Source organism: Eleginops maclovinus, chromosome 22 (genome assembly GCF_036324505.1).
Source record: "Eleginops maclovinus isolate JMC-PN-2008 ecotype Puerto Natales chromosome 22, JC_Emac_rtc_rv5, whole genome shotgun sequence".
NCBI lineage: Eukaryota > Metazoa > Chordata > Actinopteri > Perciformes > Eleginopidae > Eleginops > Eleginops maclovinus.
The window spans coordinates 10,808,212-10,869,294 of record NC_086370.1 but is presented as its reverse complement, the minus strand read 5'-3'; the positions used below and the strand labels follow the sequence as shown (position 1 = coordinate 10,869,294).

The window sequence follows — 61,083 nt, the reverse complement described above, 5'->3', positions numbered from 1 at the left end:
TGTAACAGTCGGCATGAAATCCATTATGTATGTTTAGTTTTTCTTTCCATCATGAGCCTGGATTATACATCCTACAGCCTCCATATTGCAGGCTATAATACTAAGCATTGATTATGTATGTTTTACTGAAAGGATTCCATGGCATTGTAAAATACTGTATCAACACATATGGTATCTATTTGAATTTATGTTTAGGTGGACTGAAAAAATCCTGTTATGTCATATTACAGAAAAGAATGTGCGCTGTAAATGCAATTCACGTAATGTGTAGCATGTTTTCAAGATAGGGTTTACACGCCTTCAAAACAATATTCATTATTATATTCTAATATAATATAATATTCTGCTGTTTTGTACCCTAATAAGTTACAAAACCATTCGTCTTAGAGGTTAGTGGATAGGTTGACGCTGCATTTAGCTTTCATACTGGGCCACCACTCTATGCATTACAAAAGGTTCAATTAAGTCATGCACTGAAGGGTGGTATATTAGTCCTCAATTAACATTGCATCTAATAAAACAGGTGCAAAGGGTTGCCTGCCATTAAGACCATACTGCAGTGCACTCTCACTAAAGATGACTCACTGGGATATTTGTTCTCTATTTTAAGAGTCTAATCTGACAAATCCCCCCACTTCCTGCCCTCAAATCAAAACAAAAACTGAGGTTAGAATGCTTGAGCGCACAGTCAATCCTTTAAGGACGCTATTTGTTAATTTGAAGGCCAGACAGCCTGCCAGTTAAAAGCTTTTAAAGCTAAATGGACCTAAAGGGAATTTTCCAATGAGGTGTGAGGGAAAGAGGGACAGGTTAAGTAGCTCTGTATTTTCTGTAAAAATGGGGTGTAATTGTTAAAAACACAGGTGCCATTTAAAAGTAATTTTGTGGTGCAAAGGAGCTCTAAAGAGGCCTGCAATTTCCTCTATGGATTTTTATGAAAGCCACTTTAATGTTTGATTTTTCAATAACACATTTATTTTTCCAATAACAACAAAAGACACGCTGTTGTTAAACTAAGAAATATAATTTATTGCATAAAAATTATATTTAGTTACAGGTAAGAAGGCTAGACATTTATTTACAATTGGTACTTTACAGAGATAAAATAATGTCACTGAATCCATTCTGTTTTTTTCGTAAAAATGTCTGACTTCTCGAACAAAGGCTAACATGTTCTCTTTGAAGGGAGCAAGTAGGAATCCAGTCCAGCTCCAGCATGATTTATCCAGCGCTATGGCCAAAGATTCAACAGATACTCAAGAAATCTGGACGGATAAACACTGTAGTCTACACCTAGCCAGTCTCTGAGGAAGGAAAATAGTCCTGTAGTGTTCAGGGATCCAAAGCTCTGAACTGGTGGTGTTCAGATATTTCCTTACAAAGACCTGCAGGGCACGAGTTCATGGTGTTAGCCACAAATAGATTTGAAGCCATCTCCACATCATTTGTTTTGATCTCCTACTTGGGCTTTTCCAACAGCAGCTTCCTTGGTCAGTGATCCAATCCTTCCCGATCCAGATGAAGAATTCACACATATACCATCATAACCAACTCTAAAATTACTTTAGGATACAAAATCAAAACCCTGTCAATGCCCCGATCTGAAAAAATAGAATTTCTCTTCCAGGAAACAAAAGAAGTCTAAACGTTTTTCTTTTCTTTTGTACTTGCATAGCACTTACAAAGAGAAATGACAGATCTGAAGCGTGTGCACATACAGTACTGTTAGTGCACACCCGCCTGCCCACACATACCCACTCACTCAACACACACTCACACACACACACTTGAGTTTTCAGTTCATTCACACAAAAACAGTAACGTGACTCACTGCCGAATAGGAGGGATACTGCCTGTGTTTTGGTTTTTGTGGTTTCGATATGAATACTTTTTTTGCATGGAGGGGAAAAAACACAAAAAAAGAAACACAGAACTTAAGTAATGAAAAAGTCACAGATGAAAGCATTTCAATTCCTGTCTAACATTAACTGACAGAACCATCTTGATAACGCGAAAAAGCTTGAGGACCCTGACCACAAAGCAGGCGGCTTAGTAAAAAAGGTTGACAATGTTATCAAATCGAGAGAACAGTGACATAATGAATTACAGGGGGGTTTAATAAACCGATATATAAGTGGTGGACAGAGAATAGATGAATGCAATTTGTGTTGAGGTACATTTTATGGTCCCTTGCAGCCTAGTTGATTCAAGGAAAGGCTAATCTACTCTGTCATATTCATCTCTGAACAATGAACACTGCCCTCAGTTACAGCAAAGCAAATATACACTATATTCACTGGGACATTTCACCACCTCTAATCGTCTTTTACACTTAGATTAGATTCACCGCATTAAAAACAATGTTTCTGTTATTCACAACTGAGACATCCACTCTGCATCTAAAACTCCCATTTGGCCTGGTCTACTAGAATTAAAAATAAAAACACAGCAGCCTAAATAAGTACAGATGATTGAAGATGTTCTACATGATCGTAACAGCAATGAAAAAAAAAAACACAATCCACAAATATGGATAATAACTTAAAGAGCGTTCCCCACAGGAAACTTTTAAGGGACGAGCAGAAAGGCTCTCCTGCAGATTTGTCTAAACAGATCGGAGGAGTGTGGCAGAGCGATAAAGGAATGCGAGGAGAGATGAAAGAGAAACACCCCTGTGAGTGGGAACGATATGCCAAGGCTTTGAGGCATTTGTTGGTACAATATAAAGAGTCAGTCGGTCTAGTTATCTGCCAATTCTTCTTCAAAATTCACCCTCCCTCCAAAAAGACGAGGCAGATTTTTATTTCCAAGCCTAAAGCAACATGCTTGAGCTGTCATAACTTGAGGTTTTTTGGACCTCAATTGACTTTCTTGTCAAGCAGCTAGAGAGGAAAACCTAGCCTATCTGATTCAGAGCCAGTTAATGACCGCACGTGTGTCTGTAGCCCGAGGAAATTTCAGACAGTTTGTCGGTGCTGCCTGTCGTCCACTGCACACGCAGAATGACAATGGAGAAAACAAAAGCCCCCGCCATGAGGTTTGTTGGTGCTAAATCATGCACTTTCATGCTGCTACTGAAACATGGGTAATCCCCTGTTAGCATTTGTCTGTTTGTTTTATTGTGCGTGCTTTCGTGTGTTGAATACATGAGTTTTTTTGTTTGTTTTTCCAATGCTTTTTATTATTTATATAAAAGAAAAGTGTAATTCTGTATCTTAGAAGCACCACGTATGATAGATGACTTTACACCCATTTTACGCTTCATACCCTTGAATTGGTTCTACAGATGCAACATTGCTTTGGAGGATTGAAGCTGAATCAGATCAGTTTTCATGGGAATGGGTTTCGGTGGGTTTGTAGCTACACTGGCTGATCAGGGGTCAGTGAGAAGGAATATGAGGCAGGGGTAAAACAGAGCATGTGAGAGAACCAGAATGCTCTGTGGGCTTATGACGTGTGCATACTCATAGACAGGTATTCTTATTTTCATCACGGTGGTGAGAAAGAAAAGAAAATGTCTGGCTTGCTCTCTCGTTCCTTGACCAATCAACAATCCCCATCTGTTGTCATGACGACTAGCACCTCACTTTTGCCCATTTCTTCCAGCGCGGTCGCCAGAGAAACCAGGTCTGCATCGGCTTGGTGACAGGCTTCCCATAAGTCCAAGAGAACACCGGTAGGGCTGGGCTTTGTTGCGAAGTAGTTCAAGTACCTGAGGGGAAGAAAGATGAAGAAAGTTTAGAGAAGAGTAAAGGAAGCTCTCCATCACAGTCACTAATACTGTATGTTGCTGCGGGTACCACTTTATTCTGACAGTCCATTATTGATGCCCAAGTAGACACCATTTTTAACAAAGCAGGATTAGCTAGCTAGGCAGATGAAATATCTTCCGATTCTTTTTAATGAAGCAATGAATAACATGCCTGGCAAATCATATCCCCGAGCTTAATATTAAAAAAATGTTTTTCAAAAAGTCAAACAAGGATATGGCTTGGGCTGTCAGAAAATCTGATTTTCACTACAGGTTTTTACAGATCTAAAAAATTCATAATAATGATATTATGTTGATATCTTTATAAATAAAAACAAATACAAATGAATGATAACTATTTGTCATATACTAACTAGTAGTAGTAGTAATAGTAGTCATCTTTAATTTTGCCTATGTTTGGTCTATGTTTGACAAATTAAATAAATGTATGCGATTGTAAGCAGACATTTTTTTAGTGGTGTTGGGAGATTTACACAATATTATCCTATTTTTATTTTAAATGTAATAACAATATTTCACAAAAAAAAAAAATCAATACACTGGCCACACCCTTAGATATGACACAGTATTTTTCACACTTGTAAGTGAATATGTACACGCCAGCTCATACACAGTCCTGAGTTATCACTTGACCGCAGGAACTAGGAACCTGAGTATCCTGACTGCTTGACCAAGCTGTCATTCAAACACAAACATGTGGAGCAGATCTGACCTGTCAAAGCCCAGACTGCGGGCCAGTAGTCTCCAGTCACATCCCCGGGCACTGGGTGCATCCAGACTGGCACAGATCTTCTGGCGGATGGAGTCAGGCAAGCGAAAGGCATAAGGTCCCACCTGAGAGGACGGCAGGCAGGTGCCTCCGGAGGGAAGGGGCGAGTGTGGGGGGAGAGTCTGGATTGATAGGGAAGGTGAGAAGCATTAAAACCAACCATTCTTTGGGCATAACTGTGTGGCTGTCATGCAACTTTATTTACATTTCACTTGTCACTTTTACCTCCTGAATATCCGTGTGCAGCTGGAATATCTGTCCCTCCCCCTCCACCTGTCGGACGCAGATCTTACAGGCGAGCTGCGACACGGCCAGGCTACCTCTCTCCAGGCTGAACGTGCAGTGCAGGGGTCTCTGACTGCCGCTCCAGATGTGATAGAAAGGAATCTCCTGGTAACAAAGACAAACTTCACATTTGGAAAGCTGAAAAACACAAGGTCTCTACACTGTGATTAAAGTAGCTTTATCCTGTGCAGCACAATAAGGAAGGATCTAGAACACAGTTTCCATTCCAGGAGACTGAGACCAGAGATATGCTTTTTTTTATATATTGGGTGTTTCCACCAACTAGGTCTCGTGTTTCAGAGGACAATTTGTTTCCTAAGCGCACTGTCCATAAATGAGGCCCACTATCAGATTAATTCAGAGAGGATTCAGACTGCAATCTCGGTGCGGCGGGCGAGAGAATGCAGCAGCGGTTGGAAGTGAATAGCTGTATTTTCTGTGAAAATAGCAATTCTGCTGAAGTTTAATAAAGAGCTTGTCTGACAATAGTTCTGTTTTAGGAGTTTTTGCCTATTAGGCTTGAGGTTCCACTGACACTCAAGCAATAGCTTTTTTATTCTACGTCATTCAAGCTGCTGCTGATTTGTGCCCTGTAAATACACACACGCTCTCATTTATGGGCACTTCACATCAAGAGGCTGTTATCTGCTGTATTGCAAGTGCCTCACCTGATACTTTGCCAGTAGTTTGCTTCTCCAGTGAGTGTGAGGAATGTCGTGGATGGACAGGCGCAGGTTGTGGTAGCTGTCTTTGAAAAGAAGAGGCTTGGGATCCTCCAGCAAAACTCCACCCAGACTCCTCTCCAAATCCAGCACCTCCTGCACAGACGGAGAGAGAAGACGGGCTTAGAAAATACAAACAATAATGGGTTTAACATACTAACACAATTTTTCAAAACATGTTTTCTGCTATGCTTAATTAAAATGTGGCGCGCATTCTCTAAGTTGGTCTCCAAAATGGAATTGTGTGAGAGCTAACAGTTTGAAAGCTGTTTGAACTTTAGCAGCCAGAAATCATGTCGTGCGATGCCAGTAAACTGCACACAGGATGCTCATGTTTACTACCCAGGCTGGTCTGTTAACACTTTGATACAAAAGGGACTGGGAGATGGAAAGTAAAACCTCAGCGAGTCAAACTTTCTCTTCTTTGCTAGGGTTTTGTGTTGTGCTGTACTATTTTGAGTAAATGCTTCTGCATCAGGGAGTTTACATTTAAAACCAGAATGTGATTTGGGCAGGTAGAGGGGATCTTTTGTTTTGTGTGTGGTATGTTGTTTATGGCCGAACCAAGCTCTATTTTACCTGTACTTGAGAACTAAAGCTGACATAATCAATGTATTTAAATTTAAAAAGAATAGTGTCCCTAGCAGCTTTAAGGGAATACTGTAGATCATTTTAGGTATATTAGTAATGCATCTGATTGAAATACAGAAATTAAGAAACAGCCAAGCAACAGTGCCTAAAGACAGGAAGAAGACAGAAGAGAGTTGAAAAGACATGTGTAGACGTTTTTGCAAAACTAAAAACACACAAGCAGCACCTTGAGGGCATGAGGAGTATCGTGGATGCAGTAGATACGAAGGCTGAAGTCCAAAGAGAGGCATGGCGCTCGAGGGGCAAACAGTGCTAACTGCAGGCGTTTGCAGGCGGGCTGTGGGGGGCAGGATTGGCCCACCAGGCCGTACGTTCCCAGCTGCTCCATGAGGACATGACAGCACTCCTCCTCCAGCTGCAGGTAGCACGGAGATGACAAAGTCTCCTCTCCTACTGTCAGCACCTCCTGGAAACAGATTGAAGTGGTGTTCAATGATAATGTCTAGTGAGATACTAATGATCTGTTACCAGTCAGAGGCTGACTCACCTCCCAGGCCCCCTGGTGCGTCTGTGTCTTGAGTGAGAGGGTCCAGTCAGGTGTAGGAGTGTCTAGCTGGGCACAGTGTGGCAAAGTAAGAACCACAGGACGATTCAGCAGCATACCGGATGGACCGCAGCTTACCACCGGACTTAGCACAGTCTGACTGCCCTCAGAGGGTAACCTGTAAATATCACACAAGAGAACACCGGGTGTTAGCAAAAAACGTAAGAATACATTTGAAAATTAAACATAATTGCCACGACATGGTTTTCGAACATGCTGGTATTGATGCATTTGAGGCAAACTCAATATCAAACTTCCAGAAAATTGGAAAGAAATTAATCAAGTAGATTTTCTTTTCAGTGTGGAAGATTTTTTTTACTTCAGAAAGAGTGATATAACTTCCAAACAAACTTCAAGTGGTTCGCAGCAGGACAAACGTGCTTGGGAACATTTCTGATTGAGGTGAGAATTGAGGTCTGTTCAGCCTTGTGTTTGCGGAAGAGATGAGTGAAATAGAAGAGTAAAGATGAAGAGCACTCACGTCGTTTTGTCCCACTTGTTGATGATGAGGTACATCTCGTAGAACTTCCCCTGGGGGATTGTCCCTGGGGGGATCAGCAGGCTTACACCTAAGGGAGAAGGCGTCATGTTTTATGTTGGGTTACGGATGATGAACTGAACATGTCATGTGTATATGAATACAGGTTTCTGATACATGCAGGTATATTACCTGTGTTGGGGATGGTAAGGCGTCCTCCCAGATTACCCAAAGTGGCGCTGGTGCTCAGCCCAGGCTCTCTTGACATGGTGTGGCTGTGGTAATCTCGCTCTCTACCCATAGTACCCACTGACTTCAGGCTTAGGATCTCTCCGTCGCCTAAGCACATGTCCGCGGGGAGGTCCATGGAGGAAAGAGTGGAGGCATTGTACACCTTGATTTTGAGGCTTGGCAGTGGGTCCAGCAAGGGAGAGTTGGTCATGGGGATTTTGTGTGGGCTGTCGTTGACTCCTTGCTGAAGGGAGAAGAGCGGCCCTCGGAAAGTCCCCGCTGTGGCTGTCAGATCTGGAGGAGCTGAGGGATGCAGAGTGTGAGGGTTATCTGTGGAGAAGAGAGGAGCTGTTCTCTTATCACCAGAAATGACACAGGCAGGGCTCAGACTGCTAAAGTGACGAGAGTGAAATGGATTAATGTTGCTAATTAATATTTGATGTCGAGAACAAGGGAAGGGATACCATGACAAATGTAAAAAATGAAATGCACTGAAGAATGGAGAATTGACTAGGCGAGAGGAGATAAATGGTATAAAGAGAACTAATTCAAGCAACGATATAAATAGCAGTGTGATAATGAAATGGATTGTGAATGAGTTATTCTGTGAAGATAAGTGAAAACAAGTTTTGAAAACATGCCAATGACAAAAAGGGACATTTTGTGTGGATTTATACTGAACGGTCTACGTGTGATTAGTGTGTGAACCTACCTTGTCTGGGAGGCTTGTAGTTGCCAGGGTGGAAGGCGGCAGTTAGAGCAGATGAAGAGTCGGTGATGTCTCCATGGAGATGTCGGCATCTGCGGCGATATGCAAGCACTCCCACGCACAACACCAGTATCACACACAGCAGCAGGGCCCCGACCAGACCAGCGTAGACGGCGACACCCATACCTGGGGCCAGCGCTGAGAGGGGGATTAGAGAAAGCAGGCGGTGAGAACATCATACAGAGATACATGTGGAAACACACAGAAACAAATGAAGAACAAGAGGGAAGTAAACACAATTTAAGAGATATAATCTGATTTACTACCCGCTGAAATAGAAAGTAGTATGAATGAGTTATTGTAGTTGAGTTAGGGATGAAGCGGTTAGTCAATCATCATTATATATATTTTTTTAATTGGGAATTTGATGAATCCTTAAGAAATTGATCAAGATACAATTCCAAATATGTGCTGGTTCCTGCTTTCCGATGTTAAGATTTACTGCTTTTTCTCTTTTTTTTGTTGTAAATTCAGTCTTTGGATATGAGATCGGACAGAACAAGCAATTTGACAATATCACTTGTGACAATATATTCAAATACCTGATTCATTAAAATGTAATCAATGAATTAAACACTGATTAAAATAACCAGAGGTTTTTCACATGGGCAGCCATGGTTCCCTTTTTGAAGTCTTTTTAATATAACAATTCTGACATGCCCCTAGATAGCCCTCCTTCGCATGATTCCAATGTAAATTATAGTATCCACTCTCCTTATAGTGTAAAAATGCATCCCTTAGTTCAGGTGAAGCTAATAACACAATTATTAAGTAATATCAAGAACTTTATCTTGAGTAACAGTTTTTTTGGTGCTTAGTAATAATAATAATAATAATAATAAACAAAATGCAATTAAGCCCTAACATTAGACAATAATAGAAAAACTATTTAGATGGATCAGTTATGGGCCATGATGTGACCGTTCCACATAAAATACAATTACTTAGTCAATGTCATTATTAAATTCACAGTTTCTGCTATGAGGGACAAAATGTCAGTCACGGCGAGTCATTGTCTGAGTACCATTGTTGTTGTCATGCTACAGTGGGGTTTACATTATAAAAAGATGGGAAAAATTCCTAGCAGTAAAGAAAAAAAGTGTGATTGGTACATCCCTAAAAGTATTCACCTTATGTGGCAAACTCAGATCACACTATAAGCTTAAGCCAAATGTAACGATGCATTTTGACAGAGACGCAGGACTAATGATTTTGTCCCCCATCTGTTACCTTGGAATCACATTAGGGAGGGGATCACTTCACAGCCAGTACATAGAGGAGGAATGATGCACTTGTGGGCATGTGAGTGTTGCTTTAAGATAGACCTAAAAAAGAGACAACTATTTTTTACCCTGGCAGTGTGCCTGCTAGGATGTTCCCGTTGTTCAATTGAATTCTAGCTAAAGCTCCAGCTTTGTTTGGTTAAAACAGATCATCCAGGCAAGCACCATTAATAAACAGTTCCTCCTATCCTGCAAGGGGGGGGGGGGGGGTTGCCATAACTTCACCTGCTCTCTGTTTGGGCTTCCAGTCTTTTCTCCTGCTGAGTGATTGGCCCTGACTACCTAACACTAACACTGCCATACCGGACCCTGACACGTGAGCCAGTCACACCACAGCGGAAAAGAGGAGCAGACAAGGAAGCGAGGTTGGCGGGAGACAAAAAAAGAGTAAAAACGGAGAGGGGGCCGGATAAACAGAGAGAGCTAGATGGAAGGCAATTTGGCAAAAGGGATGGGAAGGAGTTAGATAAGGTTGTGATTTGTCGAGAGGACAGACGGATTATAAGTGTGGTGATGAGGAAGAAGCAGATAAGGATTGTGGCGCTTGAGGAACAGGCCCTTGTTAAGAGAGCAGGAAAGAGTGTGGGGGGGGAGTAGGAGGAAAGCACAGGCACTACAGAGCAGCAGTGAGAGTAGAAGAAAGGGTGGAGGAGAGGAAAGCCGGAGGCAGACGGGCTGGCAGAGGAGAGCTCCCGTGCTCACGTGGCTCAATGGAACTGAATCAGACAGCCATCCACACTTATTACCAGAAACGGAACAATAGCGAATTAGGTGCATTACCGCGGCTGCTCTCCCCTGAGTCCACGTCACATTGAGCTAGAGGAATTAGCATCACTTCAAATGTAAACTATCACAGATTAACTGAAAGTCAGACTTTTTTTTTAACAGCAAGTGCTATGCTTCCTCCTCATAGCCTGTAGATCAAAGAGTCTCAGCTTAGAGGGATGTCATTTTTAGCTCCTTTCATAACAGAGATTTTCTGTTCTAGTGACGTGTTGGGTTAGAGCGAGAACAGAGACAGTTCATTTGCACCAACATCTATTGATCTCTTTGTTGTAATTGTATCTTGATTCTAAATTGAATTGCAGCAAGCTGTTATGTAACCGATGCAATGTGCTAATGCTGAGCCAGCTCAGAAACCGATGCTACGCTTAATCAACATACAGTATAAGACAAGACTGGATAGCAACACTCATAAGCAGGCCGGACAAGAAGGTGAGGCGTGTTGTAACTGAGCTCGATCCGAGATGACAACGAAGTGTGGATAGAGGCATTTGGCGCCACGTGCTCACACAGATGTTACGAATCCTCTCCTCAATGAACACACACGCACGCACGCACGCACGCACGCACGCACGCACGCACGCACGCACGCACGCACGCACGCACGCACGCACACACACACACACACACACACACACACACACACACACACACACACACACACACACACACACACACACACACACACACACACACACACACACAACAAACAAAAACAGTAATGAAGTACAGGAGTGAAGTCATGGGAAGGTGAACTTACGATGGCTTGCATGTTCAATAGAAATCTTTTTATCTGTTTGAACAAGAGAAAAAAAAAGAGAAGAAAAGGAAAAAAAAAACAAACATAAAAATGGATGGACTGATCGTTATGCAAATGAAAGATACAATACCATAATACAAAGCAGAAACTGGAGAGTAAACAATAGCTCATCAATATGAAAATAGAAATGTAAATATAAAAGGAAAACTGAGAGCAAGACAACATACTTTTAATCTAAGAAATAATAACCTCCTCTAGAATTGTGTCACATTGGGCGGCATTGTGAAATGAAGTTGTGCATAATTGTTTATATAATGTACAAACTGAATATTAGAAATGACTGTGAGGGAGATTAGGATCATTTGGATGGTAGAGGCAAAGTAAAAGACAGTTTGGAAAATGAACAAGGACGCTGGTGTTGTGCGGTTCATGAGGGGGACAATGTAGATTGAAAGTGTGTCTTTATACACCCCACAGGGTATGTTATCACCTTCATCATTGGAAGAAAAAAACAACTCTATCCTGACGGGAACAATCTTTTCCCAGACAACACCAATGTGAATCATCCCCGAGTGGTTTGACGAATGTCGGAACGGTCTTTCAGGATCGTGCCACTAACTACATCTCAAACCGAATAACATTCTCTCCAAAGCATCATCAAAACACCAAATGCCCCCCCCTCCAACTTTTCCATTCAGCCAATAACAATTACAACCTACTAAGAGGCAGAGGAGTTGATGGTTTGTGGTGTCTCGAAGCATTTTACATTTATGACTGGGGTATTTAGCTGATCCTCAGAGGGATTAACAATGAGTGAGACATCAGAGAGAGCCTCATAATGTCATCAGGACAATATGTGCCCGCAGAATAATCATATTACTGTGCTGGGGAAATAAATAAGCCAGGAACCTGTAGTTTGCCAAGTTACACATCTACAGATTTTCAACAGCACAATGCTTTCCATCTTCCCCTTTTTGCCAGAGCCACTCGAGTGCATGTTTTTCCTGACAGCCTCTTGAGAGCCCTCCACTCTGTACAGACAAATCAGAGTGTATTTGTCTAATCTGGCTGCTCCATAGAAGCCTGTTTATGTCAGGGCTTGCATGCAAGTCTGATAAAGTTGAAACACAGGGTGCATATGATCCGTCCTCTGCACGTGTATTTACGAGGGTAGTCTGCATGCTTGGGCATGTGCGTATGTGTTTTAGAGTGTGCTCTTGAATGTATCTCTCTGCCTCTGTGGATGTGCGTCTCAAAGATTCTAATGCGCTGTCAGCTGGATTCCTCCCAGCTCATCACGGGCTGCACATTGGGTGTCAGTGTGAGTCTAACTCACTCTCATATGCTCTTCCCTGTGCTTATTTCTCGACTCGGCTGTGTCATGCTCGCTTCCCACTCCGTACGCTCCTTTAGCCTTCCCTTGCTTTATATCTATTTCTCTCTCTCCATCTGTGTGCTTTTCAGTTTTGGATTACTTGCCTTTTCTCTTTGTGAACCTAAATTTTGCCTCATGAAACATCTGCCAGAGATTTAGCTCTTCTTCCTTTCATCTCTTGCTACATCATTCACGCAGAGCCAAATCACCTTGGGAATACAGTTCTATACAAATAGCTTTGAATTGCAACACACCTTATAGAACTGTGAGCTATGCACCTAAATATCACAGCATGCAAGACTACTATTAGAAATTCAAAAACCACCTGTAAACATTAAATTTGCCGTCAGGGATTTAATCCCAGTAGATACCTCAGAAAGACCCTTTTCTGTCAGATAATAGACAGTTGAACTATGTGAAAAAGTGAACTTAGCTAATCAGTTGCTGATCTTTATGTAGGACCAACTGGGGAATTGGGAGATTTTACAAATAAATATAAATGAGCAAAATATTTACTATCCCTTGATATTAAACAGCCGCCTCAGTTCAAACACATTGCTCAGGTGACTTACTGCGCGCACACAGCCCCTCAGTGCAGTTTTTGCTCTCCATCATGCTGCCGCTGCAGTGCTTTCCTCCATTTCTAGGTGGGGGGGCTTGGCACTCGCGACTGCGCCAGTGGGTGCACTCTGTCCCACAGGCGGACCACTTTGCCCACTGTGTCCAGCCTCCATCCACTGGAATGAGACAGCAGAGATGTGAGTCACTTTACAGCCAGCCAGCGGCTAAATACTTCCATCGCTGCAGGTAGAGGGGAATTGGGCATGACGCTATAATGTGGCGTGATGCATATGTTATGGCCCGAAGTGCATCATTTTGCAATTTGCAAAAATGCATTCTGTGGTTTGTTTTAAATGACTTTGGAGTCAGGGTGGTCTGGCACACAGGGCAAAATGGTTTGTGGCAGTAAATCAGATAACACCATTCACTGTTCCAGATGTAGATGACCTTTCATGAGGAAATCAAAGCAGTTACATGACCAAATGTTTTATGAAGTTGTTTTTGATTTGAAGTGTGTTAACAAGTTGAGCAACTCAAATTCAAGTTTTGAAATTCATCCTAGTTCTGCAAAATGGCCCATTTGGGAAATTTCCTGATATTCCAGAAGCGTGACAACTTTGTCTGAAGACGTTATGAATAGTAAAGAAGAGTATTACATTCTTACCTGGGCACAGTGTGGTGCAGGTCACTCTCTGGAAGGGTGGGCCCTCACAGAAGGCTCCTCCATTCAGAGGGGCAGGATTGGTGCAGCTGCGTGTTCGTCGCTGCCAGCCCCTCCCACACCGAGCATTACACTCTGACCATTCAGTCCATGACGACCAACCTCCGCTCACTGATGGAGAAACACACAAACACACGCGCAAAATAAGCAATTAATAGCTTAGTCAATTTAACCAGTTTTAAAAATTCTAACCAGGCTTAATATATGTGATGTAATCCGGTATATTTACATTATTAACTTTCATTTTTTCATTACCCCATTTATCCACTCCCAATCTGCCGACCACACTCACACAAGAGAGTATTTACTATTGATAGTTCAAACTAGTATGGTGGTATCTGAATCATATTTCATTTGAATGTTCTCCATTCTTTTACATAGAAGTACAAGATTCATTCAATAATTTAATCTTGGTGTATAGCTACTAAAACTTTTCTCATTCGTAGGCTCAATTTTATTACTAAAATACTGCATCACTGAACCAATCTGACAAGAAACACATGGAAGATTTTATGTTCTGTCATGATTCATAAACCCATATCATAAAATCTTCCCACAGATGTGTGCGCGTATTACCATAAACAATAAGAGTAGCCGTGCTGCTGCGTCTTTTGGCTACTACGTTGCGAGCCATGCAGGTGTAGTTGGCGGTGTCGGACAGTCTGGCCTGTTTGATGATCAGATCATGATCGATGGTGATCAGGAAATTGGAGTCTTGCGATGGATCTATAACGTCTTCGTTTTTCAGCCAGTCCACCTGTAAAGAGGCAGACACACAAATACACATCACTCAGAACTTTGTATCAAAATAAATATTCATACAAAGAGATGAAAATGGATGCAAATAAAAAAAGTAGCATAGCAGCCAACATTTCAACAAACAATAAAAGCGTCTGTACTCTCGACTCCAGCAATTGTGAATGAGGCATTGCTTTAATTGTTTTTGGAAGATATCTTTTCCAAAGAATCATTGTACAAATCAACAGGTGTGTATGCATAAACATGACTCAGCACATCACACACAGAGACATTCAGTAAACACTATAAACCTGCAGAGTATTGAGCCACCACACACAGCACAGTCAATATTTGATCATTTTGCTCAGGATACATTTAATTTGTGGCTTTTCTATCACTTTCATTATTTTATTCTTACTTGATCACTTCAAATGAGCTTTTACAGTTTTATTGTTCAGAACTTTTTATAACTTGTTATTTTGCCAGTATTAATAATACAATACAGCCTGAAGAACCTTAATGTTTACTGGAGTAATAAAATATACATTTATGAATTATTTGTTTTCTTTTTTGCATATACCACATGTATAATTGCACTGAGGTTTTATGAGAAAATTAAAACTGTTTGATAGATTGTTGTGCAGTCAAAGCAGCTTAATGTTTTAAGACACAAAGCAAATGTAAGCACAGCGTTTTGAGCTTTATTGCTTAAATAGCAGAGCATATTATCACTGATCGTTATGTTTGTCAGTGTGTTTTTTCTTGATGGTGCCATGTCGCTGGATAGATTTAAATCTCTCAAACTTTAGTGGCAAGCCCTTTGAATATTCTGCCTTGTATATAACGTTTATGTTGCTTTATAATTACATCTATATATATTAATATATATAATTATTATTTAGATCTCTGTTTTGCAGTCTCCGTCGAGATAAATATAAACGATCTTGAACCCTACAATATCAAAAACCAAAGAAGTAACCCCAAAAATGATAGAAGAGGGAGAGGTTTACCTCGGCAGCTGGCATGCCTTCAGGGGGGCGACATTGCAGCAGCACTTCCTGCTCGAGTCGCACCTCCCGCCCCAGCGGCTCCTGCTCAAAGTTCTTCCTCAGGTCTACAGGGGGCGACACAGATATAGCCAGCAGTGAGAGAAAGCTCCTGGTGACAGCAGTGACATACTGTGTGACAGTCAATGTCACTAACATAAACAAACAAACAAACAAACAGTCACACATCCACTAGTTAAAGCCCCCCCAAAGTTCCTGTCAATGTGTTGACTTTTCTTTCCCTTCATACCCTCATAAAGATGCACAGTGTCAATCACACGATGCCACCCATTAGCACGGGGGACTTAGATAGAGAGCTACGGCAACTTTATTTGCATATATTCTTAAGCTGACACATTTGACAGGCAAAAAGTCGGAAACATTTGCCCTTCTGCCATCTTCCTTCCACACACACACACACACACACACACACACACACACACACACACACACACACACACACACACACACACACACACACACACACACACACACACACACACACACACACACACACACACACACACACACACACACACACACACACACACACACACACACACACACACACACACACACACACACACAGCTTTGGTACTGACATGCAATGCGGACGTAGGCACGGTTGCTCTTGGTGGTGCCAGCTGAGCTCCAGGCCACACACTGGCACCAGTAGTCCTCCAACCCGAACAGCTCCTCCACCTGCGTCCTCGCCACCGAGATGTCCACCTCCCGCACCACCAGACCTGTGCAGGGGGAGAAAGTGAGAGGGAAAGTACAGAAAAAGCGAGAGTGAAGGAGAGAGGGAGAGAGATCAGTGGGGCATGTTTTTCACAGTGCATATAAATAATGCACTGGCTGCAAGCCCAATGCAGTTAACGTGCACATAAACTCCTATGGGAGCTAATGGATTATGCTGTTGGATATCATGTTTGTAATTGAGTATGATGTTTATGTTTGTGAAATATAAAGTGAACTACTTGTGTGTTGACAGTAAATAACTGTGTGTACCTGTGATCTGGTCCAGGCTTTCTCTGGTGACGTGATCGTTTTGATTGACCCATTCTCCGTTACATTTGAAGTAAATCTGGGTGGCTGGCGATGCCCGGCACCGCAGCTGGACCGGCCGGTTCTTCACAATGAAAGCGTCCTCTGGTTCAAGGAGGAATTCTGGGAGAGGCTCCGCCGGTGCAGACGGGAAGGAGTCAGGGAGAACCTCGGCATCGCTGTAGTCAGTGCTCTCTGCAAAAACACGAGGGAATCAAATCAATGGAAAGAGTTAAAGTCTCTGGAGGCGTACTCGAGCAAAGCAGCAAGACCCCATCATTATTTTCATGGCTGCTCTGTAGCTAATCCGGCACCCTGACCTCACTGTTGAAGAGGTAAGGAATAACTAAAGTGACAAATGTGTCCCTCTGGGATCAATAAGCTATCACACACCTGGAGGGAGAATACTGTATGTGTGTGTGACACCTTGTCTCAATCCAATCCATTTCAGAAAGACATTTAAGGTGTTGACAGTTGGCACTGTAAATGAAGGGGCACAGGAACATTTTTGCCTCCTTGTATTGCCAGCAATCTGGTCAATGCAGGCCTCCTGCTCTTGTGCCTGTGGAGGAGTCCATGCCTCTCAGCTGGGGAGGAGAGCGGCTGACCTTCCAACCAGGTCCTTTTGATCACACATTATCCCCTGACATTTCCGATGTGACACATTCCTCCTAGCAACACTGCTGAGAGCTTCTCCTCGCAGGAAGGACACGATATATCTGACCTCTATCTCCGACTTGTCTAAAAAAGATGGGTGGATCCCAGGCAGTATATCACTACTGTAATTTTATTGGCTATTTTATGAGTTTTTGTAGCAGTGGATAGATTTAGGTACTGCTAGGGGTATAATAAGCCACAATGCTTTTAGATACTGTGTAGGTCACCTATTACTGTACAACTCATTATCAACATATTTATGTGCTATGATCTGGTTATAACTGTACAAATATAGTTATTAGCACTGATACATTTTTCTAATGCTTCAATCATAAAGCATGTAATAATGACTTATAAAGGTTAAGCATAAAAGATTGCTCAGACATTTATTTTTCAAAGATCATAGTGAGTTTAACTACCATTTTGTAATGAATCATAATCTTTCTATAAGACATTAAGATCATTATTATAATGGTATTATAAGTGACTACAAGGGCTCATTGTTTGTTCAGTATATTACACAAATACAACTATGCAGTTTATTAAGATATGTTCGAGAAATGTTCACTTCTTTATGCAAAGTCTTAACATCCTTTACGATCAAACTATTATCATCACTTTCAGATTTTTTACATAAATTGTTAAAGGGCCTGACATCCCGATATAAACGTTGTTCTGCGCAGGAAAATAATCGGAATTCAATAAGTATTAAATGAAAAATTGGATTGAGTTTAGTGGATTGACAGGATCGGCTCCAGGCAGGAGATACCAAAAAGGTATGGGGATTTCCAGCCCACGGCAATCTCTCCCTTTTCACACACACACACACACACACACACACACACACCACACACACACACACACACACACACACACACACACACACACACACTTGCATGCAGGCAAAACACACAAACATGCAGGCATAGCTCATGGGCTTTTAATACACCGCAGTGTTACGTTGCTACAGTTTTAAGATCTCTTTTCTACATTCAGGCTATAAATTAAGAAGCGCAAGGTCAGATGCATCTACTTTTTCCACAATGAGGTCTGAGCAGACACATTTGCAACGTTCATTTCTCAAAATGTATCGAGCCTATCCTGATCAGTTATTCCACAACCAGGGAACAAGAGAAACTACTTACAAAGATACCATCTCCTATTTTGGGAAAGGGAGCGCTCCCCCATCCCCTAGACAAGACTGTCTGAGACATTACAGAAAACTAAGAGGAACACGGAGGGCATGAAGGAAGTGGAAAAGAGAGTTGTGGCGCGATTCAAACCAAACCCAGCAGGGATTCAAGAGGCTCCAGGAAAGACGGTACTTTCTGTTTCATATAAATGGAAGGTACCATCTTTTGACTTAAATCTCCTTCCCCACAAAAAGGCTGTCTGGAATAAAGAAGCTCAAGCAGCAGAGATCAGAGCCTGGCAGCACTGTGGCCACAGGACACACAGCAATCCAGGAGTGACCCGTCATCTTTAATCTGTCTCTGACTCTCTCCAGCCAAACACGTCCCCTAGAAAGACCTTCCTCCAACTATACTCACCTGTGACCACAAAATGAACCCTCACCACTCCCTGCTCTGCTCCATTTAAACCCCAGTAGTCTACAATTTACACAGAAAGGCTTCTTCTGTTGGTGATTTAGCTAAGTGTGATCACAAACACACAAAAATGATATTACTTGGACAAGGTCAAAGATCTCCACATCTACCAATCCAAGAAGACATATTCAACACAGATGACCAATTACAGGAAAAAAGGCCCAATCTGCTTGGGAAAAGGAATGGGCGTCCAAAGATGTCACAATCAAGCATTTAGTGTCAGACAGCACTCAACAGGTCCATGGCGGCAATCTCCAAAGGAAACAATGATTACCACTTAACATATCTAGGACCTGCCCCTGCTTGGCCTGTCTCCACATGTGAGGCATCACACAATGTGTGCTTGTGGAGAAGAGCAAACAATGGACACATCATTGAAGCTTCCATGGACTAAAAGAAGGGATTAACCACCCTCAAAAAGCAGACTTGGAGTCAAGATTTATTGCAGAATAAATATTTTAAATATATTAATTTCTCATAAGTATAGTAAAAACACAACCACCAATCAAAATGAGAGATATAAATTAAATAATGTTGTCATGCTCTGACCCCTTTCAACATTGACCAAATCTGCTCTTTAAGCAAATCTGTTTTCGGTGTACATGGTGTTTAACCAATATTAATCCCAGCAGCAGCTGCTGGATAACTCCATCTGAAACAGTGTTTGGCTTCCGTGTATAGTTATTGGTTGGGATTGTACTGCAGACACGATATTGGAACTTCAGCAAATATTAGTAATAGTACAAAATGTATTTAATAACAAAATCACACTTTATAATTGTGAAAACACATACAAACTAAATGTTCCGCAAACACAAATAGGTAAACACAACCAAATGTGGTTAATAAAAGTAAGCACACCAAGAAGTGACGCTTAACCGTGAACATGAAACACATTTATCGCTGTGCTTCGCTCAAAATTCTTTCTTCTCCTCACTTCCTCTGGCTCTCCTCTTCCTAAGCTGTCGCCTTCAGTATTTCAGACTTTGAATTCACTGTCAATAACCAATTGTGTTGCCCCTCACCCCCGCTCTTTCTCTTTGTCCGGCATTGATCGCTCTGTGTTCAAACATCGGCTGAAAAACACTGCCTGTCAATCCACAAGCCCGATGAAAGGGGGCACGGGGAGAGAGAGAGAGAGAGAGAGAGAGAGAGAGAGAGAGAGAGAGAGAGAGAGAGAGAGAGAGAGAGAGAGAGAGAGAGAGAGAGAGAGAGAGAGAGAGAGAAGAAGAAGAAGAAGAAGAAGAAGAAGAAGAAGAAGAAGAAGAAGAAGGCAAAGGAATAATGGCAGCAGAGACAGACAAACACAGAGAGACGGTGGTTCAGAGCGAGACAGAATGGGAAGAGAGCTCTGTGTATTTGGATAAACCCTTCTCTGTGTGTTCAGTGTGTGTGTGTGTGTTGAGGGCCTCTGCAGAGACGCACATTTTAATTAAAACACTTTTGGATGACAGAGGTAGGAGACAGACCGACAGCTTCTTTCTCTCCCCCTGTCTCTCCCCGGGATAATGGAGCAGCGGGTTTAAAGTGGAACCTGTGTTTTTGGGCCAGCATACAAACATCCATCAGAGCTCAGCAGCTGGCAATTTGTGCGGAATGGAGGAAGACAAGAACTCATCGTTGTGCAGCACAGCAAGTCTTTTATTACTCTAATGACAGACAGCAGACAGCTAGGAAGCAAACACAGGCTTCTGGGTATTCTTCGAAACACAATTGAAAGAACACACGCATGTAGACTCAGACGCCAGATGACAACCTATGCTTATACAGTAACTTCTCACCCCCTCTTATTCATGTATGCTGCATACAAATAGCGTAGCTGAAGGAGTCCCCTTCTTTGGTGGTGGAGGTCAGAGCTTCAGTACAGTGTAACCGAGAGTCGGAGTGACAGTGGTGAAGTGAGGCCACACTACAAGCCAGGCATGCGTGGGAGAGAAAGAGAGGGAATCTGGACAGAGGTGACAAGACATGAAGGCTGGCCGAAGACGGGTCAAGAGACTCTAATCGACAAGTGGAGAGGAAAGGACCAACGGAGCGCACACAAACACACAACACTTCACTGCTATTATAACTGGCGAGGAAAATGAATCATAGAAAATGTCTGTCTTTGTCTCAGTCAGACTGGGGAACTGTCTCTGTTATTCTTTCTGCCCTGTGTCTTTTTCTCCACCCTCTCTTTTTATTCGCCTCTCATTCTCTCACACACACACACACACATTACACAACTGTAATTTTCTTAGCCCTATAGCGCCTCTAGCCAAAGAGGAATCTAAAGCATCTGTACTTTATCATTACCTTTACAGTCAGTTAGTCATTACTGTCCCCTCCAGTGCCATCACTATCGCAAAACTGCACTCAGAAGTGGGGGGAAAAAAGAGCAAGAGAGAATTGGAAGGAAGAATACTTTGAAGAAACTAAACAATGAGAAAGGAACTATAAAAACATGGGGTCAGGTTTTTTTCTTAGGCTTCAAAATCAAACAAACAAAAGCACAGCATCCCACCTCCGCCCTCCCCCCTTTGCAGATTGGAGTCTGACTTGGGAGTGCTTTTATTCTGGCCCTCCCCTGACTTCAGTCCTCCTTCCCTCCTGCCTGCCGGATTCAAAGCACTTTGTGAAGCTCCACCAGACTTCAAATGACATCCTACAGCGATAAACACAAACACACACGCATAGAGAGAACCATAGCCCGCAGCCATGAAGCTCAAGCGGTTCACTGAGCCCACTAAGGACAAACAGCTGTGAGGACAGACAGTCCAATATGACAACACTGCAGGTGACAGAGGAAACAAGGCCAATAAATAGAGTGATCAGCATCCATTATGTAGCATTGACAGTGCTGAGCAGATTCATCATCCTCGCCAGATCTACCTCATTATCATCATTCTTGCGATGAAGCCCTAGGGTAGGGTCGTGCACGGCAGGTCGAAAGAGACATAGATCGATCGAGGGACAGTCTCTCCTTGCTTTCCTTAAAGGACAATTACATTGAGTGATTGATATTCAGACAGACCTCATCTTCAGCCTGAAAAAAACTGGCTACAGGGGGGAAAGAGAGGGATTCAGCAGCAAGGAAAAAAGATTAGGTGAAGAGGCTGAGAAAAAAGCAAGTGTCAAGACTGGGATGAAGAGTTTGATGGAAAATCAGCAGACGTGTTAGCGGGACATGTTTGTGTGTTGGCATCAGGCAGGGCATGAGACAATATGAGTGCAGGATGGAGCGACACAGCATCACTTCTCACATCAACAATGGCAGAAGAGGTGTGAGGAGCCACGCAGTTCACCCATCTGACTGAACACACACACTCACACACACACTCGAACAAACACTTAGGGTGTATAAAACCCTTTCGAGCACAGGCAGGGGGGTAAAATTGGTCATCTTTTAATGGAAAACGCCGTGGACTCACCAGTGACTAACAGACACGCCGTTATTTTCATTTCATCATGATAGCTGTGAGGCAACAGGAGGCAGGAAGCCGAATTTGACATCCTGCTAATAGCGACACAGATCCAACTCGGTGTGCTCTCTACTAAAGCCTTTGACACGTTGGTCTTGAAAGTAGTTTGGATATTTTGAAACCGGCACCAAGATGTGCACCTGCGGCGGCTCCACATGCCTCTGCAGCCTGTTTCTTTGTACTCACCATGGTGACTCTCTAACTAACAGACTGCATGTCTCACAAAGGCGAGCGCACACATTCCTCCTCTGGTTCTCCTTGATTCTTTCTTACCTCCTTTTTCCGCCTCTAGCCCTTATAGTTTTCCCCTTCTAACAAGTAGAATGACACGTTTTTGTCAACCTTTTGGACGGATACAAAAAGTTCTGATGTTAAAGAATATGTTGCATTTTGCCAAGTCAGATAAAAAAAACAATGTTAATATCATCTTTGTGTGCTTTGTAGCCCACAGCAACAGGTCCAAGGTGTGTAAGGCAAAACTGGAAACAAGACAAAATAGCTAGGCTTCGTCAAAACACTGACATTGAACAGTTTTTTTCTAGCAACATCCTTGAGAAAATCCTTCATAGTGGAATTTCTAAATTTTTCTAATTAAATCAGCAAATGGTAGGGCTCTACAGATGAATAAACAGGGTCAACACCACAGACAGTAAATGAGAAGTAGACGGTGTCACGATGATGTCTCCCGTTGGTTTGTAGACTATCGTTTTGGAGCCTCGATACTTTTCTGTTTTCTAACCATAAAACACAAGAAGATGCAAAGTAAAAACCAAGTTGAAACAGGTGATTGAGACCATAACATTATAAGGAAAATGTATACTGAGGTAATAAATTAAGTTTGGTTGGGGATATTTTGTCATTAATTTCTATACAATCAGGCTTCTTTTTGCAACCTGTCTGCTCCTTCTGGAAATGAGAGAATACCATATGCTTAATCTGCATAAATTCTTCTAAACCATATAGCATATAGCATTTGTATATATATATATATAAAAACAGTCTATGGTTAAAAATACATACACTGATTGAGTGTGGCCAATGTGGCTAACACATCCTGGACCCTACTGCTGAAATTGTTTGCTTCCCAATATTAACTTTGGACACAACAGTAAACCCACATATGTTTGAGTAGCTTTTCTATTCTTTCCGTATGACCAAAAAAAACAAACAATTCTAGCCAATATTGTCGCCTAACAATCACTAAATTAAAATTATTGTTACGGGAGCTTGTGAGCTGCAATTTGTTGGAGGTTGATCATTGCAATGGAAATTTCACACCTTTGATTGGCTCCAACATGCGAGAAAGGGTGTCTGCAAAGCCGCTATATCTGTGCAGTGTGAATCCTCCTCTCTCTCTCTGTCACATACGAGGGGTGAGCATATAATTGATTATGCAGGGCGTGTACTGGGGTAGATGCAAGTGAGTAAAAAAAGATGGAATCTGTGTGAGCTAGAGCAGGAAAGAGGAAACGAAAAAGTTGAGGGTTTATATGTGAGAGTGAGAAAGAGAGAAAGAGGGAGGGAGGGAGGTGACAGGAGGCTGGAAAGCAGATTGGCAGAGTGAGAAGGCCGAACGGGAGATGGAGATGCAAAGTGACAGAAATGCATCGCTTGTCCATCCAACATGTCCGGGTGGCAGGAGGAGAGAGCAAGCCTGAGGACATGAACACACACACACACACACACACACACACACACACACACACACACACACACACACACACACACACACACACACACACACACACACACACACACACACACACACACACACACACACACACACACACACACACACACACACACACACACATAAAGGCTTGCAAGACCACATTTACAGAGCTGCTTGTAAATAGTGTTATCCCCCACTCTTAGTGGCAAGGTGTGTTGCCCTTCAACCCTCTAATTGCTAATGAAGTGTGACCTGACATTTTTCAAACAGACTCACCTTCTGTCTCCTTTTTACCCATAAGCACCTGGTAGTTGGTTATAATGACACTTAATCAGTTGGAGTTGTTGGAGGGTTAGCCAAATTGCCAAGGGGGATACACACATACACACACACACACACACACACACACACACACACACACACACACACACACACACACACACACACACACACACACATTATCTAACTGCATGGTTCCAGACAGTAAATACGGCGCAATGAGAGGATGACAGTCAGCAGTGTTTTTTTACTGATAACTGGGTGAATACCGCAGAATGTTTTTCACATCGACCCACACTACATCCATACTGTATGTGTGAGAGGTAGCAGGGGCGTGTTTGTAAAAAACTATGGATTAAATGTGCCAACTGTGTATGCAAGGGACGGCCTACTCTAAGTGAGCTTCTGTGACTGTGTTTTGGAGTGTGTGGGTGAGTGTGACTGCGAGAGTGGGAGCGCTAAGAGGATTTGCGCTTGTGTTGTTGCTGTGATCCCAACGCTGCTACTGGAGCATTTGAACAATATTTTGCAAGATAGACAGAGGGGTTGGGGGGGGGGGGCGAGCCCACATGGTGGCTGAAAGTGTGCTCTATCACAACTAGGGGGCGCCACCAACACCCCAGGAGCTCATTCATCATAGCCCATCAAGAAGTGGCCCTGCAATGTTTGTGTGTGCCCCGACGGCCACCTACTGCATGGGAAAACAGGCGTACACAAGCTGCACTATCAATCACTATCAGAGGAGAGACAGAGGGGTGAGGAGACAGGGAGAGAGGGAGGGAGAGACAGAGTGGGTGAGACTATGTTGTTCTCCTATTATCCTCTCGAAATTACAGACCAATGTCACAACTATTACTTGGAGGTCAAACTCATATGGTAGAATGAGTTTGTGTGTGTGTGGGTGTATGTGTGTGTGTCTGTGTCTGTGTCTGTGTCTGTGTGTGTGTGTGTGTGTGTGTGTGTGTGTGTGTGTGTGTGTGTGTGTGTGTGTGTGTGTGTGTGTGTAGACATAACTGCATGTGTTGAGTGTGAGGCGCCACAGCACGTCTGCTCCACCACTGTGCAACTGCTTGATGAGAGTTGCGCAAATCTACCCAGAGTGGCTAGTTGCCATGGTGGGTATTCACATGGAGCTGGCTCCTCTAGAGGTCTGTACTCTACACAACCATTAACGATGGTGCACACACTGCAGCTACACACACACACACACACACAGACACACATGTTTTGTCTGTAGTCTGTCTTTCTTTTGCCACCTCACTTCCTCCATTTGGAAGTTTTGGAGACAATCTGTCCTTCTCTGTCACCAATTGTCTCGCAGCAAATGTGTGTGTGTGTGTGTGTGTGTGTGTGTGTGTGTGTGTGTGTGTGTGTGTGTGTGTGTGTGTGTGTGTGTGTGTGTGTGTGTGTGTGTGTGTGTGTGTGTGTGTGTGTGTGCACTCACATCTATGTAGTGTATAGGTGAGCAGTACAGTGGGATGAGTGTTTGGAAGCCGGGGCCATTTAAATGGCAGTAATTACATGAGAAGATGAGCTGCATTCCTTCCTGAGGGCAGGCTGATTACAGGCCTCTCCTCTCTGGGCCCCTGTAATTACCCACTCTACCCTGCACCCCCCCCCCCCTTCACCCTCCATCCCACTGTACTTGTATAGGCTCTGTCTCCCCCCCTGCTCCTGTCCTCTGATCCACCTCTCTCCCAACTTCTGCAGCACTCCACCTCCCTGTCCCCTCACCAGGTCACTCTTCTGTCCTCTCTCATTGCTCCTCCAACTGATTGCCACACACACACACACACACACACACACACACACACACACACACACACACACACACACACACACACACACACACACACACACACACACACACACACACACACACACACACTAAGAGACAACTAAGAGGACAACGAGCAGATATGGCATCATGCATATATTGATGCCTAAAGATCTATAATTGAGGTTTAAATTGTATAGAGAATATTATAGTTACATTTCTAAACAAGGCACGATTATGCACATATACTTCATATCAAAAGATATATTGGTCAATTCATAATGACCACTAATACTACCTTTACTGGTATCACTAATTAAGGCGTATTTCTGTGTTTATGTTTTTGTCAATATGACTGGATGGGTGGGAAGTTGTTGTCAAATGCCAGTCAATCCTGATGGCCACTCCTCGAGACAAGACTTGACAGCTCCTGCCTTATAGGCAAATCACTGCTCATTCTCACCCCACTTTTTGTTTCACACACGCACACGCACGCACACGCACACGCACACGCACACGCACACGCACACACACACACACACACACACACACACACACACACACACACACACACACACACACACACACAAAGTAAGGGTGGGGTTGACCTCACACATAAACAAACCTCAACAAAACCAGTAAGTCAACCATAGTCAGGGATTCCGGTAAGACAGGAGACATACAGACAGTCAAATTACACGTCCTTCACTAAAACACCGACAATTGTTGCAATCGACCAACAGTCTCAGGCTCTACTACCCTCTCATTTGATTTCAAGCACATATTCAGCATGGGACTAATTTACAGTTGGCTCCTTTATATGTTTATATAGTTCATACTAGTTCTTCTTATAATCGTTTCGGTGTCAGCTCTCCAACCATTAAGCATTCGCCAAAGTATTTACACAAGGCACAAATCTGCTCTTATGTAGTGTTTAGGGTGCGTTAACTTTTCAAATAATGAATCACAACTACACAGCTCCATTTTCTGACAATGTACAATTCCTCATTCAATACACCCGGGTTCAGAGGAGATTTAGATGTTCAGTGAATTTGAAGTTGACTATTTTTTTTGTCTTACCAGTAAAGAGAATACAAAAGAGAAATTGAATGTAGCTGTTTCCGATCCGACATCGTGTAGAATTGTCACGTGGAAATATGTAAAGTCGAGAGGCATGAACTGTGACTGTGAGAATAGACGGCAAAACGCTTCACAACATATGCGTGTTTTATTATTTGATATGAAAACTCAGCTGCCCGGAGACAGGAAGAGGGCCGAATCAAACTTCCTGTACAAATCACATTCGACACCCTGAGCAGGTGATAATGAAGAGAGAGAGAGAGAGAGAGAGAGAGAGAGGAGAGAGTTGGGGGGGGGGGGGGGGTTAGAAAGCAGAGAACAAAACATCATGGGAGGGAAGATGGATGGATAAAAAATGAAAAGTCTGGATCTCTTCCAGCATTATGAAGACAGAGAACAGGAAGAAGGTAGACAGAAATAGAGGTAGTCAGGGAGATACTTTTTGGGAATGGACTAAAACACGGCAGGGATGGAGGGGTAAGTACAGTTAACCTGGCTGATGATGGAGGGAGAGGGTAAGGAGGGAGGAGATTAATGACAAGGCTATAGCCATGCTAGATGGGAAGGAAGGAAGGAGGCAGGATATGTGGATGGAAGGGGACATGGAGGGACACAGAAACACTCCCTGGGTGCAGATCAAGAGCAACTCTTGATTGGTCCGAGTGTGTGTGCATACTGTGGGCATTGGCTATGGTTGCCACGACTGCCAGTGCTATTAGAAATGCCTGCTGGTGTAATGTGTTGTGACAGGGGCTGGTTCTTGTGACTAACTGCTTTGGCAGGAGGGCTCCTCTGTCATGCTAATGAACAGATGAGGAGATGAGCCGCATTGACAGCGGATCGACGGGCCACGCACATGACGAGCGATACAAGTCATCCCCAGAAACAGAGGGTTGGACGACATATGAAGACAAGAGAAGACCTCCATGTCATAAATGCGTACAGAGCATGGCACACCAACACCAGACATCCTCACTCACAAATAACTAGTTACCAAGTCATTGTGACAGAGATGAGGATACACAGATAAACAAAGTGAAAAGAAAAAAAACAACACCACATGTGCCTGGTTCACACTCCACACAAACACAGCGGGGTTGGCGTCACTCTGTTCCTTCATTGCGTCCCCTTGCATCAGAGAAATCCCTAGACAAGCAGTGCACAACAAGCAACATGCTCTAGGCTAGCTTCTGTGTGTGTCTTGTGTGTATATGTGTGATAGAAAGATGGTTTGTGAGCTTTCTAAATTGGACAAATAGAATAGCAAAATATAGAGCTCATTGTATGTCTGCAATGATGCAAGTGCATTAATATTCCAAAAACACCCGACAAGCAGAAACATTTTCGAAAAATGACTTATTTTGGATAACCAAAGATTAAATATTGAATAATTGCTTGAATGACAGGGATTATTTAAAAGCCAGTGATTTAAAAAAGATATTTTAAAATAAAAATGAGAAAGGTAGGGATAGAAAATAGACAGATGGCAAGGGGAGACAGAGGTAGACAAGGAAGAGAAAAGATTAGGGCACTAATAGGCAGAAAATCCATGTTGGAGGAGATAGATGACTGGAAGTGATTTGGCGATAGCAGAGTAGGACAAATGGAGAGGTAGAACATGGAGGTGAGATTGAATCTCCTCGCCCCGCAGAATGTCGGGATCTTGTAAGCAACAGGAGTCCTTTGCTGAAGCTAATGGTTGTTTTATCCTTTTGATCTTTTTCTCCCACTCCCCTTTTACCTCGCTTTATCATTCTCTCAAAATAAATTTCCCTCCGCTCCCTGCCTCAACTCGGACACACTTGCTAAAATCAGGTCAGAGTTTGAATAAAGGTTTCCCATCCAAACGTCTTGTTTCAGTCAACCAGACCTGATCCATGCCAGGGGAATCCAGAACTGGATTCCCCTGGCATATTTATTAAAATATGTTAAGTCACTTTTGCTCACATTTTCAAAAACAACAGTTCTTTTTGCATTTTCCTCATAGTTATTGAGGTACTTTGTGTGTTTTTTTTTTAATTCAGCAGCAAGGAAGGGAAAAAATCGAAACCCAGATAAAGTAAAACTTCAGAGGGAAATGTGCAGTGGAAGATATGAAGGGGAAAACACACCATGCTGTTTGACTGCCAGGTAATCTCAGTGCAGTGCAGAACCAAAACAGAAATATCTAATATCTAAAGCACAAGTATCCTGCAGACTATCAGTTTAGGCCAGGCCAACTTTTCCATATCTGGCAATCTCAGCTGCAAAGAGATTGCGAAACAGTGAGAACTGATAACTCTGCATTGCACAAAGAGACTGGTAGCTTGCTGCAAATGTATCGAAAGCCAGGACGGCCGGTGTGCATCTCCGCTCCGCTCTTTGGAAGTAAATCTTGTTATGTTTTAGGTCAAATGTTGGTTTATTTCTCCTGTGTGATGAGTCAGCACTCACGCATCAATCATTCATGAGGCTTTGGTTTCTGCCTGATGTCAAAGATTTTCCGTTTCTCGTCAACAATGCTTCAGGAACATGTCCTTGACCCAGGGATCAGGATAGTGACTGGGCTTCAACGGAAACAGAGGACACCCAAGAGCCTCGGGCCGCGGCCAATATGACTGGACTGGCAGGAATGTCCGTGATGTAGAGTAGAGATGAAGAGAGCATGACGAAAATCCCCTCAGCATATCATAAAATAAAAAAAGAGGAGGCAGTGAATGAGGGAGAAAACATGCTTGTGAATAAACTGAAACAGGGGGAGATGGATGGATGGATGGAGAGTCAGAGTGTCACCCGCTAGACGCCCAGGGCCAACACAGACTGATGGTGACACTGAGTGGCCGGAGTGTGTGACACTGTGACAATAATGTTGAGAGACTCTTTCCTCTTTCCCGATCTCTCTCTGGTTTCTTCTCCTCCTTTCTCACATTCCTCCTTCTCTCTCTCTCTCTCTCTCTCTCTCTCTCTCCCCCCCACACCCCCCCACCCGCAGCGGGCTGGTGCTTTGATCCACACCCTGACCGTGCATCTTCCTGTAGCCTGACTCAAATTGCATCTGCTAGAAAAGTCTTGTGATCCCTTCAACTCAACTCATGTAGTGAGCAATAGACGTTGGTAAAGAGTCAAAAAAGTTTTTCTGTCAGCAAAAGAAAATGTGAGATATTGTAAAAAAACTGAAAAAGTTTCAGTGTGAAGCTTCGTGTGCTTGCGGTAAAATGAAAGTTAAATGGCAGAGATACCTTCATGGTTTGAGTACAATTCCAGGAACAGAACACATTAACATGTATTTAACAGAAACAGTCTTTAGCCTCGCTGAAGATGTACGTTCCCAGTCTTTGAATAGCTCAACAGCGTTTAGGCATTTTTAAATTAGCACTTGAAAGAAAGGACATCTGTAGGGAAATGTCATTAGCCCTGCAGGTATTTGTTCATAAATACAAGTACGGGATAAATAGAACATTTAACTCAAGGATGGCTGTGAATGAAAAGTCAGGGGATAACCAAAGTTATTAAAATCCGTCCTAAGGGGTTATGAATGTGAAGAGGGTTACTGAATAAAAGTGAAGATGTTGTGAAATTGATGCCTTTTTTCCATACATGTTTTTCTGCTCCTATTTAGTTTTTATAACATGGTACATTTAAATGATATAATTGGTCATATTTCGAGTCATTTCTCTGGATTGCCAGGGGACAGTAGGGCATTAACCCTCTGTAACGCATGCTACTGGTCATGGCCTCCAGAAAGTCTCACAACCTAAGCTAACCCACGGTCACGACCCCTCCTCCCTTTCTAATAGCATTCATTTGTGTTTACTCTACACATTTTATCTGACCTGTGCACTTGTGTATGTTTTTATTCTGATCCTTGACGTGTGTGGCCCGGCTCTCAGTGCTCTCCCTCTCTCTCTCTCTCTCTTTCTCTCTCCATGCCATGGCAGCAGTGCTGGTTAAGAGGTTTGTGTATCCCATTAGGATGATGAAGAGGCCTTTCATCAGTACACTCCCTCCGGCCAGGCACTGACAGGAGCTTTACCTCGACAAGCTTCTCAAACACACCGCTCGACATGAGACAGCACCCAGCAAAGAGGTCTGCAGGGGGTACACGTACTCACTGACAAACTCACACACACACACACACACACACACACACACACACACACACACACACACACACACACACACACACACACACACACACACACACACACACACACACACACACACACACACACACACACACACACACACACACACACACACACACACACACACACAGAAACAAAAGGGAAGAGTGAGTCGTTTTATGGCTATTTTTTTACTTTAATCTTATATTATTTTTTTTACATAGCCATTTACTTCAGCATACAAGGATGGGACATAAGAGGAGGCTGGAGAGGAAGAAAAGTCTTGACTAATTCTGACTCAGTACTGATCTATTTTTAATCAGTGCCACACGAGGACTAATAGTGTAAAGGTCCGTGCAGGGCTCTGTCCAGATGGGCAAAGTCATTTTTCAGGATAAGGATAGCAAGAGGAGGAAGACAGAATGTGAGGACAGAAGGAGAAAAAGGAGACAGGAATAGATAGGGAGAAGACAAAGACGGAGAGAGAGAGTACAAGCGAGAGAGGAAAAGAGGGAGTTAGGGAGACAGAGATTGATAAAGAACGAGCGCGAGAGAGAGAAGCCACAGGAGCAAAGATGACCTGAATTCATAGGACCAGTATTGATTATTGAGGATGAGAAGTCAAGGAAAGAGCTGTGCTCCGAGACTAGATAAATGAACTCACATGCAAAGACCTGGGAAGACAGAACTGGGTGAAAGTAATAAACAAAATGTACGCACCCAGAATCTAACTATTGTAGATGCTTTGCCATAAATGTGACAAGGTGGAAGCAAGTGAGCGGCTTAATCCATTGCTTTGATGGATAATACAGGCTGAGGGTAACCAAAAAAGTCTAACAGGTAGGGACTGTTCGTGTGTTCGCTGGATCCACACAAACAGCATTAACAAGGGCACCAATGCAACATATGGGACACTCTATGATCTGATTAGATTTTGTGTGGGATTTCCTGGGGCAATCTATGGAATGTGTATGGACGACACAGAGGGGTTTGGAACCGCACACACACACACACAAGCGTACCAACAACACATCTCCCCATTGCAGTCTGGATTATTCTGCTTTGCGTAGATTAACTCTGTATAATCGCTTTGAGAATTCTGAGCTCAAAGCACTGACGCCAGCCAAAGATGCACCGTCAAAGTCTCATAGTACACTAAAGTGAAACACAGGTAGCATATAAACTCTTGCCAAACAGTACGCTCTACCCAGCTCCACATTCATCTGTTATTTATGATGAGAGGTGGATACTTTTATCCAAAGCGACTTACAGTACCAGAGAGAATGCTTCTACTTGTTTCAAAAAAGGCAAACACAATAGTTGCTTTTAAAAAGTTTAAAGGCCAGAAGTTGTGGAGCTGCATATATAGTGCAAGTAGTCAGTAAATCACCATAATGACCAACTCCTTTGTGGTCTATACAGGAGCCTACTTAAATAGATTCCCACATTATACATGCATTGACTGATTTAGTTTGGTCATTTGGGGGTGGTGAATGGCTGTAAACATGGAACTCTCACATATTTGCTATATTTCACTTAAATAATGTCTATTGTCTGGATTTGGCTCGAGAGGAGGAGCTAGCAGATAGCATCGATATTTCAACAAAAATCTAGAAAATATTTTAGATGGTTGACAATCAACAAAAGTGATAATTGTTAATAATTTCTTTTGGTAGTAACCCAAAGGATTTCTGAATGAAAACAACATACCTCAAAAGGTCGTTATGATTTGGGTTCAGTTTGCTTTTGTCAGCAGGATAACAGGAAACATGATGGAAGGGTAAGCCTGTCAAGCAAGCAATAGCCCAATACACATGGTCATTCGGTCCATTGCTACTGCAAACATATTGATTAAAGCTTCTTCGGTAAAATACGTTTCAAAAGTTCTACAATCTTTTTGAGTTCAAGGTATGCAGGTGTTGTAACAGAATGAAAAACTTTCTAATAACTTCCCTAAGATATGTCTTCCTAATACTTAGGGGCCATAGAGCAACAGCAGCAAGCCTTGAACGGGCCCCACTGTGCTCAAAACGATAAGAATAGGACTGCTTGACCCTCATATGGCTGCGGTCACTTGGGTCATTTGTGAAGCACAATGGCAGGCTGCAAACATAAAAGGTGTTTATGTCTTCCCCGCAATTTACAATCTATTCAGCATGACTGACTTCACAACTTCAATTTCCCACAACAACAAAGACCCAGCGTATGGTGTGTGTGTTTGTGTGTGTGTGTGTGTGTGTGTGTGTGTGTGTGTGTGTGTGTGTGTGTGTGTGTGTGTGTGTGTGTGTGTGTGTGTGTGTGTGTGTGTGTGTGTGTGTGTGTGTGTGTGTGTGTGTGTGTGTGTGTGTGTGTGTGTACAAGCTGTGCTGGGAAACATGCAAGTGTCTGGGTGGCTGACAAAATTACAGAAATCATGTGAAATTGAGGGTATTCTAATATTATAAACTGCATCATATGCACAACAATAAGACAGCTTGAATAGTTAACATATTAGCCCCAGACCTAAACACAAACAGCAAATGATTGATGTGAATAAAATTAAACTGTATGTGCAGCTTCTCTGAAAATATACTTAATTTATCCGGGCCACAACAGTGTTATCAACCCATTCTGAAGCTGGTTAATAACATTCAGTATTCATGTTGCTGTTTCTGTTATAATAGCTCACAATTGTGCCTTCAAAATATAACATTGCAATTTATTTATCAAGTGCAAATCTGTTGGTCAGAGGCTGCAGCCCTGCGGTAACTCCATATTCTAGCCTGCAAAATTATAATTAGGTTGTGCTACTCGCTAAACTGTTGAATCACATGCCGAATAAAGGCCTCTCAGCCTCTGCGACCTCTCACCTCTACCTGTTATAGTCCCACACAGGTGGCCCCACTCTGATACAGAGAGCATGACTATTCTGCATTCTCATGTAGAAAAACAACAGATCAGAATCTCAATTTGATTACCAGACACAGAGGCGCGCTACTGTGTTTTTCTCCCAATGAAATATAATAGCATGCACAGCGAAACCTCCTCTAAAAGTACCAGCACATTAATACATTACATAGTCTCCAGTAATTTTAACGACCGTGGAGACATTGAAAGCGATAAGAGCCACAAATAAAAACTAGGGGAAAGAGGAACAGAACGACGCGCTGAAAGCAGAGTGGACGGGATGAGGTGAAGTTATACTACTTAAGGAGTGTGAAGATGAAAAAGTAAGAAAGACAGCCGAGCAGAAAAGGCAATTTTGGGACGTGTGAGATCCATCATGCCGTCTTGTTTTTTAGACTCCTGTTCTGAGGTGGTCCATATAACAAGGTGTGGAGATCAATAGCATCCATTTGCTGAGGTGCAGCTCATCTAATCATTTGGTGCTCTGCTGCCCACTGAAGGTGCTGCGACACACACACCTGGGCCTCAGGAGAAGAACAGAGTAATGAAATGTACACTGCAGCCGACTCTTTCAAGTCCCAAACTGCTAGCACAAACACAGCCCCCGCGACTCCCCTGTCTCCCTTCCTTCATCTCCTTCCACCTCCTCATATGAGCAATAAACCCAAGCTTCACTTCCTCTTCCCTCTGTCTCTCCTTCTTACGCACATGCAAGGGCTGTCGTACGTTGCGCTAAAGTTGCATATCAGGTGGTCCATTAGGGCTCTGAGGGGTGTGAGGCACTGGGACCAAAATATCCACAGCACTCTGTTTCTTTCTCCAACTCATTGACTGAGTGCCTCAGGGTAACATCACAATAAACCCTCCTTGTCCCTGCTCCCCAATGTAATTCTATAATTCATCTTAATTGAGAAAAACAAGCAAGCAAAGGGGAGCACTGGAAGGACATTAAGTGCAGGTCATGCATTTCAGGGACTGAGGGACCTGGTGTGTGTTTTGTTTCGGTGTGAGGTGAATGTACGGGCTTACCGTTGCAATAATGTATTTAACTTTCTTTTTTGTGGTTGCAATTTTAATGCCAAAAAAGATTTCTCTAACGAGGTAGAAAGCAAATAATATACAAAAGAACAGTGCAGTTTTATTTTGGTTGAAGTTCTACAAAGACTGAATCAAATATGTTTTATAAATATGGTTTATTTTAATTGGAATATTGACGGAAATAAAAACACTTGAAATTACAAACCCTAACTATACTAAAGACAGCTACATGTTTTAATGATTGTTTTATTCACTGTAAGTTTTACACATATACTCTAATTTTACGTGTTTTCTGGTTCAGATTTGAGAGCGTTAAGACAGAGGTAAAAGACAGATGGTGTTTTAACACTATCTTGAAATGCAACTCAAGTTGTTGGGCTAATTTCAGGAAGATATGGCAGCACAAATACAGATGGAGCCCTAGCTTTAACTGCACACACACAGACTTTTGCTTTAGGTTATCAGCAAAGTTGTATTGCTGCTAACTGGTAGGCAGAGTCAAATCTTGTGTTTCATTATATGGTTTAACATATCATAATGATAATAACCTTGCTGTTATAACATAGGGTATAGCTACATGCACGAAAAGGGGATATCCACATTGGTGCAGCTGAGCATGTACAGCCATATTAGAGAGAACATGTTTTTTAAATATGCAGCAATATATCTTTTGTCTTTGTTTTTTTTTTTCATCCACTTTCCCGATCCTGCGCTATCTAGGGCGGTGGTCAGCAGTTTTAATCAATTTTTCAAACACAGAAGCACTGCAGCAGTCAGGAAATCCCTGCAGGACAGTAGGGAATGGACATAGAAATAATAACAATACAAAATTTAATCAGAATTATGCTTTAAAGAGATTAGGTCAGAATAATCCTCAGAATATACACAAATGGGGAGGAGGGGAAGTCGCTTGTGTTCAATTGCAGGGTTGGGATCTGAAGCGCCTGTGCGTTGATGTTTTTTTTCCTGATCGTGGGATTTGTGCAAAGTTGTGTTTGATTTTGGATGTACTTTAGGAGTTATTTTGGGAAATGAAAGTATATCTGAAGCTCAGAGAGTTACTATTATTAAAGTAGATTAAAATGTTGTCTATTTACTGCTCGAACAAAGAGATTCAGTGTGGTGGTTTCCTGAAAACATTTTCAGTAATAAAGCCAAAGTGAGTGTCTTCATTTTCAAATCCAGATTTATTCCAATTATATCAACAACTAGTTTGGGGGGAAATGCCGGTGTTTCTCTATCTTCAACTAAGCTAGTGACAAAGATGCATAATGAATGTGTAAGAGAAAAATAAATGCAGATATGATTTTCATATTGCATGTATTGTAATTTTACCAGGTAAATGATGAGTGAGTCATGTGAAACTATGTGTCCCCTGCTGACTAATATGGATTAAAGTATGTTGTGTTGTCACCTGTAGCTAAATAATATGTTGTGTATGTCTGCTAAACCAATGTTACACTGATTAATTTTTTTTACCTTGCCTTCAATGTGTATGCTAAACTAAGCTAGCTTTAGCCCAAATTACTCTTGTAGGTATAACCCATCTGACTCTGAAAAACGAGAATATTTATGAAAATGTATAACTATGCCTTTTATGGCAGCCTTAGAGGCTGAACAGTGCACACAAAATGTTTCTCTGGTTGATTTGCTCAAATTACTGCAGTGTCTCTGCTGTGGCTTTCCGGTGCTGACTCTGTGTGGTGAGGGGTTAGGGATCAGAGTGGACATGACCTGGGGGTCACCGGCTGCCTTTCTGCTGAGCAGGCTTTTGTCCAGCAGCTGCATGGCCGCACCACTCCAGCTCTATTCAGCAGCTTCAGCTAAGTGCAATAGAAGACTCCAGTCTATTGTCTGACGCCAAGTCTGTTTGAGCTGCAACGGAGCGCTCACTTCATCTCCCAGTGAGTTCAGAGAAACAGTGGAGTCTATTTGAATGGAGGCGGATTTACACAAGTAAAAAGACACGTTAAACACATTCAGGCCTACAATATATCTCAAACAGAGAGGTGCTTGACCTCAGTGACCTGTGGGCATTGTAAAATCACACTGTATGACCTCTGTTGGATTCCCTCAACACAACACTCAATCATACATTTAGATACAAACAGAGAAGAGGGGCAAATATTTAAAAGAAATGATCTTAATTGTCGACTGAATCATGACAAACAACCTATTAGTGTAAACTCCCATTTTGCATTTCTGCAAGCATGTCATATTAGCTAGCTTTTTGCATTTCTCTTCTGTGGCAAAAAAGAAATTGAAAGCAATAAAGACATTATAATTCAAAATGGTTAACAAGAGAGTAATGGCATTGCTAGCACGTTAGCTATTCCCAAAGAATTGGGTAAGTGTATGATCATGCACACAAAATGGCCATATCAAACTCAGTAAAAAAGCCATCTGGAGGCATCAGCACTTCTATGAGCAGAATTAAGTCATAGTGCAATGACTTTCTCATTTAAAGTGCCTCCAAAGAGCCCCATTATTACCTTCCCAGAATGCAAATGTGCTTTGGGACAATTAGAGCTTGAGCCAATACCAATGTAAGGCCATAAAAATCCACCCTTCCGTAATCATTCAGCAATATGACTCATGGGTAAGATTGGAACACCGGCCTGTAAATGTGTCACGATTATGACTCTGTGCTTAAAATGAATGGAGGAGCTGTGTATTTCATTCCCACGGTGCTGGAGCTCAGCCACGCATATGTTAGTGTCAGTGCTTCTAATGAAATAAATACACTTGTGATAGTACTTATTAAGCTTCCATAAGTGGCAGGTAAAGACAAGAGCCCTGCTGGGGATCAAAGGTAGTTAAATGTCTCTTTTTAGATCTCCCCCTATCAAGAGGTATTTAGGGGGAGAGGGGGTTGCTTTTTTTTGTTTGTGGAGACAGACACCCTCATCCAGGATCTCTCTGTGTAATTACACGCCGCAGAGGACCTTCATTCCTCTCCTCTTCACAGAAAGAGATGAAAGACAAGAGAGACAGAGGCATGTAATCGCTCCTCTGGCTAGGAGAGGGGGAGATGAGGTGAGGGACACAGAAAATAAAAGGACAAAAGGATGGTGAGTGGTGGTGGGGTTTTAATAAACCTCCGCTGTCTCTTATTTACAGAGACTCCCCTACCTCTCCCTCTTTCTCTCTTATACACACAGACACAAACACACAGACTATCTCTGACTGAGACTTTCATTATTCTTAGAGTTGCCCGTTTCTCGCCTCAGGACAGATGTGTAAATTGTTGTGCTAATGTAAGGCCCACTGCTGAGAGCTTTAGAGGAAAGGAGATTTACACACTCACCACCACTGTATAACTGTCACTCACAAATTCACGCTCACAAGAGCATAAAGAGGAGCGCCGTAAGCGACAGCATCTCAGCACACACACTTACCAGACCATGCCCGCATATGCAAGCACACAGGCACACACACATCACGGTACTGGCCGACCGTGGGTGGACGTTGACATGCACACACAAATATTCTATTTCATTCTGCCATTCATAGTTGTGTAGCCTAAATGTAACAAAAAAGGCTCTCTCAACCCATCATCAAGGGCTTAAGAGCCGCAGAGAAGTCACACTCTGTCTCTGTTCCACTGTAAACCATTTTTCCATTACAGATATTTTTATACTCTGAAGGGCACAGGGCACAAAACACCAGAAAGGTACAGGTTAATGATCTCCCTGTGCCTCTGTGGTTAATTTGAAGTGCAAATGTGAGGGATGGTCCTACTGCTTTTTAATAGTTTTGGTTCTCATCATACAACATCAAAAGGTAAATGTCAATGAAAAGTCATAAAGTTGAAATTAAACCAAGGATATTACAATTACAGAATTGTACTCTGACTATCGAGTCATGCCATGCCAAACCAGGGCTGATACTCCATTTACAAGCGGTTACTCATGATTCAGCAACAACTTATTTTTATTACTGATTAATCATTTCAAGGAACATTAAGGGAAATTGAATTGAGAGCTGGAAGACAATGTTGATAAAACTGTAATGTTTTATTATTAAATACTAGTTAGCAGTAGTTAGTTAGTTAAGCTTAGCTTAGTTTAGCTCCAAGACAGGAAACAAAGGAAAGCAGCTAGCCTGGCTCTGTCCTAAGGTCACATAATCCATCTGCAGCACCTCTAAATCGCTTGTTTGTTTAATCCATATTAAAATCTAAACTTAAATTACATGATGTAGTTTAACAGGTGGTTTTGTGTGGTACTATGTATTGTGGCAAGCTAAGATAACTGGCAGCTGGCTTTATATGTATTATACAGCCATGAAAGTGGCTGAAATTTTCTCATTTCTCACATATATCCTGTAATGTTGAACTCTTTTTTTTTCTAAACCATTTATCTAGAGAGACAAAATAAAACATTTGAGAATGGCTTATTTTATTTCTTTTTTATCATTATGCCTCAATTATCTTTGGTTGGGGACTGTTGGTGGGACAAAACCAAGCAAAATTTAAAGAGAACACTTGTGGCTTTGGGAAATTGTACAACATATTATAATTAAGAGCTACACTGATCATGAAAATAATCATTTTATTCATACTGTTTTATTTCACTGATATTTCTATTCCTTGCACAGCTCTACCAATGCCGCTGTCTGATGGGCAGAGGCTTCTGAGGGATTCCGAACACCCCATCTGTCCAGGAATCTGCCGGTCTGTCTGTCTGGCTCTCCACAGGTATACCTACATATCTGTCCCTGCGTGATACCTGTTTCTTTTATTAAGCCGTTGACAAAGAGGGCAGGCGCTGGCTACAGCGTGAAGGTTGAAGCTAAAGACATAGAGACACCGCTCAGTGTTTAATGACCCACTATAACTACACCTATTCATCTCCCCGGCAGTGAAATTCCATGAAAATGATGTTCTGCTGAAGAGATTGCATCAAAACTAGATCATAGCTCGTCAGCCAGCTCTAGTATGATTACTTGGAACATGTTTCCCCTGCCGCAAAAACCCTCCTTTGACAAAGATGACAGGAATGCTGCAATACAATTTATGATGGGAGGAGCAGGTGAACATGATGACGTTAGACAAAAACAGAGAAGTGGCAGCCGCTGGAGCTGCACCCATACAACATAAACCAATCAAGCTAAAAACGTCCAGCTTACATATATCCCGGATCGATAAACGTCTCTATTACTTTCCTTTGCGTGAGGTGCTTTTCCTACCTGCTCTTCCTACACACATACACAGACAAACACACACACCACATCTTGTTGTTGAGAGGATTGGAGGCAAGTGAAGCTGAGCGAGAGCGAAGTCAGAGCAGAGACTCCCAGAGTTAATGAACCCTCACCAGTCAGCATGGCTGTCCATCTGCTTTCATAATCCCCATAAACAGCAGGCCACAGGCACTGCCCAACTAGCCATACACACACACACACACACACACACACACACACACACACACACACACACACACACACACACACACACACACACACACACACACACACACACACACACACACACACACACACACACACACACACACACACACACACACACACACACACACACACACACACACACACACAGTAACACCTAAATATCCTACATAAAGAAAGAGGGCCGCACGTGTGTTGGGGGGAGGGGGGGGTCGATGAGTCCATCATAATGCCACTGTGCCTTACCTCGGCTCACCAGCTAATCTATGTGGAGTGGCGGGAAGAGGTTAGGGTGAGGTCAGCTGTTGAGCCCATCTGGTCAGCAGCAGGTAAGAGGCTTGAAACACACACCCACTGACACACTTGATACGTGCGTGTGTGTGAGCTCATGCACTTAAATCTAGCCTTAATTACATGCAGGTACATCTGCCACATTAGGCCAGCCGTCGTACTTCACACATGGCGCTCATTTAAAGTGATTCCTGACTCTTCTGTGACCAAAGCCTGGTGGCATTTTGTGAAGCATTTGCCGTACACCTGGCTGGGTGAATGAACCAGGGGGATAGACCAGGTTTCCTCCTGTGCAATCAGAGCGCCTGCCAGAGCAAGAGAGATGGGTGTGTGCGCGAGCTGTGCGCAGAGTGAGACTGGGCGTGTGACCCCACTGTGACCCATGCAGAAAAGGGAGTAATACCTAAGTAATATGGCTTGCTTTCCATCAGTGTGCACCCATCGCGTATGCACACACACCACAAGCTGGAGCCAAGAGGGGCCTGTCAGCCCTTGATTAAGACCTGCATCGAAGGCGAGAACAGAATCTTTACTGTGTGTTAGGAGCCTCCCAGTTAAAGCCTCTGGAGGAGTAGTAAGAATTAAGTCCTGGCGCTGAAGACTGGTGGAGGAATTAAAGAGTGGATGAGGGCAGATCTCATTCTTTCACTCTTCTCTTTGCCATGGTTGTGATCCAAGAGTGCTTGAGCAGAAACAGGATTATTGCCCCTACTGTGCGTGCTTTGTATGTGTCTGCATATGTTTCGAGGATGAAGCTAGATACTGCATAGCAGACACTTTTCTTTAGCCCTGTATTTAAAGATTAACTGAATCAAGGAGGGGAGAGAAGAATGGAAAGACAAGGAAAAGTAAGAAAAACAGGCAAAGAGAAGGTAAGGAGAGGTCTAAATGTGCCTGTGTTGACCTCTGATTAAGTGGCCAATCACTGATCCATTACTGACGGGGGCAGGAGAGAGATAAAAAGTGGTGCTTTAACTCCACAAGGGTAACTACCTTAAATCACCCAGCAGCGCACTGCTGACATGCAGCCAATCACACAACCCTACACACACTCACAAATAACAAATACTCTCATTAAGCAATCATTCGCCTTGATTTAAAACCCAAGGGAAGAAAGAAATTGTAAGTTGTTTGAAAGTCCTGCTGTTGCCTAGCTGCCTGCCATGCAGACAGAAGGAGGCAGGATCATTTCCGTTCCCTCTCTCTCAGCCGGAGATATGCACACGTACGCTCAATCCGCCGTCTCTCCGGGGAGGTCTGTGTGTCATTCCCCTACTTTAGACACACCAGCTGCTTGGTGTATGTGCTCCGCAGTGTTAAGAGACCCATCCCACCTCACACGAGCCCCTGGTGGTACCCACATCCACTTACACAGAGTCATGACAAAGCTCCCCTCGCCCCCCTCCTGTACCTACTCACGACAACCAAAACACCCCCCACATTCATAAGTACCCTGAGGGCAGATGGGACCCTAATAAGCGTTACACTCAGAGAAATGGGATTATTCACAGTGCCTTATAAGGAGCAATTCCCAAACTCCGCCAAGAGAGCAGGCTGGGGGAAAAAATGATGGAGTGTGAGAGATAAGAATGACAAAGGTTGGTATATGTGAGACTATAAGCTATAAATACACCTGATGAGACTATCAAGAGATTGAAGGAAGGGAGAATGGGGACAAGTGAAAGCAATTTATTAATGTGGATGTGGGGGAATTTAGCTTTGTGTGCTACATCCATAAGAGGAAGTCAGAATAACACTAACTGCCATCCCTTCCCTAATGCAGCACATTTTAACACACTTAAGCTGACTTTTCCTCCAGTAAGCCAAGCCCACATGGCACAGTCACATACAAACAGACACAAACACAAGCATTAACAGATTGGCTGTGGTCTAAGCTCTGAAAGGACTTGGCTCAACTGCCTTTTGAAGACAAAAAGTCTCTGCTAAGAAGCTGAGGCGAATATACGTGGTATAAAAAAACTCCCTTTTTATATTAGGACACACGCAGAGTGCTGGACCACAGCACAGCCAATCAAGTGCTGACACTGCGTCTGATCTATGGACCTCAGCGCCACCACTTTTACCAAGTGTGCATATGTGTGTGTGTGTGTGTGTGTGTGTATGTGTCTGTCTTAGGGTAGGGGGGGTTGTTCAGGATCTGGCGAGACCCCCCGTAGTGAATCCTGATCCTATTGGTCACGATGCCGAGAGTGCTGCTGAGATCTTAAATGAAAATTCCTGCACTCACTCTCTCACTCCTCCCAAGTGACCCAGCGGGTCTTTCACCATTATACAAATAAATACTACCTCTTCATCAGAGGATGTGGCTCCGTTTTGCATATGTGGGTGTATGTGTGGGATTCTAGGTGTGTGCTGTACTTTTGATGTCAGGTGTCACTGATCATATCTTTGCATATCAATCAAAATGAGATTCAGAGATTTTTTAAGAGACAACAAGCAGGTGTGATCCTAACTAACCTGTGTGTTATGCAACAGAAACACCCATCTTTAGAAGCATGAACACACACACACATAAATCCAAGTGTAGCTCCTGTTGTGAATGAGTTCTGAGTGTGTGTGTGTGTGTGTGTGTGTGTGTGTGTGTGTGTGTGTGTGTGTGTGTGTGTGTGTGTGTGTGTGTGTGTGTGTGTGTGTGTGTGTGTGTGTGTGTGTGTTCTTTTTCAGCCCCCCTTAACCACACACAAAAGGGCTGAAAAATCTCTGTGGAGTCTCCTATTCATCTAAAGCACAATGGAACCCCACAGAGGTTTTCTTCCTGTTTCCCTGTCTGCCCCACCCATCTCCCCCCACAGAGGCAGGATGGAGGGGCAGGGGGAGCCCTGTCCTGCCGGCCTAGCAGCAACTCAGCTCCCATCTGCCACCGAAACTCTCCCTCCTCCACCCCCAGCCCATCCATCCATCCATCAACCCCCTCTCTCACTCCAACTTTAACTTTTTTGCCTGAAACTCACTCCCGGGCTATTTGATTGCCTGTGCCATACTCTTTGTGTTTCATTCAGAAAGTATCGCCTCAACATCAATGACCTTGGGATAAATAGCTCGGTCAGAAATGTTTTTGAATTTCAAACATCAATGGCTTTAAATGCTTGGATTAAATTGAAGCATTCCTGCATTTTATTACTGTTTTATGTGAAGGCACCCAGGTAAGAGAGACCATCTGGTGTGAGATAAACAAGACATTTTTTAACCAGAATCCAAGGTGGCATTACATGAAATATTCACATGGCTTCATTTGATGATGATTTTGTACACTTTTTAAATAATGCACAGTTTGAATAAGTTGCTGGACTTAGTAGTATTGATCAGATAATGTCACAACCTCTGATTCCAAATACTTTGGGAACATTTTATTTTTGCGGAAGAAAATAATGACCTGTGCTTAAAACCATATTCATCTCAGGTCTGCCAATCTCTGATCGAAACTTTCTTCTTCGGCCAATTCCTCTCTTCATTCTTTATAGTCAGCTCCTTCTCCCATTTACTTCGCCATTTTCCCTCCTACAGAGCCCTTGCTGTTTGCCGGAGATTTATGGTCCGGTCTAACATGCACAGTATTGGCAAAGCATTAAACATGTCTACTCTTAATACTGTGAGCTCTCTCCATCGATAAGAGCCTTAATAAAAACATCCCCCAAGTGGATTTGTGTGTCTCTTTTTCACTTTCCGACCTCTGCCCCTCCTCGACGATATCTTTCTCCCTGAACAACCATTTCTTCTTCTGCTTTGCTAACCTGTTTCCTGCTGCACATCACTTGCCTTTCTCTATATCTTTTCTTACCTATTCCTCCCAACACACACCTCGCCTCATTCTTTGGCCTGTGCCAGAGGTTTAATGACGCTTGAATGCCACTGCTATGGAGTTTTCTTCTTCGCTCTTTTCTCATAAAGGATATTTAAAAGCTATGCCCTGAGATCAATCTATCTCAATGTGTCTCTCTCGGATTCATTTCTCTTCCATCTTCTCTTTCTGTTATCTCCTCTTCAGATGGATAGCATTACCCTGTATAACCCCTCTTGTTGTTTGGTTCACACACCACCTCTGCAATATCCCCTGGCTGCAATTGGCACACTTGCGTGAACTGCCACTCTTTTATCTAGTCTAAAATTGCCTATTGCTACCCTAAAATCCTTGACTACCCCCTGCAGTCACCCTGGTCAGCTAAACCAATAAGAGCAGAGCAACTGCTCTCCTCCCACGTCCTTTGCTGTCTCTGATGTCAAGAATTTGAGCATCATAAGCACATTTTAAATATTAACAAAGACCACTTTGCACATATGAATAATACAACAGAGAGGGCAGTGGCTGGCCAGCGATCCCATCCCCTGCCGCCTGACGGTCATAAAACTAATGCACTGCTCCGGGACAGCATGTGGCCCGGTCTGGTCTGGCAGCAGGACTTGCCTAAAGGAACTAGTCTGGCCTGTGGCCTGGCCTAAAGAGAGCTGTCGGTGTGTTTATTTATCACATTGCCCAACCACCTGTCCAAATCTCTGCAGATGCAACAGCCTGGCAGCACTTTTGTTATGACTGCATGTTTCAGAGACACTTTAATCTGATCTGACATCTCAATCTGTTGAACATCTTTGAAGCCGATTCTGCTTTGGTGTTTGTTTGAGGTTAGCCGTGTTGTCACATTCTTTCTTTGTATGTATCTAAAATTCATAATTTGGCCAAAAATTGCAGAATACTTCTGACCACAGTGTAGAGCAGGGCTACAAAGATTTTAATAGCCTGTTATTAGTTCACATATAGTGGCTTCTTCTAGTCGCTGTGCTGTTATTCAAAAGCAACAGATTCCTACATTTAACAAAATGACACAGCACATCATGGAGGGGTGTCACTATCTGTCCAACCTCTTTGGGAGTGTCTGACATGCTACACTACCTGACTCTGAACATTCAACTGCTTATTCGCGACCCTCTGCCTCGCTCGCCTCCTAGCTTGACCTCCCAGTCTGGACACTGATCTCTTACCTATTCGTCCACTCATGGTTTACTGTGAGCCTTGCTTCATTTGATTCAAATGTGTCTCAAACTGTGGACATTTCCCATATGTTTTTTAATTCGGATGAAGTCATTAATAATGACAAACACAGAGAGAGAGGCAGTAGACAGCAGGGTAGTTACTCCAGACAAGTGTTCCTGGCAGTCTGGGTAATTAATGTGTATGTCAACACAGAAAGAAGAGTACCAATGCAGAAATGTGAGCTCAGCACATCCACAATGCAGGCAGAGGCCGAGACAGGAGGGATCTGAGGGAAGGCGGCAGAGGAAAGGTACACACTCAATGGGAGAGAAGATAAATGCAATCTGTCTGTCTCATCATGCATTCCCTAAATATATCTCTGCCTTGCTCTCGCCCAGACAGAAACTTTACTGGGGCACACTGAGCTATTGTCCCCTGCAGTCCCCCTCCTCCCAGGCTCTGCTCCCCTAACAGGACCTCACTGCAATCCTCAACTGTTTATGTCAACGTTTCTCATTTCTCATGCAAGGATTTCAGAATGTTCCACAATTTTAATAAACGTAAGCTGCTTTTCTGCTCCGCCTGTTCAGGGAATAATACAGACGAGGACCTTTGGAGGTACGGCGGTGGGTTCTTATTGGCAATCAAAGAAATGACCACAGACCTGGACAGACAGTCAGTGTCCTTAGAAAAAGATGACTGCTGTCATTAAGTAAAAAATGGACTTCCTCACCAGAGTCAGTGGACTTTTAGTAATGCATGTGTAGAGTCTGCACCCATTGTTGTTCGCATTGTTCATTTTTTCCCTACTGTAAACCGATCTTAATCCTCAATCCACTAAAGCCTCAGATTTCTGCCTTATATTTCAATCTTATTAGGCAAAGGGAGGGGAGGAAAGGTCCAGGCTTGCCTACTACTAGCCACAATGAAAGAAATAATTCATAATACATTTCAGAAGGCGTCACCTTGATGTCCAGGTCTTGTTGCCTCAGCTCACCAACTGTGACCTGCCCTATGTACCAAGTGATTGTATCTCCATGAGAGCTGCTGCAGTCGTTGAGGGCATTAACTTTGAGCAATCCACTGACAGAAGTATGCTTTTCCCAGATCAAAGCATGTTCTGTTCACTTTGAAATACTACATCCAATAAAATAATGACTAAAAAAGAATCAATGGTTTATGATCATGTGGGTGTATTCAGTATTTCAGACACAACTTTTACATCTAAGATACTCAACGTAGATCTTGCAATGAGAAAAAATATATTAATAATTTCACTCACGCGCTTTAAGTGCTCTGTCTTACTTTTCACTAGGGCTTTCTTTTTCTTTTTGGAGAGGCAGAGAAGGCAAGGAGCAAAACCTTAATTACTCCCTGCGCACCGGGGGAGTTTGATTTTTCCGCTTCAAGAAAAGAGAGCTCTGAGCTCGGGTATACTGTAAGACTGAGGACTTTACTGGGGGAAAGAAAGTGCTGGTCAGCAGGCGAACCCAGATCCCTGCACTGTTATGGGTGTTCTCTGGAGTCCAAGGCATACTTTAAATTGCCTTGAGCAAAAGTTAGGGCTTGAAGGTAGTAAGTATTAAATGGAAAATCTGAATATGTTCTTGTGACATATGCTCAAATTAAATAAAAACAAGCTATGTGTAAATATGCCAGAGATGTCCCATAAACAGTATTTCAAAAATGATAACAAACTGATTTCACAACTTACCAGTGCCAGACACGACATATCCCCCAACCAGGATGAGAAAAACCAGAGGACCGAGACCTTGGTCACGCTGCATCCGAACAGAGAGCATCTTTTCCGGCTACGCCGTAGCGGAGCGTCCCAGGGTTTTCCACGCAGCGTAACCAAGTTGCTCTTGTCCAACAAAGTCCCCTGACAGATTTCTCAGGAAACAGTGAAATACGAAAGTGTCCAGTATTTGATGTTGTATGCCGTCTTTTTGGTAAATAGTTAGTACTGTTGACGCAAACAGACTGAAACGCTCAAAACACATCCATCACCAAGCAGATTGTGAGGGTGTAATTTCCTCCCGTAACCAAAGTTTGAAGAGGTCCGTAAATATCAAACCCTGTGGATGTGAAAACACAAAAAGGTGCCGCTGCTATTCCTTGTAGGTCTCATGTCCAGCTGCACTGATACTGTTGCTTGCCTGGGAGCAGTAAGGTGCCACACAAGTCACCAAAAAGTTTGACGCATTGCTGCTCTGAACGCAATGGGAGAATTCCGATTCCCAGGAAAACAGAAACTTGTGGTTTGGGAAAATAGAAAACAAGTTACCACGGAGAAGATGCTGTCAGAAAGCCACCTTCTCTGCACACTGGACTCCCGAGTTTGTTCTGTCCGGCCACTGGGTGCTTAGCCTCGTCCCCGTTCACAAAGTGTAAACAAGAACACGGGGATCAACGCGGAACACAATGCCAGCCTCCGGACTACCAGTCCCCGCCTGGCCAATCATAAAACATCCTGCTCCTCCTCTCAGAGTGAAGACTGAACAAGTGAAGGTAAAGTAGTGGCAAGCGAGGAGGAAATAGATGGGAGGGGAGAAAAAGAAAACCCGGACCCTAGAGCACACAGCACTGCTCCGGATTCAGAACTGACTGCAGAGTAGCGAGGATGTTCGTTTCTTTTATTAGAATCTATCCAACAAATCCATCTACCTTTTTATTTTTATCTATCTATCTATTTGTATGGTTCATTTTAACTCTAATAATTATAATGCCCCTATGTCAATATTCTGTTGGCAGCTTATCTTCTTATCTTGAGTCTATAAGAAGTCCAGCAGCCTCTCTTTTAAAAGAGCACATTATGTCCTGTCAATCTATCCCTTCTGCATCCTTGGGTCATATTTTACTCCCATTGGCCACAAGAGAGCACCCTTTCATAAATGAGCCTTTCTCCAATAAGAACGACACCTGCCTGGATATCCAGCAGCACTTTTCCTTCTCTAACCCGTTTCCTGTATGTGACTGGATGGTGTGATTGGTGATTGGACACCACAGGGGGCGTGATGAAAAGGTGAGCATTGCATCGAAGCTGCTTTAAAGTTTAATATATACAGCTTCTCACCACAATTAAAAGAGAGGAGGTTTTATTGTTAATGCAGAAAAAAACCTTTACATCATGTATTGCATATCATCTAACAGCGGCATCATCTTTGAGTTTCTGAATTCAAAATCTCTCCTCTTTAATTTGTTATTAGGATATCAATGTTGTTGGTGCTGCTGGAAGAAATACACTTATTAATTTCAATACATTGGCAACCCTACACATCATTGCATTTTTAAATAGCAAACTGCTTCCTTGACGGGGCTTTTGAAATACAAATGAAAGAAAAGACCAGAATAAATTAAAGGGAACATACTAGTGCAGATATGTTTATACTGTGGAAAGGCTTAAAAAGGATGTAAACATTTAGCAAATCATGTTGCATTTCCAAGTGCCAAACTAGTTGAACCCTTTTGAGAGCTTTTTTTTACAACCACCATCATGATACAAAAACACTATGGTTTATTTTTGGGAAGAATGTCATTCTTACCTTGAGTAGGAATCCAGAGACTAAAAATCTTTGCCAAGGAGCACTGAAGCCGCTCTGGAAACTTAATGGTGTTTTTCCTTTAATTTGTCACCCATCTGTTATATGATTTAGTGAATTAGTGATACCAAAAACAAAAACACTGTATGAAAATGTCACAGATTATTAGTTCCAACATTACTCTCTATGGGCATCATAACTATCTGGCTCATACTGAGTCTCACATTCATTCCTTCTGTTGCTGAGTCACATTGATAGTCAGTGAGGGGAAGGTTTATCCTTGCATAACATGTTCAGAGAAATCTGATTAACACATGTTAAATGCTCAAAATTCAAAATGTCCTGCCACTCTTAAGAACATCACAAAAGATGTAGTTTCTTGACATCACGTCATTGTAGCCAGTTTCCCCCGGATTGGATTTGTTTTAATGTTCATCGTTTATCACTGGATGCCAAATTATTGATGTTGTCCTGTACAAAACCAAGAACGCGGTGATTCAAATCCAGCAAAACCACTTCTTGAAGCAGTTTCGCACTAAAAATGCTTGTGGCTAAACGTTCGCTCAGCTCGATTCTTTATGCACTTGTGATTCAAAAGTCCGATAACTTCAATCCTTTGTCAGGATTAAAAAAGTGGCTCATAATAAAAAGTGATAATGTAAAATAATCAAACTGCAGCTACTTTACCCTTTATTTAATGTGGCTTAACATTTTACAACACCTTCTGGCATACAAACAAAATGTTGATTGCATGCGCAGAGGGTAAACCCCGCTGCCTTTTTAAATGAAACTGACTGTTACCTTGATTAAAATTACAGATTTCTTTAGGTTTGAAAATTGCTAACAACAATTGGTATAATATAAGTACACAACTCAAGAAAACCTCCAACATTGGTGTAGTGGTTTTTGGACATTTAATCGGAAAATGTTACATATCATTTCAGAGTAAAAACAGAGCGAAGCCCAGAGTATTAGGCATGGGGTGAGGCAGACAGAGAGCCAGTATGTATGCACGCATGCTGCGGAGTTTAAAGCAAGGCCTCTCTCTAAGATGTGACAGTATCTGGCAACAGAGCAGCATTTCAGTACTTTGCTCCAATTCAACTTCAAAGGTTATAATTTGACTGGACAAGTGATGACTCCCAGTGCATCCCTCCTCCTCCCACAATTATGTTGTTTCCTGAAGCACAGAACACACTCGGGATTATTTATTTATTCCTTAAATCTTTATTGTGACTGTTGAGAAAGGTAGGGGGCGAGTGACGCAGATGGAGAGAGAGACACTGACGGTGATGGTAAGAGCGAGAGAGGTTAGGCGTGAAATGGAGTTCGCAGGTTGTGTTTGAGACGGATTTGCCTCTCGGAGCTGCAAATGCATTTTTCTGTTTACATGTCTGTGCATGCTGTAGTCTCTGATTGTGTTTCTGTGCCACTTTTACAGCTCTGTTTTTCCATATAATAGTTATGTACTGTGCATTACGAGTATATTTAGTATATATACACTTATGGGACATTATCCACCATTTAATTCCAAATGACTAATTTAGCAGTGGTTCTTACAGTGTATGGAACACTTAAGTCTGAGGAGCTCGTTCAAGAGTTTTTATGTTCCTGATACATCTCCAGCTTCGATGAGGATGCAGGATGTTTAACAGTGTACACGCTGAAGACACTCCACCCTCTCTTGCCTTCTTCAAACACATTTATTAATAAGATAATTACAATGTCTAACTTGCTATACGTTATTATTTTTGTTGTAGCCTTTGCTAGGATTAACTGAAGACATGAGTCAAAGGCGCCTAATGGAACGCTGTTGAGGAAAGCTGGGCGAAAGAAGAGCCGTAATCGAGTAGGAAGGAACTCATATGCGATGCACCGTTCAGAGGAAGAGACAATGAGAGAGCTAGTGTTATTATTCAGGCATAATAGGTATCTACCGAGGACTGTTTAGCCCACGTTGATTTGGGATGCAGGCTTGACATAAAAACGATCAAACTTCCTATCTCTGTAAAACAGGGGGAGGGGGGTGGGGGCTAAAAATAGGATACATGCTCTAGAAGTTGCTGTGGAGATAATTGAATATTATTTTCAGGAATGATTAAGTTGACCTATGCAGTAGACTAATTATTTTTGCAGGCCAGAAGAGAATGTGTCTAATAGATTTTGGTAGCAGTGAATAAAGCACAATAAGGCAAGCCAAAATGCTGACCAAGAAAAGCTCATGTGTGAGAAATGAATAATAACCATCATTACAGTTTGGGTTTGGAGGGAATGTTCATGGATTTATCATTCACTACTTCAGAGTGGTGTCGTTTTCTTTGAATGTGTTAAAGTTTCAGCCAATTCACAATGAAAATATCTGCCTTAAAAGCAGAAAGATTTGGCATTCTGTACAAAGGTTTGAAAAATCTTCCTCAACTTCAATACGAAATGAATGAAGAAAACGTCCATTCTGCAGCTTAAAGCGTTGAAATGATACCTGAAATTTAACTGCAACATTTGGTTCAAGAAGCAGTGGTCTTGTGCATCTCAGTGTTATCAAGTTTCTTTAGTACTCTCATTTAGTAGATGTGTGAGTTACTTGTACTTTACTTGATTGAATTTCAATGATAACTATAGTTAATTCTCAGGCTGATATTTTGCAAACAGACATCTAACGAAAAGGACTACTAATTTGGATTTATCTAACCATCTTCAAGTAAAAAAGGGTTAGGGTTTTTGTTTCGCATGAATGCATCAGTAACAATAATCCAGTGATTTAATGTATACTTATATAACAATAATGATACTGCGTAATGAGTACTTTCACTTCGAGATACTTTAAATGCATTTTACTGCATGAAAATACTTCATATACTATATATTTGCATTGAAATATTTATATAATTATATTATATAAAGGCTCTGGATATCAACAGAGCTGAACACAGCCAGTTTTAAATGGAACTATTAGGAAAAAGAAAACAAAAGAGTAAAAAAAAACCATTTTGTAATCGTAAAATAGAGTATATCTATTTAATTCAATCTTGTGTGCAACCTGAACTGATATTGTGAGGGTCTTGTGAGTTTTATTTAACCTGTCCTGCTTAATTATTGGCATACCAATCTAAATACACGTGATGATAGGTCACCGTGTGTATTTAGATTGGTGCAATAATTGTTGGTTTAGTTGTTTGTGTGTAAGACAGAATGTGTGCGTGTGAATGCGTGCGTGTGTGTCTGTCTGTGTGTATATCCCTGTCAGTGTGCATTGACTTCACCTGTCCTCTACTTCTAATCCCTGGGCACACCTGGGCCTTTGGGCTTTGGGGCTTTTAGCAGATTGCATGTGCCAGACTTGGGACAATTACACTGATTGTTGCCCTAGAAACTCTGCTCTCTCTCTGCTTTGGGGGGTAAAACAGTTAATACAATTAAAGGTGACAGAAATGTGTGGAAAATGAGACAACCTGTCTGCAGGCGAGTTTTTAATATGCACCTAACTCTACCACACTACACAGAAACAGCACCTTGACAAACAAATCAAAAGTATTGTGTCATAAAGAAAAGGTCAGTTCTATTACTGTAGTTTGAGTTGAATTTGATTTTACCCAAGTTTCCCTAGTTTGAAACTTATGAAAGCTGAATAAATCTAGAGATGTTCTTTCATTTTCAGATGGTAAATAAACATCATAATGCAGACGATATGATTGCTCTGTTGGATTAACCTTCATATCCAAATGTATTTGTTGACATTAAGGAACAATAGAAGGCTTTAAGCTTATATTATTCACTAATGGCAACAATGAGATTGAGTTCAGTTTGATCCTTCAGTAGTCAGTGAGTGATGCCTGATGCAGGCATCATCATGACTAAAACCACCAGACTCAGAGACCGTTTCATCCCACAGGCCATAAGACTATCAAATATCTGAGCTGTGTAAAGTGCCTCCATAAGCATTCATCTGTTTGCATCTCACAATTCAAGTAGTTATCACTGTAATAAACAGTATTTATTTTCACATTCTGTTCTTGTATAAATATCATATACTATGTTTGTGCACATGGACTTCTGCTTGCCCAATTCTTTTTAAAATTTGTGTTATTGCTTTATATCTTATATTACTATGTTGCATTGTTGGAGGAGCTCGGGACTTAAGAGTTACATTGCCATATACAGTATACACAGTAGCTTTTGTGCATATGACATTAAAACCTTTGAATCTTTGAATCATGACTAAGAAGCATGAATCAATACCTCATTCTATAAATATTCCATCAAAAGTGACACATAAGCTTGTATTTTTTAAAGAATTTGTATTTGAAAAGTAACAATAGCTGTGTCAATGTAGTGGAGTAAAGAGTGCAATATTTACCTCTCAAATATAGTGGAGTACAAGTGTAAAGGAATATTGAAATACTTACACAAGTTACGTACATAAACAAAACGGTACAGTACTTCATTAAAAGTACACAGTAACTTTTCACCACAGATCTCACCACCTACATATGTCAAACATTGTTTGTGTGCATGTTAAACTAAAGGAAAAAAAGTGTTTATACAGCGCGAGCTGTTAGAAACAGGAAGAGCTGAATGGAAGTGTTGTGTGGCGGTGATTCTCGGAGCTGCAGAGAAGAGTGGGTGTTAACACTAATTAAACATCTGTTGGAAATAGAGACACTGGCAGCTATGAAGCAAGCAATCAAATTGGCTATTAGAAACCACAATGTTACTGTCATTTCATATCAAACAGAATAGGTTTAGTAGATTGATCGGAGGGGGGAAAACACTTCCTCTGCTCTGAGTCTTGCCTCCAGTAAGCTCCGCATGTGGGAGTTTCCTACCCACAGTGGGCCTTTGTCAGGTAATGTCTCAGTTTATTAGCCCTGATATGAACTATAAACCCAAATTTTGTTTATGATGAAGGTCGTAAGGGCATTGTTGAGTGATGATATTTCATGAGGGAAGCATTATATACACTTCATAATATTGGCTCCTCAGCACATTCACTATGCCAGTCCACTCCAGACTTGTTTCTTTATATGGTAGCATGGGGCTTTAGGACACTGCGAGTCAGGGTTTCATCTCTGAGAGCAACATTATGGCTTCATATCTGTTTGTACTTGTGTGTGTGTGTGTGTGTGTGTGTGTGTGTGTGTGTGTGTGTGTGTGTGTGTGTGTGTGTGTGTGTGTGTGTGTGTGTGTGTGTGTGTGTGTGTGTGTGTGTGTGTGTGTGTGTGTGTGTGTGTGTGTGAATGCGTAGGTGTTTATGCATCTAGATTAATGACCAGCACCATAAGAAATGCCACCGTCTGGCGTTTTACACAAACAACTTTCAGTTTTGTGACGATATAGGGAAATGCCTCGGGGTGGAAACATGACTTTTGCTGTCCTCTGTTACTCCCTCATTCCCTCCCTCTCTTCATCATCCATCGCTCCCGTTCACCTGTGCCACCTCTCTAATGATTGTTCAGCGGCTGTGAGCCTACCATGCATCATTTAGCTGGAGCTCTGGAGAGGCAGCAAAGAGAGAGAAGTAAAAAGAGAAAGGGGAGCATAACAAAGAAATGTTCTATTCATGCAGGTGGGATGTTGAAAGGGAGCAACAGCGATATCCAAAAGGGAAAGAATGAGAATAAGGAGAGAAACTGATAGAGGTGCAGACACGAGGAGACAAGCATGTGCTGCGAAGGCAGTGTAAAGGAAGGAGGTGAGAATAGGCTACAGGGGACCAGGGGGCCATTTTATTAATCACAGCCTTGATCTGGTGGGAAACACTGACAGCTATGGATGGAAATAATACTCAAGAGTTGCCAAGGCTACACCTCTGCCAGCCTCTGAGAGCGTGGAGAGACCGAGGCAAAAAAAAGAAAAGATTGTGCCGTTGTGTGTTATTTGTGCTTAACATAATTGCACAAACAGATTATTGTTATTGAGAATGAAGTTACCGTGTTACATAACAACGGCTTGATATTCAAAGGTGTGAGACTTGCAAAGAATCATGGTTTGATTTGATATGTAATACTAATGTCAGACTTAATACATTTCCAATGTAGCAGGAGTATGGGCTGGCTAACACTATATCTGCTTTCAGAAACATTCACTTTCATAAAGCTATTTTGGTGAATTTGAAATGAAACAATTCAGTTTTCCCTGACACATGCGAGTGGTTTCTCAGCAGCTATAAAAAACAAAAACAGAAGCAGGGTTTCACACTTTAAGAAAAAAAAGGAAGACGTGCCAAAAACAGGAAATATCTCCTCAGTGTAAATATCACCGCAATGAATTGTTCATTGTTTGATTCACCGCATGTGTGGCTAGGTTGGACAGGGCTCAGTGGCATCTTACAGCAAAATATCAGCCAGTCAAAAATGATTTAATATTCCAATTTACCTTTTCAGGCATAAAAACAGAGAAAAGCCAAAAGAGTAAAGTGACAGTTTTTTCCACATTCCTCACATAAGCTGAATGGAAACTATCATTAGGTGTCTGACTAGACGGCCAATCAAGTTGATAATAATAGGTTGGATATCTGCACACAATGGATGCATAGCACAGCAGCTGACCCCACATTACAGCCAGCCAGCGGTCATCCTATTAGCCCGTAAAAAGCCCAGGTGTGGGCGAGCTTTGTTTGCCTTTCCCATCGTACCAATATAACCTTGTTTCTGGAGGTGGGAGTCAAAACTGTCTGCAAGGGAAATTATTAGAAGGGAAATAATAGAACTATTCCAGCACTAAACAACTGTGTATAACATCTTGGATAAACGAATACACCCAACAATAAGATATACCATGTTTATAATTACATTAATAAATTCCATTGCTTAAATGAGGATATAAGAAATTGTCTTCTAAAGACTGTACTGGATGTTTAAAATGGGGATAATCAATATATCGGCAGATTGTTGGAGTTACCAGAGCAAGAACCATCATGAGTTTTCCATGTATATGTTATTATCTATGACCTTTGTGCTTCGGCAGTTTAGGTACTTTTTTTTTTTCCAAGGGATGCAAATCCATCTTTGGATACTAGTCAAATCCATGCAAAGCAGTCCGTTGAGGTTGAATCCACAGAAGCCTCAAAATCAGAAGGGGAAGCTTACTCTGCATGAAACAAGGTCATATTTTAGTGATATAGAGCAAAAAAGTTTACAAAACAAAGTTATGCAAGTCATTTACATTCATTCTACCAGATATTTTACTGAAATATCACAATGTTTACAGCTGTTCTTTTGCAGTGGTGGATGTAAAAAGAGCAACAAAGGAGGTTTTAAACAAAAGGGTTAAACTGCACGGGGCAGATCGCACAGACTTTTATTGACAAATAAACATCAAAACAAAAGCATGAAATATGAGCCACTTCTTCCCATGGCACATGGAGGGAATCAGAAAGAAAAGACGCTGTAGCAGTAAGGAGTGTAATAGGAGATGTCATCTCACTAAAACGAAATAAACACATTTTGAATGATGCCCAAGTTCCTTTAGTTTATTATTTATGTTAATGTATTTCTGATATGTCTTTTAATTCTTCTTTCCTTTATTTTCCTTTTTGTACTTTACTATTTTTATTTTTATTACGTTTTATCCACACACACACACACACACACACACACACACACATATATATATATATAAACATTGTTGGAATGCTGTATGAACAACACCATAGAAACCATGTGTATTTATAATAGCCCCTGTAATAAAAAAAGGATGGAGGAAACAGAAGCCCCTGTAAGGTATGTCATAACCTGAGATGGATTAATGAGCAAGTATCACACCTGCTTACAGGGAACAGACGGGGGTTGTTGAGGTGGACACCTGATGCCTGAGACACACCTGCTCCTCTCATCTTCTGCACGACTGTCATTTGGGGGTTCACAAGGTGGAGGGTGTTAGTTGGACAAAACCTCCATCTGTATGAATTCTGACCTTCTTTGAGGTGCAGTCTGATGGAGTTCAAAGATGCCAAAACAAGGTAATCCCACAATGTGTAGCACAGCAGGGATGTAAACTTGAAACATCCGACCTGCAGTCCTTCTCCCGTCACATTTCCTGTGTTCGGGCTTTAAAGCAGCTCCTTCTGCGACAGAGAGACAAAGGAACAATCAAACACAGTGAGTAAGCGTGCTTCTGGGCTCCCACATTCCCTTTGGAGGGCACACCGCAGCCTTTCATCTCTGCTTCTCTCTCTGCATCTACCCTCTCATCTCTCTGCTTTATGTTCTGCTTTCTGAGCAGAGTTCAAACACTGGGGACCAGTTTACATGTAAATACTGGCGGGTCCCACTGCAGTGCTCCAGTAAACTACAGTGGAACGTAAAAAGATCAGAGTTTTTCCTCATTTAGCCACCTTTTTTATGATCTTGGTCTCACATTGATGTGACTAGTCTCCCCCTTTCTTTTAATTAAAGCGTATTTAAGACAGTGTTGTTACACTGAATGTTAATCTTTAAGACCGAGGTGATGAATGCTAAAGGACACAGATGGTCAAACCAAGAACATGATATTCCAGCACTATGTGATGCAGCTCTACTCATACACCAATGTGCAAATCAATACATGAAAAAAACCAAAAATAAATGAAAGGAAGGAGGATCCACCTTGGTCGATAGACTTGCAGGTGATTGAGAGGAAATGCGAGCCTTGTGTGCACATGTAGTGTACATTTACGGTTTTGTTTAAGACATATATCAAATATATTGCATGGTTGTACTGCACATGAGTTGTGAATTAGTAGTTTTTTGTGGCTACTGATCTCTTGTTGGGTATCGACTCTGTTTGAGTTCTTCTTCAGGAAGTATTTTTCAGGAGAACAGGGTAAACTCTGCTGCAAACAGGCCTTTATGTCCATCAATAAAGAGGAAGGGAGACCAGTAGACACACAGAAAAAAGCCCAGTGGAATCCGCAAACAACAATAAAAAATGATGTAAGAGACAGAAGCAGAGATCTTCCAAAATTCCAAAGTGAAGCACGTGCTTAATCAATCATTTTATCATTAATTGGATGCTAGCATATTAATCTGGTGATTCTACAAATACAATTATATGGATTAGGTAAGAAGACATAATCTGCAGTTCAATCCTCATTACTATGGTGATTAATCCACACTGATTACCACATTTTAATTAACATAATGAGACACTCAAAATACCCGTTCTGCCAACAGCGAATGTGATCTTTGGTTATGTTATTGTGTGGCCTGTAAGCATTATTGTTGTGTGTATACATGCATGTATGTGGGTGTGCTCTACCTGGCTGCGACAGGGATGGTCAAAATTAGATTACACAATCACAAATGTCCCAATCAGGACTCATGCATATTTCATCCCCCCGCCTGTCTTTCATAATTACTTAATTAATTCCCAGCTCTAAAGAGATAGGCCAGCGCTAATCCCCTAGCCTCCCCTGGGGCTTCCCAGGACTACTATAGATGTCCTGTGCCAGGATGCACTGCAGCAAAATAGAGAGCGACATCCTGTACGGTTGTGTGGACTGTAACCATGGAGTTAAACCTGCTCTCTAAGGAGACCACTCTTCCTTCTCCTTTTTTGTCTCTCTCTGTATGTAGACCGGGGTTCATGATTCTAACATCCCAGTGAAGCTCTCAGCTGGAGTTGTGTACGGCCAAAGAGTCTCCATCTCACTGTGAGAAACGCTGGCGCCTCGTGTTTCCTCCCATAGCAGCGAGAATGGATTCTTACTGATCTGACACGTGGAAAGAGTAGGAAGACGTACTCACTAGCACACTTTTCAACAAGCAACATGTGCTCAGCCTGTTTTCCCTGTTTCTTCATCTCTTGTTCTTTCAGCGCTACTCACGCACTCCAGTTTGCTTTGGAAGCAGATCAGCAAACAAAAAGGAAGCACTCCCACATAGCAGCCTATTTGAATACACCTTGAATATCCAGCAAAACCAAATTCAAACCTCTATTCTGAGCTTTTTCTAGCCTGCTTTGATATTAACTATGTCAGCTTATGTTGTAGGAATAAATTCAAACACGGGAAAATGATTTCAGCTATAACAGCTAAAGAATGAGTATCCAGTTCATCTGAATCTGTAGGACAGACAAAACGATTTAGGGAGAAACAGCCATCTCCGTTACCAGTTATGATTAATGCAGTCGTACAGCATTATTTCCTGTTGGCTTTCAATGTAAAGTTTAATGAGACAAGATTCCTCCTGGACCTGCAGCAACTTAATCACTGATGAATGAATATAAGCAAACACTTAATTTAGTCAGACCTCCACGACCAAGGTGGTAGCAAATAACATCTATTAATACAATTATGTTGACACAAAATAAGTAAGGCCACTCCCTTTCGTCCCTCGCTCCAATTTGAAAAATGTTCTCTTGCTTTTTATGCTGTAATTAGTAATTATCTGTAGATTCTGAGTTATTTCTTTGAGCACTTCACAAATGAATTTCATGTCCGCTGAGAGAGAAAATCATCACAGTCGAGGCTGCGTGTCCACATTGTGCAGAAAGACCGGTCACCTGCTGCTACTGAGCCGCGCAGAGTCCCAGCAGCGGGACTCCAGCGACCCAGAGAGATAGGAAGGAGAGGCAGCGAGAGAGCAAAGACAGATTTAAAGCACTCCAATCAATCAGTGATTTCACTTTGGGCTAAATCCATGTTGATAATTAGCCAATCAGAGCAGGTTGGGTGGTGGGAGCACGCCAGGCAGGTGCCTCGAGGCCCTCAGGGGACCCGAACTGTCTCTTCCCTTCATTAACTTCTGTCGTCCTCTCTCCTTGTCCGCCTGATCCTGCGAGCGGCAGGGGCTGCTGGGTAATTCTGTCTCCAGTCTCTGAGGTGACCCCACGCCGCAGGGCTGAGGGAGCTGAGGATACAACACTTCGTTTTAACCTCTCTCTGACTTCCTTTTTCTCTGCTTCCCCCGGACCACTAGTACTGCCTGTTGTTCTCTTTGTTACCTAGGTTGAGCTCAAATGGTCTAAATACCATGAACTTTATTTTTTCCCTGACCTTCAACCAGGTCTTTAGATACAGAAGTCAAAGAAAAAGAGTTTAGCTCTTCCCTTTTGAGTCTCTATCGGACTTTTTTCTCTCTGTGTCTGTCTGTCTTTCTGTCTGAAAATGCAATTTCCTCCCATCTCACTGTTTGCTCTTTTTATGGCCGCTTTATTGCCTTTCTTAGCTGATTGCTCATATTTATTTACAACAAATGCAGTTATGAGGCACACTGGTGTTGTATGCAGTGGGCATATAAATGCAACACTCATCTCCTGTTAGCTCATTAAGATGTATTGCATAGTTTTACACCTTTTTTTTCTCTTTTGTCTTCATGACTGCAATTTTTAACATCCCAGGATCCTCTCTTTGATTAAGATTGTCAGAAGCAGTTGCTTTGTCTCAGGGAAAAACAGCAAAAAGCACGGAGGGCCTTTAAAGATGAGATACACTATTTAATGTGTGTCAAAAAACAAGAGTTGTCATAATATCCAACTTCAATAAGGGATGTGCGGAGATCATCGCCTCACAAAAATCTACCCACCCACGCATGCACGCACCCATGCTCACACAGTAATCAGTATGATTTCACGTTATGGTTTTGCACATAGCCATTAAATCTGAGTTACAATGTGATTATTGCCTGTGACAAATGAAGAGGTTATATTCAAACTATTAAACAGCTCATAGCTTTTAATAGGAGACATATATGATCTGTTAAGGTGCTTCAGGACGAAAAAATGCTTTCCATCCTTCATCTATTTCCTCTTCTTTTTCTCTCTCTAACGCAAGATTGATATAT

The 61,083-nt window shown here is 42.2% G+C and overlaps 1 protein-coding gene and 1 long non-coding RNA gene across 5 annotated transcripts in view; both read right to left on the bottom strand.

The window, feature by feature from the left end:
* Positions 1-1,005: 1,005 nt before the first annotated feature.
* unc5b (unc-5 netrin receptor B) lies at positions 1,006-48,270 on the bottom strand. 3 transcript variants are annotated; one of them, XM_063875508.1, is made up of 17 exons: positions 47,497-48,270; positions 16,500-16,730; positions 16,091-16,234; positions 15,453-15,556; positions 14,281-14,461; positions 13,648-13,815; positions 12,995-13,159; positions 11,048-11,080; positions 8,165-8,359; positions 7,414-7,782; positions 7,225-7,312; positions 6,687-6,861; positions 6,366-6,605; positions 5,495-5,644; positions 4,767-4,931; positions 4,485-4,663; positions 1,006-3,712 (listed from the first exon to the last, which is right to left on the bottom strand). In XM_063875508.1, exons 1-17 carry the CDS (start codon positions 47,582-47,584, stop codon positions 3,547-3,549), a joined length of 2,841 nt encoding a protein of 946 aa, XP_063731578.1. In that variant the 5' UTR covers positions 47,585-48,270; the 3' UTR covers positions 1,006-3,546. The 3 variants fall into 3 exon arrangements, with proteins under 3 accessions (XP_063731578.1, XP_063731579.1, XP_063731580.1); XM_063875509.1 differs by having other exon boundaries at positions 7,414-7,755; XM_063875510.1 differs by lacking the exon at positions 11,048-11,080.
* Positions 48,271-56,647: 8,377 nt separating this feature from the next.
* Positions 56,648-61,083, bottom strand: part of LOC134859058 (uncharacterized) — a 59,721-nt gene continuing 55,285 nt past the window's right edge. For both annotated transcript variants that reach the window (XR_010165039.1, XR_010165040.1), the window contains one exon: positions 56,648-57,386. This is a non-coding gene — a long non-coding RNA (uncharacterized LOC134859058). The remainder of the gene's footprint in view (positions 57,387-61,083) is intronic.

Bases quoted from the DNA above. Each gene is read 5' to 3' on its own strand.
- unc5b (XM_063875508.1), bottom strand. From the start codon at position 47,584: ATGCTCTCTGTTCGGATGCAGCGTGACCAAGGTCTCGGTCCTCTGGTT. The intron at 13,160-13,647 runs GTAAGAATGTAA...GTCTCATTCCAG, and splicing joins CTGCACCACACTGTGCCCAG to TGGATGGAGGCTGGACACAG. The intron at 7,783-8,164 runs GTAGGTTCACAC...TCTTCTCCACAG, and splicing joins CTACAAGCCTCCCAGACAAG to ATAACCCTCACACTCTGCAT.